The sequence below is a fragment of the Chiloscyllium punctatum genome, chromosome 3 (genome assembly GCF_047496795.1).
Source record: "Chiloscyllium punctatum isolate Juve2018m chromosome 3, sChiPun1.3, whole genome shotgun sequence".
In the NCBI taxonomy this organism is placed as follows: domain Eukaryota; kingdom Metazoa; phylum Chordata; class Chondrichthyes; order Orectolobiformes; family Hemiscylliidae; genus Chiloscyllium; species Chiloscyllium punctatum.
The window spans coordinates 81317690-81389778 of record NC_092741.1 but is presented as its reverse complement, the minus strand read 5'-3'; positions in this window follow the sequence as shown (position 1 = coordinate 81389778).

The window sequence follows — 72089 nt, the reverse complement described above, 5'->3', positions numbered from 1 at the left end:
TCTTTCTTACGTTGGCTGCCTGCCAGTTTCTCAGCACCTGCTTGGAAAGTGACTGCTCAATGGGTGCCCTCATAAATTAAACATCTCTGTCTTGATGGGTCAAAGTTAGAAACTGCCCCGTAATTCTAGAACTGTGGCACCGACGGGGACAGCTGGATAGAAAAACGGAGAACCATGTTGTCAGACAGCAAGGGTGACTGACAGTTCATCACAGTGTGGCAGGATTGCTCAGTGCTCCTTCATGGAATCATCACAAAAGAGTGGGCTATTAATAAATATCATCAGGAGGCAGATCTTTCATTCGGGACTGTACACAGTAACTCTGCAGATTAAATGGCAGCTGTTGCATGTTGGACTGTTTGTCTGGTTTTCAAGAGAAAGCATTTTGGAAATGAATTACATTTACATAATGTGCTTTTACGTGAAAATGTGTCCAGCATCAGTTTGGAATAACTCGTAACTATTATTGGTTCAGAGCTTTTGACAAATCATGACGGCCCGGAGAGTGTTGGCCATGAATAACTATGTGGATGAGGCCACATAACTGTGCAAAATTCTTATTTTAATGCCCTTATAGACAATTCTACAGCAGCTGCAATCTTCCCCTGTGATTTAATCTGAAATGAGGGAGGAGAACAACAGAAATCAAGGCAGTATCTGTCATTGAGGCTGATTCACACTTTACTGTTCTGACCTTGATTGCCTTTCCTTCTATCTTATTGCAACTATTGTTGCCTGTCCTTCGTTCTGTTGCCTCATGTCAATCAAATCAGGGCAAACATTCCCATTTGTTCTCCTAGAGTACACCTTAACTGTCTTCATATCCCAGGTCTGCTATGTGGAAAGTGCCATTGAGACCATCATATGGAGGGAGAATAGATAGGAAGAAACTTCCCAGTTGTGAAACGATTAAAAGCAAGGAAGCACAGATTTAAATTAATTCTCAAAGGAAACAACAATAATACGTGAAAAAACTTATTTAATTAGGGTCTGGAATGCACTAGAGAGGATGGTAAAGATAGGCTGAATCAGTGCATTCAGAAGGGAGCTAGAAAGTCATTTGAAAAGCAACATTGTGCAGGGTTACAGGGAGAAGGCAGGAGAGGGTGGTGAAGTGAATTGCTCATTCAGAGAACTGGTGCAAACATGATAGACCAATTGGTGTCCTTCTGTGTTGTTATAATTCTGTGGTTATACTGTACTTGTCACATCAGGCACAGAGTGAGTCTCACATCAGCATGTCTGTGAAGCAAATACAAGATGAACATCAGTGTAATGGCTGTTGTTTAACTCCTAATGTCATCAGGAGAATTGAACTGATCACATATTCACAAGAGTTGTCTTCTTTAGACAATAAAACAGCATAGATTTCACAAAACATGCACAAAACAGGTAGAAAGGTTGCTGCTAAACTACCAACATTTGCTTTTATGCAGATTGTCTTAATTTGTATATTCAATATACAGTATCATGGTAAGGCTCTCTTTTTTTAAAATCGGAAGCATATTTGAGATTTAAAACTGATTTTTAAAAAATTCTCCCTCGAGATTCCATAGTGGTCTATAGCATAATACAAAATGTTCTACAAGAGGTACTGCAGATGTCCTACTGTGTTTCTGATTATTACTTGCACCAATGTGTTTGCTATTAAGGCATCAATTCATAACAGCTAGAGAAAACAGAATGTTATTAACTTTCCCTATCAGGATGAATCTGATGCAACTTCAAAATTCTGTCAATAAACACTACAAAACATAATTTTAATCATTCTGTGTATGTCACAGTTCTCTTGTGTATCACTTTTTAAAAATCATTATACATTTTAAAATATATGTGTAGCAATGTCACACAGTTGACAATAGCATTAGTTTGGTGCTAGTGCTGATGATTCTGTGCCTAAATCACAAATTAGATTAAATTGGGATTATTATTGGTTCAAAGATTGTAATGGGCTCAAGGGTGGTACGGTGGCTCAGTGGTTAGTACTGCTACCTCACAGTGTCAGGGATCTGGGTTTGATTCCAGCCTTGGGTGACTATGTGGAGTCTGCACATTCTCCCTGTGTCTGCGTGTGTTTCCTCTGGGTGCTCTGGTTTCACCCACAATCCAAAGATGTGCAGGTTAAGTTACTTGCCCATGCTAAATTGCCCATGGTGTTCAGGGATGTGTAGGTTAGGTGCGTTAGTCAGGGGGAAATGTAGAGTAATGGGTTAGGGGAATGGATTTGGGTGGGATACTCTTTTGAGGGTCGGTGTGGACTTGTTGAGCCAAATGGCCTATTTCCACATTGTAGGGATTCTATAAAAGAAACACATGCAGACAATTTTGCAATTCAAATGGATAACACATTAACCTGAGACCTGTTTTCTTTTTTGATGTAAGAGATCCCATGGTGCTTTTCAAAGAAGAACTTTCCCTTGTGTTATGAACATTATTTTTCCAAAAACCAACATCATTAAACAAAAAATTATGTCTTCATGATCACATCCTTATTTGTTAGATCTTGCTGGTTTTTGCAGCTGCATTTCCTATATTTCTTCAGTGACTACAAGTCAAAAGTTTTTAATTGCCTATCAAGCATTTTAGGATGTCATGAAAAGTGACACCTAAGATATTTTTTTCTTCTTCGAGTCAGCCAATTCTTGAGTCAGAGGTTTTCTTGTTACTGCCTAGAAAACTACGATTTTAAAAAAGCCGGCCAACCTAGTGCGGGGGTCTACCTACTCCCATATTCAGGGTGGGCCTGGAATTGTTCACCTGAACCTCTGGCAGAGACCCCATAGGTATATTCTAATAATAGTCATCTAATATTATCAGGATTCTTCCTCGCCCTATGTCTCATCAATCAATACTACTTCTTCAACCTGCCCATAAATCAAAGATTGTACAGGTTAAGAAATATCTGTTACAATGCCACTTAAAGAGATGTTAGCTGCTCGGTTGTAAAGTATGGCAAAGATTTGGAAACATTTTGATGGTAGTTCATAAAGATCTTGTGAAATGTTGTGTGAGTTTTCAATGTGCAGATGACATTTGGCAATGTGTGTTTACTTCTAATCTTCATTTGCAGGAATTTATTCATTCACAGTCTTTGACAATCACCCCATGTAAAGTTTCACATGATAATGCAACTGTTATCGTCTGTTTATCATCTATGATGGACATCTAGGTTTGACTGCATCTCATGGAACCAAAGTTAATTCATACTTTTTGATTCTTTTTAACAACAGATACAGGCAGTCAGAGTGAGATTGACACCAGATGGTGAACTCCCACAGCTCCACTTGAAGAAAGTAAGAGGGTTGCAGGTGTGTTAGGAGATTTTGCTTCTCTTCCTTTTCGCCTTATTGCACGTCACATGTTATTTTTACTGACACCTCTCTGTACTCCTGAAAGTGAAATGAGAACGCAAAAGCCCAATCTAATCTCTCTACCTCCTCGAGACTTGTAGCAGTGAAAGAAGTCTACAAAGAAAAAGAATAAGGTCTTTTTATCCTCAGCACTAACAAATACAGAGAATGCTGGAGAAACTCAACAGGGCTTGTAGCATCAGTGGAGAGAGAAACAGGGATATCATGCCAAGTCCGGTATGACTCGTCATCAGAACTTTCCCATTCTTTCCCTCTCATGTAGCAAACCTCAAATAGCCACTTGGAAATTTTAAAATACATGGTCTTGGTTATAGTTAGAACCAGTACAATGGTCATTAATTATCTCATGCCCACTAGTTCCAACAAATAAAGGTGAGACAAAAACAAGCTGTGTAGAAGGCTAGTTGTCCTATGATGAGACACTGTGTAAATTAGGCTTCATGTTTCCTTACAGAGACATTATACAAATGGCATCTGGGCTGAGATTTTCTTGGAGATGATGCAGAAAAACCTGAATGAGTTGGTATGGGTGTGTGTGCCAGGTGATTTCTCACCTGGGATAGGTGGCATGCAGCCCACCTAACTTTAAGAGAATTGAGGCCCATAAGTGGCTAATTAATGGGGATAGTCACATCAACATGTGGGTAAACTGCAGGTAAACTCTGGCAGCCTCCCTGTGGGTTTGGCTGGGTGGGAGTCTGTGGGGCCAGGCACTCTGTGGCCTATTTACTCTCTCCCTGCCACCCTCACTCCCCTTCCAGCAGCTAACCAGCACAATGCAAACATCAATCAGGGTTTCTATAAACTGTGGAAGCAGGATTGCCTCTGACTTTCTGGTTGTTGAACAGGGCCACCATTACCCCATAAAATGTTTTCACTGATCTCATAGAAACTTGCAACACACTGAAGGTGGTTAATGGATTTGACACTGAAACATCTACTGCTGCTTTTATTTCTTAAATGCTATGGGTTGGATGACATTTTGGAATCAAGCAAAACTGAAAGAAGCGTGGATGCTGGAAATCAGAAACCAAAACAGAAATTGCAGGACATTGGCCAATGTCAGTCACTAACAGTCTTCATCAGCAGCTATTCATTCTCCTTGACTGACCTTTATCCACTCCTTTGTCTGTCAAACTGTTTTTCTCTCTCTTTGGGCTCTATCTCTACCTATCATTTACTCATTATCCCTCTCTCTACCCTGTCTTCTGCACAAATACCAACCTTTTTCATGTTACTATCAGTTCTGAGGAAGTTCTGCTGTCTTTCCACATATGCTGCCAGACCTGCTCAGTTATCTTTTGAGCAATTTCTGTTTTTGTTTACTGGATTGAGGGTCTAAGGATGGAGATCCTGATTTCAAACAGGAATGTTTGTGATGCATGAAGTGTATGTAGTTGCAAGTGGACATTTGGAAGAGTCCACTTCCTGGGGTGAGTTGATAGATATTTTGCAGCACTATAGCACACTCTGGAGTGTGCTTCCAACTCATCCTCAACTCAAGCCCCTCCCTCATTGTAGAGGTTAGCTAGGCTTCCTTAGGCTTAGTTCAAGATTTTCTGAGGAATATGGCCATAAGGATAGCAGTGGTAAACTACTTATGTTATTCTTCCATGGGAAAGGAACCCAGAAAATATTCACAAAATTATGTTTGCTGTGGGGTTGGAAAGAGCATATGTCTGAACCCACTAAAGCATTGCTGATCCATCTGATGGCTCAATTGAGATAAACCTTCGCCCCAGTCCAGAACTGCTGCTAAACTGGCTGGGCTGCTGTCCAAAGCTCGCTGTCAGAATGTAAATGAGGGCAGATTGAAAATGGTCTGAGCACCCTGAGGTCAGAGTGAGGTAGGCAGCCTGACCCTCACCTTGGAAGTCTTATCTGCTGCAGTAAAGTGAACAGAGTTCATCAGATTGTGTCTGGCATGTCAGCAGAACAAGTTCCAAGGACTGAATGATCTCATCATGTTTTATGACTTGAATATTTACTTCATCTTTTCCAGAACTACACTCATCAGGAGCTTGACATATATATACAGTATAAAACAGCAAGTGACTTCACTCACATTCAAGCTGGTGCCTTCATGGCATTTTCAGCTAAGAGATTGGTGCTTGGGTTGAGGTGCTTCGTGGGGGAGCTTGGAAGTGGAGCTTTGAATGACTAGTTTCCTGAAATGAACCACTTGCTGGTTGATCAATTTCCAAGAGATAATGGTAGGATTAAAAATACTTACAACCTCTTTGGCACCTAATGTGGGCATCTCTCTGGCTTTAGCTCTCACTGCACTGGATGTTGGAGAAATCACCTTAGTGGTATAAATGGTGTGAGATTCCGACCAAGTTTCTGCACAGTCTGAGATGCATCTCCTGGAATTTCAATCCTCCATTGTTTACATTTAATCAACCATACAGAGGTCAAAGAAATAGATTGATTAATAAACAAATCTCAGTGATCAACAAAAAACCATGGATAAGAGAAAAATAGGGACTTGTCACAGAAGTTAAATTGCTTTACTACAAGACTGTGAAATTTGAAAGGGTTCAAAAATGATATCCAAGGATGTTGGCAGGGTTGGAGGATTTGAGCTACAGGAAGAGGTTGAATAGGCTGGGGCTGTTTTCCCTGGAGCGTCAGAGGCTGAGGGGTGATCTTATAGAGGTTTACAAAATTATGAGGTGCACGGATAGGATAAATAGACAACGTCTTTTCCCTGAGGTCAGGGAGTCCAGATCTAGAGGGCATAGGTTTAGGGTGAGAGGGGAAAGATATAAAAAAGACCAAAGGGGCAACCTTTTCACCAAGGGTGGTACGTGTATGGAATGAGCTGTCAGATGAAGTGGTGGAGGCTAGTACAATTGCAACATTTAAAAGACATCTGGATGGGTATAAGAATAGGAAGGGTTTGGAGGGATATAGGCTGGGTGTTGGCAGGTGGGACTAGATTGGGTTGGGATATCCGGTTAGTTTGGATGAGTTGGACCGAAGGGTCTGTTTCCATGCTGTACATCTCTATGACTCTATGACTCTATAACATAGTCTTACGGAGCAGGTTACATAGCCCTTTGGAGAGGCCAGAGGCAAAGTCTGTGACATCATAAACTGGAACACAAGCATGTACACTGTCATAGTGAGACGCGCCTTGTAACTGAATATAGTTGGGACAGTTACTCCACTTGGCTTTGTATAAGATAGTGTAGAAATTGGATAGTACCTATCTGGTATAGGGGAGGTGTAAATATCGTGTATAGTTAATTAGTTAAGCTACTTAATGCAACTGCATATATGAGCAGTATTTCTAAACTAGAAACTTCATTAATGAAGTAAAACACAATAAAGGTGGCAGGTGGGATGATGTCTTGCAGCTATAGCATGTGGGATGATCCATAGCAATTACATAATAATTAAGTGTCGACAGGTCGAAGGACTTTAGCTCAGAGTTGATGAGGTGAGCTCTGAGCTTTGAAAATTAGGATGCATCAAGGAGGGGAAGGGTTACTTAGCCACTTTATTCTGGGAGTAGTCATTCTCTGAAGTTTAGGTACTTCAGATATTGAACTAATTCTCTTCACAGACACTGCTTGATCTGCTGGGTATTTCCACAATGTTTTGTATTTATTTCTAGTATCTTCAGTGTTTTACTTTGTTTTAGTATAAAGGGAGCACTAAACCATCAGAGATTATTTTGAATCCAAATGGAAGACTTGTCTGATATCTCATTTGAATGTAAATAAATGCAATTGCACTATTTTGAAAAAGTGCAGGGGAGATACGCCTGAGGTCTGACCAATGTTTATCCCTTAGTTGAAGTTACAAAGAAAACAATTGCTTGATCATTGTTTTTAGGAACTCACTGTGCATAAATTGTCCACTGTGTTTCTTATGTTAGAACAATAACTATACTCCATTTGTACTCCTCTACCTATAAAACATGGAATGTTCTGTGATTGCAAAAGGTGTGGCATGAGTACAAATCTTCCTTTCGCTTCAGGTTCATGCTTGTGATCATCTAACAGCTGCAATTTGAGAATGTGAAGTCTATTTCTTTTTTGAAATGCTCACATGCATGTGGTACCTACAAGGCCATCGACTTTTCTTTTACCCTTATTTTTCACAAGATCTGGGTTTTGCTGGCTGGGCCAGCATTTATTGTTCATTCCTAATAGCCCTTGAGAAACTGATGGTGAGTTACTTCTTTGAGCTATTGCAATCCATTTGGTATAGGCACACACACACACACAAAGTGTTGTGAGGGAGTGAGTTCCAGGATTTTGACCAAGTGACTGTGAAGGATTAGTGATACATTTCCAAGTCAGAATAATGGGTGGTTTGGAGAGGAATTGCAGGTGTTTCTGTCTACCTGATGCTGTCCTTCCACATAGTAATGGTTAGGGGTTTGGAAGGTGCTGTACCTTTGATACATCCTGGAGATATTGTAACTGTTGTGCATTGGTGGCAGAGGGAATAATATTTGTGAATGTGGTGTGATGAAGGGGGCCACTTTGTTCTCGATGATGTCAAGCTTCTTGAGTGTTGTGCATACTCGGGCAAGTAGGGATCATTCCATCAGTGCTGACTAGTACCTTGGAGAAGGTGGACAGGCATTGGGCAGTTAGGAGATGAGTTACTTGCTAAAAGATTCTTAGATTGTAACCTGCTTTGGTGGTTACAATCTTGACATGGCAGTTCAGTTGAGTTTTTGGTCAATGGTAATCTCCAGGATGTTAGTAGTTGGTAAATTCAGTGATGGTAACACCATTCAATGCCAGGGGGCTGTGATGAGATTGTCTCTTATCGGTTAAGGTCATTGCCTGGCATTTGTATGGTGTGGATGTTACTGGTCACTTGTCAGCCCAAGCCTGGATATTGTCCAGGTCTTGTTGCAAATGAACATGGGCTGCTTTATTATCTGAGGAGTTATAAATGGTACTGAATAGTACAATTGTTCCCAGCATAGTTGCAATACTGGGAACATCTCAGCTCAGGGCACAGCAAATTCTGGAACTTGAGTCTTCGGGAATATGGCCAGAATGGTCTGGTCAATGTTCCCAAGGGAATGGGTTCAAATTGCACCACAATGATCAAATTTTAATTCACAAAAATCTGTAATAACACTCCTGCTCCTCAGATGCTGCCTGACTTGTTGTGCTTTTCCAGCACCACACTTTTTGACACTGGTGATCATGAATTGACTGTTGTCAACTTTTTTTAAAATCAAAACCTACCTTGTTCACTAAATGAAATTTTATAGGGAATATTCTCACTTGGTCTGACCTACATGTGACCCCATATCCATAGCAATGTGGTTGACGGTTAAATACCATCTGAAATAACCTAGCAAGCCATTCAGTTGTAACGAACTGTTTCTAAAGGAAGAAATGAAACCAAATGGACCACCTGAAAATGACTAGAAATGACTATGGCATACATTGCCCTGTCAACTGTGTAAAGTTCCACTTCCTAACATGTGGGGACTGTATCAGTACTGGGAAAGCTGCCCACAGCCTAGTCAAGTAACAGCCAGATGTAGTCATTCTCACAAAACTATAGTTTATAGGCAATGTCCCAATCAACACCATCAAAATCGCTGGCTATGTCCTGTGCTACCATTGATTTACCAGAAGTAATGGCACAGTGGTTAGGAAGGAGTTGGTGTGGGAGCCCTCCACATTGACTCTAGGCCTTAGGAAGCCTCATGGCATCGGAAAATATAGGTAAGGAACATGCTGTCCTTGATCCCCACACCTTATCTCTTGAATCATCACTACTTCATGTTAAAGACTAATTTGTGGTCTCACTAAGGAGGACAAGGACACAGGAACTACACTGCATGGGGGGAGATCCAGGTGTGTCACCAAGAGTAAATCCAGCAATATCATTCCAAAAATATAAAATAATCAAGTGTCCGAAAGGAGATGGGAGAGGAGCGAAAATAAGTACAATAACTATCACCACAGAAATGCTTTAAAAATGTACTAGAGAAACTACTGGACTTAAAGATTGAGGTCCCCTGGATCTGATGGGATTTGTGCTGGAATATGGAGGAGGTAGTTACAGTGATAGTGGATGCCCTGGTGGTATTCCTACAAGAATCCTTAGATGCTGGAAATGTCCCAGAGGATTGGAGAAGTGCCATTGTAACGCCCTTATTCAAAAAAGAATGGAGATGAAAATCAGATAACTACAGACCAGTTAGCTTCATATCTGTCAATGGAAAGGTTCTAGAATCTATGATAAAGGATTTAATAGCAGAGCACTTAAAATGCATATTACAAACAAGCACAGTTAGTATAGTTTCATGAAATGGAAATCAGTTCTAACAAATGTACACAAATTCTTTGAGGAGGTTAGAAGGAGGGAATAAAGGGAACAAAGGGAATCAGAGGCTTTCTCCCAAAATATACTTGGAACTTATAGCTTCCTTCTATAAACCCTAATCCCTCATTTCAAAAACTATTTGAACACTAACTGTACAACTCACTGTGGATTGGTTATACTGCACCTAAATTTAGGAAAGCTTCATAAACATTATTATGACCTCAGCAGCCACATGAGATAATTCAGCAGCTAATTTGTGAATAGTTAATGATGTCTTTAAACAGTGCTGCCCTTCTTTGTGTTTAGCATTATGATCAGGTGTACATAGTTAAACAAGGATATTGTCTGCAAGATCAAGTTCAAAATCGGCAGTGCCAATGACAAATCAATGTTGCATCATCTTGCAGGTTTATATGTCACTGATGGTTATTAGGTACGCATAGAGGAAGGGTTTTCCTAAAAACAGTATTCTGTGCATTTCTAGTTAAAAGCATGCTCCAGCATCCTGGAATCCATTTTTAATCCTGATGTATTTGCTTGGAGTCTGTAAAATGAGTGCTGTTTGACTCAACTTAATACTTAAAACATTTGAAAATAAGGAGAGACCTGTTCCAAACAGAATTATGTTGTAGAGCTACTGTCACCACTGTCACTATGGTAGCAGTTCAGTCTGCTCTGAGCTGTTACCATAACAGCACTGCCTCACATTATGCTTGCTGGAATTACATGACTTTTTTTAAAAATCAGTACATTGGCTAGCTGACAGACACTGCTTTGCCATAGCATGGTCATTAACTTAGAGTCATGACTGCCTTTGTCAATTGAGTTGTTAAAATCAAAGCAGAAGCACAGTGATTGTGTTCCAGGCATATCCAACAGCAATGACAATCCAGCATGTAAGCCAAGGTCTTATTTACTAAAGGAGATGGTTCATACAGGCAAAGGTCAATTTACAATAGCCTGAGGAGAGGTTTGTCCTAAGTGAAGTGGAGACACAAAAGGTAAACTCAGATATTTCAGAATTTGTGCAATGTGTGACTTGAATGGCTTTGTTGAAAATATTCCAGAGAATAACCTTTTATTTGAAACATTCTTTCATTGAATTGAAAGCTATTACTTGCTGACAAATAAAACCAAGAGGGATATTTTAGCACAGAATTTACTTTGCAATAACACTAAGGCCATCAGATCTTTTATTTGTAAGTCTTTAACAAGTCCTTGTTTACACGCAGAATTTGAAAACATGGAACTCCAGATACAATTCCACCAAAGTTACTTCTTCATCTGAAGGATAAATAAATTAAAATAAACCATCATGGGTAGATCTATAAAGAACGACATTCAATGTACCTTCTGTGTCAAAATCAATTGTTGAGAAAGCTTGATTTTCAAACGGCCACCCAATCAAATATATCATTCTTTAAAGGCAGGTGATTAACATGCAAATGATAAGTATGACAACAAAATAGCGACTAAATATGGAGATTACACTTTACTTGTTCAAATCTAGTAATATGACTGACTTGATGGAATAACCTGAGACTGTTTCTTGACAACTAGAGAAATGTACCCTAACATGCTTCCGAGAGTAATAACCAGGATCAATCGCAGATACAGAGACAAGATTTGCTGCTATGTGCTGATAGTTATGTAATAAAAACTTAAATGTTGGAGAAACTCAATGGGTCTGTCAGAAACTCTGGAGAGATAAGGTGAGTTAGCATTTTAAATCTGATATAACTTTTCTCCACATCAATTGAGCATCAATTATGGAGGGAGTAGATGCTTGTGGATATGGTGCCAATCAGGAGGCCTGCAACTCCTGGATGTTGTCAAGTTTCATAAGTATTGCTGGAGCTGAACCCAGTATTTATATGTGTAGTACAGTTCAGTCTTTTGTCAGTGGTAACCGCCAGGATATTGGTAGTTGGGGATTCAGTCATAGTAATGGTATTGAGTATCAAGGTGGGATATTATGATTGTCTCAAGCAGGAGCTTGCCATTGATGTGAATGATGCTGGGCAATTACCTAGCCATTTTAACATAAGGACAAGTGCGGGCAGAGTTACAATGTTTAAAAGACACTCAGATAAGTACATGAACAGGAGATATTTGGAGGGATATGGGCCAGCAACAGAGAGGTGGGACTAGACTAGTTTGGGACTATATTCGGCAAGGACTGGTTGGACCGAAGAATCTGTTTCCGTGCTGTATGGCCCTATGACTCTGTAACTGAAAGGTGTAGTGTTGGTAATGAGGTCAGCCAGGTGGATCTCATAGAATATAAATTTGCTGATTGGACCAGATTAACAGCCCCAATCAGGGAGCCCTGGCTGACAGATACAAACAAGAGTGTCCCTCCCTCTGAGAGCAAGCTCTGAGGGAGCCAGAGCAGTGTCAAGTGAAAATAAAGTGAGTTGGTGATGGGATACTGGCCTCTATAGAGTTATTTCATCTACAACTGTTGTAAGAGAAAAAAAAAACAAGAGTGTCAGACATCCTGTTCACTGAGAGTTGGCTCTGAGGGAGCTGGATCAGTGTCAACGACCCTGCACATGTAAATAAATAGTGACTTAGTGACAGGATACTGGTCTCGGTAGAGATATTTCAAAAAGGTGCTGGAAAATGATGGAAAAGTTTCCAACCTTTCACATATTGGTAGATGAAAGATTACCTGTATATAATTCAAAAAAGACTATGAATTTGGAATATACAAACAAACCATATTTCAATAACTGACCTTTGATAGCAAAGAGCAGAAAGAAACATTGATTAATACACCAATGGTACTGAAAGTTCTTGTTTCCCTTTCTCTCTCCCTCAATCCCAGAAATCGGGACTATAGAAAAAGCAACTTGGGAAATTCATTGTTCACTGAGAAATTGAAAATTGGTGTGGAGAATGAATTATTCCTTCAAAAGCTGTAAAAAAAAAGCCGTGAAAAAATTTCACTGAGTCCATGTTTGATATTAAAATGTTTATGGAGCAGGACTACAAAACAGCCCTGTCCTTGGAAGTAAAAAGGAAATTAAGTGCTTAGAGGTGAAGTTCTGCCTGCAAGTCACTAAAATAGAAATTATAAAATGAGAAGTAAAATATAAGAAAACTAAAATCTAAGGGTATTGATATAGACAAACTAAACTGGAGCAGTGGAGATTTGAATTAGATTAGATTACATTACATTACATTACAGTGTGGAAACAGGCCCTTCGGCCCAACAAGTCCATACCGACCCGCCGAAGCGCAACCCACCCATACCCCTACATCTACCCCTTACCTAACACTATGGGCAATTTAACATGGCCAATTCACCTGACCTGCACATCTTTTGCACTGTGGGAGGAAACCGGAGCACCCGGAGGAAACCCATGCAGACACGGGGAGAAGGTGCAAACTCCACACAGTCAGTCGCCTGAGGCGGGAATTGAACCTGGGTCCCTGGAATTAGAAAGGACCGAGAACTCGAGCAGTGGAAGAAACAGAGAAGGACAGGAACAAAGAAACCTGGAATGAATTCCAGGCAGGGAACTATAAAATAAAACGTGAATTTAAATTCAGACTGCTTGAGCAGAGAAGTAAGATGAAAAATCAGCTCTGGTGAGAAAACCATGCCAAATTAAAATTTAGGGTGTGAAGTATTCAAGTTTTCCTGTTTAATTGCTAATTTTGATAAGGAAGAGGTGAATGTTATCTTTAAATCTTTTCAAAGATTAATGAGGCAAGTAAATCTGATTCAATATTTGTGATATCAAGAAATGTCCGAAGCCACTAGAGACGTAAAGACTATGGATCCTGATAGTATTTCTGCAATAGTATTGAAGACTTATGCTCCAGAACTAGCTGTGGCTCTATTTAACAGTTCTGGTACAGTGATGACAATGTAATGGGGAAATACTCTCCATTATTAGAGTCATACCTAGCTCAAAGGAAGATCACAGAATCCCTTCAGTGAAAAGAGTCTGCACTGACCCTCCGAAGAGCATCCCACTGAGACCCACCCCACCACCCTATCCCCATAACCCCACATTTACCATGGCTAATCTGCCTAGCCTGTACAACCCTGGATAAAATGGGATAATTTAGCATGGCCAATCCACCTAACCTTGCACTGTGGGAGGAAACAAGTATGCAGAGGAAGCACGTGCAGACACAGGGAGAACGTGCAAACTCCACACAGACAGCCACCCAAGGCTGGAATTAACCCTGGGTCCTTGATGATTTCTAACCAATGAGCCACCATACCACCGTGCCGTGAAAGATGTTTATGCTGGTAATTTTAGGCCGGTATAATAATGCCATTTTACTGTGGGGATACTATGGGAAGTTTATTACTTTCCATTGACAAGCATGGCCATGTTGAGGACTTCAGAAAACAGTATTGATGGTGACCTGCCATGACTCAAGATATGTCTTTATAGTACATTCTAGTAGAAATTGGAGGAGGGTGTAAATGGTAGGAAATGAACAGGTGTCATGAATTTGGGACAGGCACAAATTTACAGTGCAGAATCTACATGTTCCTTTGGAGATAGGGTTTGAAGTTAGAACTGGAATAAGATTTGAGGACAAGCATTCAGCTGGCTCCCTGCACATTCCCACCTTTGGGTGATTTTACCAGCAACATGGTCAACATAATGAATTACCATCCAGCATCAGCAGCTAAATACTGTATTTAGGCCACATGTGTGCAATATGCTGCTTCCGTCAGGATCTAATTAATATCCAATGGGTTCCTTCTGAGGCTGAAGTCAGGGGTTACATGGATGGGGTCTCCTGGCAGCGAGAGGGCCATTAATGACTTCTCTTAAACTCTCTACCATTCAGGGATCTGAAGGCCAAAGCAGACGCTGCAAACACTCCTGTATAGGAGTTCCTCCTTCACAGAGATGGTTGACAAATGTTTTCATTCGTTCACATTTCAATATATAAAGTTCCTCATCTTGAAGCATTCCCACTATCCCCTGGTGCATCAGCAGTACCCCACTTCTCCAGCATGACTACTGGCCATCCACACCGACGAGTGCTGTGAACAGTTTGGGAACCTGTTCTCCACGCTTAACTGGATAGTGAATGTTGGATTAGATTAGATTACTTACAGTGTGGAAACAGGCCCTTCGGCCCAACAAGTCCACACTGACGTGCCGAAGCGCAACCCACCCATATATTTACCCCTTCATCTAACACTACGGGCAATTTAGCATGGCCAATTCACCTAACCTGCACATCTTTGTAACTGTGGGAGGAAACCAGAGCACCCGGAGGAAACCTACGCAGACACGGGGAGAATGTGCAAACTCCACACAGTCAGTCACCTGAGGTGGGAATTGAACCCGGGTCACTGGCGCTGTGAGGCAGCAGTGCTAACTACTGTGCCACCGTGCCGCCCACTATGTGAAACCAGCATTGGCCGTCTCTTCCATAATGCTACAGGACCTTGTGGTCAGAAGATACCATTGGAGTCAAAAGATGAAAACAGAACACCTTTCAGATGTGGTAGTGTTTTGACCCTGTGTTCCTGTTTTATTTCCAATCTATTCAAAATTCCAGTTTGGAAGTGGATGTTGCTGGGATGGTCTATCTGCTTTGTCATTGAACATATCATTTGGGCTGTGTTTAAAGACATTACCAGGTCAGAAATTCCACCTATGACCATTATCCTTGTGCTAACAGAACTAATGCCAGTACACATAAACTCCATTATTGGCTTGATAAAGATCCACAATTGACTAAATAAATCCAGTTAAGATTGACTACCTTCCAAAACAGTTGGTTTTTCCCTTTGCAAGCAGAAGAACATTTCTTCACCTTGTTTTTTGGCTCCTTCCCGACCATTAACCTTCAGTCTACAGTTGTGGATAATGACTCTGAGTAATCATCATCCAGAACACAATAGATTAGTTTCAGTAATGAGACGATAAATAAGCTTTCGTCAGAGATAAGTTAGATACAATATCTTAGTTCGAGTAGAGTTTAAATTATTTGATATACAGTATGTATATATTTTGTTCATAAAATGTGAAAATTATTTCCCAAGTCAGTTAAGACTGCCTTGTTTTGTATACGTAATGGGTTTTTCTTTTATGTCTGAATGAGCACCCTCTTTTCATAACTTGCTTGCACCATTATTCAAGCTTTCACTCTATTGCTGAGGAAACTGAAAAATATGTGTGCTACAATAAGCAGATAGTTATTTGCCTTTGTTTGATATTAGAAATCCACTGAGAACTGAATGGCTTTGAAATAATTATTAATGAGGATCGACAGCTTAAATATTTCATTAAGATTAACATAACAAAATGTTGAAGAAGATGAGGCACAGATGTTGTAGCAAGCAATAAAGAAAGAAATGCTGAAATACCTGTCAGATAATGGGAGACCTGTTGGGACTCACTTGTATTAAAGCTGCTGTACAATCAGAGTACAAAGATTCAGGATGACAGCCTATAATTAGTATTTACTCCACTCATAATTGTAGATATTGGTTCTCAGTGTTATCATTGGAAATAATGTTTAAGATCAGGGATTAGAACACTTCAAATAAAACACAATATCTTAGTCCTGTTATATCTCATTTATCTCTTGTAATGAAATAAAACTGGTACAGAAACTGAAACAGACAATATGCATTACCGCTGTATTGAAAGCCAATTCAAATGAGGTATCTTTAGGCAGGTTTCCCATTTTGATAGTTGAATAGAAATACTTTGACATTCTGAATTAAAATGTACTTTAGCTCTGCAGCATAATAAGTATTAAGAAGTGATGAATAGCTTCAGTCAAAAAAGTGATGATTATGAGAATAATCTATTCATTTTTTTCTCCAAATTCTTCAACTCCCTTCTTCTTCTTTAAGGTCCTCCTGTTAATCCAGATCTTTAACCAAGCTTTTGGTCACCTCTTTCAATAGTTCCTTTTCTCAGTATTTGTGTCGCTGTGCTTTTGTGAGGCACCTTAAGGTGTGTTTCTAAATTAAAGATGTTACATGACTCCAGGTTGCTTTTGCTGTTGATCTGGCTATTGTTGTTCTGCTTTCCTTTTCAACAGATTTATCGTAAAGTGGTTTCTGATTGTACAATCCAGTTATGCTCCATTCCAGAAAACAGCCTTATGTATCTGTTAATATCTATCTCTTCCTTTTTCAAACTGCATTTGTGAAGCTTTGTGTTTCCTTTATTTGGAGTAAGAAATAGTTGTGTTGCACATTGCCTCTGCAAGTAATGTACTCCCAGATTCACAAAGACATTCACTTTCTGCGTGCTCTAACACTTAAATTAATAGCATAAAATTCAGTTGATAGTTGTCTGTATTTTTGTCCCAACAGGTACTTTTCCAGTTGTAAAATGAAATCGGTGTTGTACAGGCACATTTCTAGAGATACTCACCTCCAAGATTGCATCAGAACACAAATTGTTGAATTGCTGTGACACCTTGCAAGGGCACGTTGAAATGCTGGTATCTGTCGTTCTGGCTTTCAATCTTGGACTCAATTAAAATGCTCAGATATTGGGTGGCCATTGTGCTGAGCCATTGACCATGAGGAAAGATGTGCAGAGACCTGCCTAAAGTTGGTGCCAGACTTCTACTTTCTCCTTGGTTTTGATTGCAGGCCTGTCAATATATTGAGCATTTGAATTTGCAAAACCATTAGCTATCTTCTATTGGCCACTCATGGAAACATTAATGCAAATTATCTGCAGCAGAACTTGTGTGCAACCTTTTGGCAACTCTCTTATCCTTGTTGTTTGCCTGAGATTTTCAAGCTCAGTGTCTTACTGATGTGCTTTTAAACTGCACTCAAAAGTACATGCAATGTTATTAGCTGAACTGGTGACAGTGAGTGTGAGAGCAAGTCGTGTTGATTTGTACTCAATTGCATCTCTGTCTTCATCAATCTTCTCTTCCAGTGGTCCATGTTGCAGTTTTGGGTATCGTTAAGGCACAAGGGTAGAGTTATCGTGAGAAGATGCTGGATGGAAGCAAGGGGAGGATAAAAGATGAATGAGGTGCATGCTTACACATTTCCGAAGAGATTATGCAATCAGGGAGAATTTAATTCTGAGAAGGAGGATTAGATATGAGCAGAACCTAATTTTTAGTGGTTTCAGTGCCATCACTGACTATGACTGACTGCTCCAATGATGACTCTTGACGAACAAAATATTTAAAGGCTATCATGGACAGGGTGAAATGTGCATGTGAAGACACAATCTGATCAGCTGCAAACTTATCAAATGGTGGAATGGGTTTGAAGGACTGAATGGCCTACTCTTGCACCTGATTCACATATCCATATATAAACATTTGTTTATGAAAGGTCATTGAACTTTGTATCATCCCACATTCAAGTCTTTTCATTGGACTCCTGACATGGAATCTGTCACTATTGTCTTCTGAGAGTTTGTCTGAATCCTCACAGATAGTTGACATTTCTCCTCCTCTGCAACTCTTCAACAGAGACTTGCAGTGTAGAACTGGTGAATCATGGAACCTGCTCTCTGCTGTAATTTAGTACTCTTCTTGTCTACACTTCTTTCTGCAACCTGCTCCAGCCAAAATACAACTCCTCTTTAAATGTTTTATGTTGAGGTTAAGCAATGGAAAACCAATTTTAAGTCATGCTAGCCTCTCATTAGTCAAGCCAATCAAAAAAGTGTGTTCAGCACTAGTTGCATGCAGTAACCATTTAAATGAGCAAGTAGGGTGAAGTTTATAGGCTTCTGGCAGCAGAAGCAATGTGTGGGCTAATCATGTATTGTGAATTCTGAAGGTACTTGTACACATTATTCAGTTCCAAAATCCCTGAGATGGTTGTTTGTAGACTGTAGATCAGAATTTAGGCAATTATGATCAGGTGATCCTACATATTTCCATGAAATATACAGGTGAAATAATTTCACAGAGGCTGTTATCCTGTCACCAATTCATCCTTTATTTACACGTGCATTGTATTTGACACTGGTCTGGCTTCCTCAGAGTCAGCTCTCAGACTGAACAGAACCTCTGACATTCCCGTTCTTGTCTGTCAGCCAGGGCTTCCTGGTCAAACCAGATTAACAGCCTCACTCAGGGAACTCTTTCTCGGAGGTCCGCCTGGCCGACCTTGTTATAATCACTACATTCCCCCCTTTCTAAGTTCGGGGATGTAGGCCTGTTCTTTCTCTTGTCGTGCCTCCTGGGTCATTTTTGCAGCCTTGGACATGAGCAATGTGTACTGGATCATAGCCTGCCTCTTGCACCCAGAGGGTCTCAGAAGAAATTCATCCTCTTCTTCATTCGGTAAAGGCATTGAGGCTGTGATATCCACCATGCCCATCTCAGACTCCAACTATTCTTCGGCACTAAATGGAGGGGGAGAACTCATTGATTCTGATAGCCTTTTCTGGCTGTTCTGAGAGGCAAGGTATGTTTTGCCCCTGCCCTGTTTGTGTGTTTGCAGCTTTCGTGTGGTTCATGTGCTTATTCAGGATGGCCTCACCTACCTGAACATTCTTTGTCTCAGGACCTGACCTCACGTTGACCATGCCTCTTACTCATGCAGGGCTATTTCCATAGTTTCGGCATCAAATTTCGTTCTTTGAAGTAAATGTCTATCTTGCTTGGAGGAATCTTGTCTGGTATTTGCATTCCTGATGCTGTTTCACCACACCCTACACTGCCCCCAGAAGGGTCCAGGAAGATGAGGTTTAATCAGGTCTGGTGTCTTCTCCCTGTTAGAGACTCTGCTGGAGCTATCCCTGTAGTCTGATAATCAAATAGGAAGCGGGGCAGTTTGGTATCGAGTGATGCTGTAAGCTGTTTCTTTAAGCCTGCCTTCAAAATTTGGACTGCTTTTTCCCACAGATCATTAGATGATGGATGGGAATGGAGCTGTACTTATATGGAGCTGAATGCAATCAACGTTTGGAAATACTTGCATTCCCTGTTGGTAAATGATGGCCCATTGTCTGTGACCACCACTTCTGGCAGGCATGTATTGAAAAAGATGCCCACAGCTTTTCTATAATCATTCCAATGTTTGATGAATAAACTTATGGGTGTACAACCACTTTGATTGGGTATCTACAATGATCAAGAACATTGAGCCCTTGAACATCTGGCACAGTCTATGTGTAACTGAGTCTGGGGTTTCCCTGGCCATTCCCATGAATATGGGGGATCTATTGGTGTTAATTCTTGTCCTTATTGCCACTCCGGGCTCTGCCCCACCAAACCAGCTATGTCTGCATCCAATCCTGGCCACTGGATATAACATCTTGCCAACATATTCATATTAGAAACCCCTGGATGATCTTGGTCGAGTTCAGCCAGTGTCTGGCGGCAACCTTTGCTCAGGACAATCACTCTTACTCCCCATAATAATATGCCATCATTGACTGTGATCTGGCCTCTCTGGGTCCATACAGGATTTAATATGTGGGTGTGAAGGCCCTTTTGTTTCCCCTGTCACCCTGCTTTAGTTTTGTCAGGACCAGATTCTTTTGTGCCCACAATCTGATATTGTCAGCAATGAGCAGAAGCCTGTCTGGAAAGTTTAACACCAGAACGGACTCTTCCAGTGGTGACACCATGGGTGGTGTATCTGTCAGCAGGAGGCAGCTCAAGGCAGCTGCATTTGCTACTTAGCCTCCTGGACGATGTTCCAACTTGTAAACATATGCACTTAAATTCAGCAATGGGCTGTCATTCTAAGCTGAAGCTATGGGTGGCAAAACCCTGATCTGTTTGAGTCACCCCAGCAGGGGTTTGTGGTCTGTTCCTGTTACAAATCTATATCCGTATTGTTGGAACTCTCTCACACCAAAGATGACTACTGAACCTTCCATGTCTATCTGTGCTTTGCATCAGCCAAAGTCTGGGATGCATATGCTATGTGGCGTTCCTCTCCACTGGGGCCATGTGTGAACCAACCCTATCCTGATACTGTGTGGGAAGGCATCACGTCAGCACCAGATCCTGCTTGTATATCTGTGTTGAGATTTTTGACAAGGGTAGCATGACTAAAAGACACGTGCCTTTGGTTTAACCCTTAATGTGAGGCTGAGAGACCATCGGATAAGTGAATTATCACAGAAATTTCATACGTAACCTGGCTGCCATCCTGGCACCCTTATGTGCCAACACCTTAGACGATGATGGCTGATTCGTTACTTCTCTAAATGCTACATCTTGGCTACAAGAGTATTTCCAAGACTGATGCTTTTTCAACAGCAGACATAAGGGTGCCAGGATGGCAGCCAGGTTACGTATGAAATTTCTGTGATAATTCACTTATTCGATGGTCTCTCAGCCTCACATTAAGAGTTAAACCAAAGGCACGTGTCTTTTAGTCATGCTACCCTTGTCAAAAATCTCAACACAGATATCCCTGATTCTCAAATTGTTGAATAAAACCAATAGCTCCTCAGAATTACAGGAGGCTTGGGAGGGTGTCATAGTAGTCCTTAACTAAATCTATCAAGTCTTCAAAAGGTTTTGGTATCTGATGCCTCAGAAAACATTAGGCTCTTAATAACCGAATAAGGTGTGGGTCTGAAAGCTGTCAAGAAAATGACTCATTGCTTTTCACCCAAGGCAATACAGTGAAGCATTTCATGCGGACTTCAGAAGAGCATTGGTTCCTGCTTTGCTCTGTTGCCCATGTACAGTGGATGTCCTTATAATGTGAATGTTGGGATCCAAAAAGTGCAATTCCATCATAGCATCATAGTTAATAAGATAAAGTTTATTTCATCCTATTTTTAACTAACAAATTGAAGATTTAAATTAAGATTTGTGTCATTGGGAACCTTGTGATTCCACACTATCAGCAAGTTTGTGGTACATTCAGTTACATTAATGACTTCCATTGTACAATTCCAGCTGTAAAATCGCCTTTTCTGTCCTACACATCATGGAGCAAATGACTGCAGATAAAGATGTAAACAAGAATTGTTTGTAACTGACAATCCATCCCTTAAGTAGACAGACAATAGTCAACAACTAATAAACATAGCTTTTATCATATGTTCAATTGATTCGAACAATATATTGAAATTATTAATTACGTTGATGTCTTTAATATATATCAGTTAAATTGAGAAATGAGTTGATGTTGTGAAAGAAGATGAAAGGAGTGGAAAGACATATTAGGAAAGAAAAAAACATTGCAACTAAAAATCAGCAGAGGACACAATAAAGATATGTCAACGAAGCACCGCTATCTGATCTCTAAGCAGTTACCAAGCAACTTAAATGGAAGGTCAGACACAAGCAAGGTGAAGGGACAAAGAAATGAGGTATCCTTTTAATATAACAAAGAGAGACTGAATACTGTTAGATTCAGTGACAAGAATTGAGAGCTTTAGGACTGATTCAATTTTTTCTTTACTTGATATATAAACAAAATAAAAACCACATGTTGTTTGAAGTGAATTTTGTTTATGTTTATGCAATTTATTTGAAATAAACATCTAAATAGAACTATCAGTATTTAAGATCTTTAAAAGTGTTTTTTATATCTAGATCTTGTGCAGATAATTGCACAATTTATTGCACACAGCTGCCTACCTTGTGTATTGTGTGGAAACTGAAAGTAGATAATTCTTTTTTCCACTTGATTTAACTTCGCACTGATGATTACATTTGGCTATTCTTAACCTGTTAGAGTACAAAGCGTCTGTTTTAGTATTTGCTAGGATGGCCACATAGACAATAGATCATCTAAACTACAGGGGCTTGGGTGAATTGTTGATACTGTCTACTCTTTTCAAAGAAAGGTTTGGCTCATTGTCTTTACTTTTCTACTGAATTAAACTATTCCCTTGTGCACAGATACCATAAAAGCATATATATCTAAATTCCTACAATACCATTTTTTCATTCATTTGTGGGATGTGAGTATCACTGGCTGGCCAGCATTTATTACCAGTCTCTATTTATCCTTGAGAAGGTGGGGTGTGAGTTGCCTTCTTGAACAACTGCAGTCTACCTGCAGTGGGTTGACCTACATTGTTAGGGATGGAATTCCAAGATTTTGAACCAGCAACAGTGAAGGAATGGAGATATATTTCCAAGTCAGGATGGTGAGTGGCTTGGAGAAGAATTTGCAGTTGGTGCTGTTCTGATGGAGCTATTGTCCTTGTCAGTGATGGAGAGAGTGGATGTTTCTGGATGCCATGCCCATCAAGCAGACTGCTTTGTCCTGGATGGTGGCAAGCTTCTTGAGTGTTATTGGAGCTGCACCCATCCAGGCAAATGGGTGCTTCACACTCCTGACTTGTGCCTTGTTAGTGATGGCCAGGCTTCAGGGAGTTAGGAGGTGAGTTACTTGCCACAATATTCCTAGCTTCTGACCTGTTCATGGAGCCACTGTGTTTATGTGGAGAGTCCAGTTGAGTTTTGATCAGTGGTAAGCCCAGAATGTTGATAGTCAGGGAACTGATAGTGGTAACACCATTGAATGTCAAAGGGGAGTGTAGATTGTCTCTTATTGGTAATGGTCATAGCCAAGCATTTGTGCAGCCCAAATGTTGCTTGCCACTTGATAGCCTAAACCTGGATAGTCTCCAGATCTTGTATTTGAACATGGACTGTTTCAGTGTCTAATGAGCTGAACATTGTGCAGTCAGTGAACGTCCCCATTCACTGGAAGGTCTATGATGAAGGAGCTGTGTAACTCTATGACTCTATGATAATACTCCTCTCAGAGGCATCTGGGCCCTACGCCTCCACCTGCTGGCACCCCTCCAACCCAAGAAAGTTCAAGCGAAGGAGCGTCCATTAGCCTTTGGCAGCAAGATTCTCAGCATCTCTGGGCTGTCCACACAAAAACGTCGTGGGATCACCTGACCTAGCAACCAAGGCCAATGGGCTAAATTTCTGAGCAGGCTTCCTCCGCCCCAGCTGTGCAACATGGGACACCACTGAGACAAACTGGGAGGAGAAAAAGAAGAAAACTTAATGAGGGAACTTTGGTGGTGTAATATCACGCCTGTATAAATTCAAAGGTGTGACTCTCTGTGCAGCCTCTAATGTAAATGTGCCAGCATGATGCTTAAGTTCATGACAACTCAGAATATACCATGAATCAATATCTGTGCTGCAGTACTTGGAAGCAAGATGAACAAGGTATATATTGAACTATGGGTTCTGTTGATACTGTTGCTACTCATACTGAAACATTCCCTAGTTTCTGTATCCAAAAGTGCTGGAGTGATTGAAGTTGTCAAATGTATTTGGGGCAAGGTGTACATTAAACAGGGAGGCAAAGCATTGGGCTCACCAAGGATTAGGGGCCCCAGAGGTCTGTGTACTGTGCGTGGGTCTGTGGGTAGCATTCTTTCCCTCTAAAGTGCCTCACCTTATGCAGGGCCTCACTCACAGATGAGACACTTACCCTGCACACTCTGGGTCTGTTTGCAGCCATTATTTTTTCCCATTGTATCTTTAAAATTCCAGCATGATGGAAGGTGACAGTGTTTAGTCAGTGTTCTTCTAGCCTCCACTGCAACAAATTTGAGGTCCGAACATCCAGATCCCCTTCCTGCAAACCCCTTGGTTTCACAACTCCACTGATACCCACTAAACCTGCCTCTATGTGTTTCACCTTCCCACATTTCCCTCCTAGTCCCTAGCATGTTATGTGACCATGCAGAGTGTGGTCATGCATTGCTCTCTTGCTTGATACCAGGGTTCTCCTGATCATGGACAAAAGCCTCTCCTACATTATCCTTTCCCATCCATTCTTTACTGTATTCCACACTGAGAAATACAGTTTCCCTCCTATTCTCAATTCCCTCCCGATCTGTAGTTGTCTCAATATTCATGAGGCAAGTTACAGCTTTCATAAGGCATTAAACATACTACAATCTCCTTGAATTAGCAACTCGTTGCTTCCTGGTGAAAAACTCACTACCTGACAGATGCATAAATGATGCAACGCGTACAGAGATAGGCCTCAATTAGGGTGTTTTTAGAAGATTTGTAGCTCAGGTTGAGGTTCTGACTGAGAAAAAGAACAGAAATGACATCACCATAGGAAATGGCATCACCACAGGAAATGACATCACCAACCCAAGGAAACCCAAACATATAAATAGAAAGCAAGCAACACAAGCACTACTTTGTCCGGAAACTCACTGAAGAGGTTACTTAGTATGGTGACAAAACATCTGAAAATGAACCTTCCAGCTCAGCAAGCAAACCTACACCCATAGGCCTCAATGGACTCCTCATCCGATCCTGTCACAAATATCACTCAGATCCTTATAAGATCTCCCCCCACATTTTTCTCACAGTTTCCATTTTAAGCTATTGAAGATTTGTACTTACATAGCATCTATAATGCCCTGACATTTTCACAACCAATGAAAATAGCTTTGAAAAGGCAACCTTTCCTGCAACTTGCTGTTTCGATCTCACCATTGTGGTTTTGCCTCTGCCACAGTAATGATGGTTCCTTAATCCAAGTTAAAATTGCATCCTCCATTACTGTGACCAAGATGCAGTATTTTTTGTGCAGCCTCAGACATGAGAACACCATTATCATCCAAAGCCTTTGCTTAATTTTTCTGCTCAGTGCGACCATGCTTCCACTCTTAGCCATCCTGATTGTAGCCAGATTATCTCACACAGTGGTGTTTCCCTCTCCTCCGGCCAATTATTTCTGGAAGTTCCAAGGAATTTGTTCTTACTCCATTCTTTTTCTATTTGATATGCAACTGTTTGGTAATTTTTCACAAATTTGGCTCCAGCTCTACACTGATGATACCCAGTTTCACGTCTGAAGTACCTACCTCTAACAAGGTTTTGCTCGAATGCTTGTCCATGAGACAACTTTAAACGATTTACATTTCTGCAAGCTAAAATTGATAAAACTAAAGTCATTTTCATGGTCTCTGACAACAAATAATTAAATATTTCTGATGTCAAAACTTGCTCAGAACAGAAAGCCATTACAGATGAAAAGCAATTAAAAAAAGAGATGTGAAAGGAAGAAAGGATAAATAAAGCACAAGGTGATCATAGGCGAGGTAATTGTGAAAGTGTAGAATATCAGACAATGGCTCAGCCAACCCTAAAATACTCATTATGACTTTAACTTCTATTCACTTCTATATTAATGAATATCAAAAGAAATATAAAATAGTCTATTGCCTATCTTGTGTTAAATCCCAAAATCCCAATTTGCCCCAACTTTAGAAGAGCTAACTGTAGATGGTTAATTTGAATGGGAAACATTAAATACTGGAAAAGGAGAACAACACTACTGGAGTTAATGAAGTCGATATCAAGCAATAATCCCCCTCAATAGGCATCTTGCCACTGACTGGTGAGAATCGTGTCTCATTGCCTGCAACTCAGTTGGAAAATACAGCTGGTTGCTTCCAATGTCTCACTAGATTTCTCAAATTATTTTCTTTGATTTCTTGCTACCACTCGTGTTGTTTAGGGCCCCATAGATTTCTGCCCAAAGTGCCCCTAACACAGTTCTGAGAGGTGGAGAAAGTATGTGGCTTGAAGTACAAGACCATGAAGGAGGAATTAGTCGAGGATTTTATCAGCCATGGTGGGGATGTGGATGTCAAGATGTCCTTTATGGTGGTTGGTACAATTGGTGTCAGAAATGCACCACCCACTGCCACATTGACAACGGTAGAAATCCAGTGCTCAGGGCTTAGGGGTCATATCTGAAACAAGCATCAGACTCTTTGCTGCTGTAAATCAAAAGCTGTGTCTTTTTTGAAGTGAATGCAAATGGGAAAGACTTGACATTGATACTGCCTGAGCAATGGTGCTTGAATGAGAGTGCAGACCAAGAAGTTATATTTTTTTGATTTGTTTTTTCCTTATTTTTCTCTGCAACAATTATCTTTCAGGGTACCTGTTTTAGTTTGAAAACAATGAAAGCAGAGAATGGAGGCAAGAAGTTGCATGGAAACATTTGTGTCTTATGTGGCAATTCCCTGAAATGCCGACGACAGTTTTCTGAATTATTCCTTGTTACTGCAAAATTCAAAATACAACTGAAGCACTGTATAGTTAAAAAGAGAAAGTACTTTGAAGTGCCAAGTGAGATATATCTGAAAGAGATAATGCTCTGTTTTCTGTCATTTTGTGCTAAATAATCTACCATGCAGGAAAAATTGCATTGCCATTTTGTCGAGTAATTTTCTGCTATTTTTAACATTAAACTGTATTGTTGTGCACGGCTTACTGGAGTACACTTTCTTAATTTGTTTCTCATCAATGGTTGGATCATAGATCTAACTGTATATTCTGATATTTCGAAACGTCATATTCCCAGGGTGACTTTAGCAACAAAATGGACCTATTATCACTTTGCTTCCAGATGTTTGCATTTGGTGAGCCTCTTTGATCCCTGCACCTGTCTCAGCTCAGCAGTTGGTGCAGTAATGCAAAAAGACTGATTTCAAAACTCAAACAACAAATGGTGGCTAAAACTAAGTCAGCGGTGTGAAAATGAACAGCCGGGCCTCCTGCATAAAGAAGTCAGTGTTCATGATAGAAGCACTTTACACCACTACATTTAGAACAAAAACGATCAGCAGCAATATCTACTCAATGAGTGTTTATGACACGATTAATAAGACTGCAAGTTATTCCCAACTGCTTAAGGCAAACATGCAGGACTTATTACTTGAAAATGACCCTCTGCCACCACACTTAAGATCCTTGATGAAAGCTTTGCCTAACCATATGTCACTTACAGTTCATAAGCAGCATGTTCACAATGTGATATACACATTCATCAGACTTGGCGTTAAACTAGGAGTTATAAATACACAACATGTTTCAGCACACCATGCTCTCGTGGTAATATGGTTAGAAATGTAAATATTCATCATTTTTCCCTGAAGATATATGGTTTCTACGCCCTATGAGCTGATAAACACATGAAGTAAAAGCCCTTCATTTCAGTACTACCTCGGTTAAGGGCCTGAATCAATGTCATGAATAATGTTTTTTTTGGTGGGAGAGTAACTCCATGTCCATCTAGTTTCATATAAAAGTCACAGTATAAAGTAGTTGAGGAAATCTTTCTTGACTATAATGAGAGAAGTCAACAACAAAAACAATAATAAGATTATCCATCAACTTAATACTTTTATTAAATTGCCCATAATTTCATGCTGCAGAATCTTGTGTATCATCATGTACCATGGCAATCAGTCATAAATATAGGCAAGATGGCCATGCACTGGTAATGCATAACACCAGGGCAATGTTCTGAATATGATGCTATATTTGGGGTGGCATGGTGGCTCAGTGGTTAGCACTGCTGCCTCAAAGTGCCAAGGACCTGAGTTTGATTCCAGCCTTGGGTGACTGTGCATGTGGAGTTTGCATGTTCTCCCTTGTCTGCGTGGGTTTCCTCAGGGTGCTCCAGTTTCCTCACACAATCCAAGGATGTGCAGATTAGGTGAATTGGCCATGCTAAGTTGCCCATATTGTTCAGGGACGTGTAGGTTAGATGCATTCGTCAGGGGGCATTATAGGATAGTAGAGGAATGGGACTGCATGGGATACTCTTCAGAGGGTCGATGTGGACCTGTTGGGCTGAAGGGCCTGTTTCCAAACTGTAGGGATTCTAGTCTATGATTCTGTATCCCACAATGGTAGATGGTCAATTTACTTCAATTAAAAAAAGGAATAAAAAGCTAACTTAATGGTAACCATTGATGGGCATAAAATCCCATCTGATTCACTAATATCCATTAGGGAAGGAAATCTGTTGTCCCTACCCAGTTTAACCTATATGTAACTCTAGACTGAAAGCAGTATGACTGACTCTTAGTGGGTCATTAAAGATGGGCAATAAATGGTGCCCTAACCAGCAATGCTCACATTCCTTGATGTGGAGGTGCTGGTGTGGAGCTGGTGTGGAACTGGAGTAGACAAAGTTAAAAATCACACAACACCAGGTTATAGAGCAACAGGTTTATTTGGAAGTACAAGTTTTCGGAGCACTGCTCCCCCATCAAGTAGCTAGTGGGGCAGGACCATAAGACACAGAATTTATAGTAAAAGATCAAGGTGACGTACAACTGATGCAATGTATTGAACAAACCTAGATTGCTAGTAAGCGTTTCATCACTTAGAATGGATTGCAAGTTTCGATTCATTATGTAAATACCAAAACTTCTTTCATGTCACATTCCTGAGATAACTTAAGGTTTTGTTTAAAAAGAAGGTGCCATCTCAGCTCAGACAATGCATTAAAGGTGTGAGATTAGAGTCTAATTGTATCCCAACCTTGAGTCAGATTAGTTCTCTTTCCAAAGTAGGAATTTTTATAAAATGTCACATGGACTGACTGCCTACAGATTGTTGTATGATACTTTGATCTTTTATTATAAATTCTGTGACCTAAGATCCTGTCCACTAGCTACCTAATAAAGAAGCAGCGCTCTGAAAGCTAGTGCTTCCAAATAAACCTGTTGAACTATAACCTGGTGTTGTGTAAGTTTTAGCCACATTCAAAGAATAAATATACACAAATAATTACTGCAAGCCACACCTTGAAGAACATAATTAAAGAAACAGTGTACGCCTGGAACATTTTGCATCACCTTCCAAATACTCAAGACCATAGCAATCATAAAAAATCCTGCTGCGTTATTCATAATCATGTAATGTTGCAAAGATTGTGCACGCCTGTCAGAGTGTAGAGATTTACCTTGGATGTTGCTATATAGTGGATGGTTTCAGACTTGCTGTTGATTATACTCAGCATATATTATTTAAATTAATTAGCTGCAATGGAACTGAATATTGTAAAGATTGTGCCCTTGTCCTTCTGTACTTTTTATGGACTGGAATGAGAGAAGAAATGTTTTAAAATTTGGATTTCTGGAGGATTGCTATAAAGGTCATCCAGTTATAACGTGTTTCATCAACATGAATTCACTGTAACATGATTGACAAATTGGGGACACTGCTTCTACAGCGAAAAACATTTAAAATACATGTTGGCTGTAACACAACTACAGCACCGACACTTTAAGTGCTGTTTCTAAAATGTGATTTTTCTACAATGCAGGGTTGCACAAGAATAGCGTCATCATGTTATTGAAGAAACTGACTGTATGTCTTGAAAGCAAGTAACCTAATACTCAATACAAATACTATTTACACAACTGCTTGTTTGGGCAGTGGTTAAAGTGTGGTTGCAGATAAACTGGAGCTGAGAGGTTATCGAACTTTGCATGGTTCAAGTAGTTGATTGATAACTAGTCATCAGTCCATAAACCAATGACAAAGTCTTCTGTTTGCCAATGACTAAGTCATTGGTTGTTGGGTAGTGGAACATCTTGGGGCCAAGACAAGACGCAAAGTATTCATCAGATCTCTACAAGCTCAAGAGTGTTCTCGACAGTGAAAAGCACTTTAAGCCTGAAGGAAACCAGCTTATTTTCCCTCCAGGTGTTGCTGCAAGCTGTGACTTTCAATTAATACAGCAGAGACCTTTAAGAGTGAACCAGCCAACCTGTCTGTCCTGCAATCCAGTGTGAGCATCCAGAAAAGGAAAACCGAGAAGTAGTATCCTGACCAGTGGAAGAACTGTGAACAGGGACCACTGAATTGTTTTCCCTGTTCTCTTTCTGTCCATAACCCTAATTGATTGTGAGTGTGAGTGTGAGAGAGAGTGTGTGAGAGAGAGGGTGTGTGAGAGAGAGAGAGTGTGAGAGAGAGCGAGAGAGAGAGAGAGAGAGAGCGAGAGAGTGTGAGAGAGAGTGAGAGTGTATGATAGCACGAAAGTGAGTTTAAAAGGGGGATACAGTAAAATTAGTAGAAAGGTATGCCATTAGTTCATGATAGTTTACCTATAGCTACAGTCGATTTACTTGCCATAAATAATAACTTTTGTTAAGTACAGAATCCTCAACCATTCTGTCAAGCCGGGTCTAAAAGTCAGTTGCATTTGGGACTTGGCATAATTTTAAAAACCTTTAACTTTTGTGACAACATTCAGAATAGTAGGACTTCTTTTCTAGCTCATTAGCCCAGTGAAGCATAACAATATTAAGCACTGTATATCATGAGTGCCAGTTTCAATACCATCTTCCATTTTGCATCAATCACCACCTGAGATTTCTGCTTGAAAACAAAGTGGCTGATTCGAAGACCAACCTCAATGTGCAGGGTGGTTTGTTTAGTGGTGACGGCATATCTTTTCTGATATACTCAAATACATTTGAGTTGTTCTATGGCACTGTTTGCATGGGAAGCAATGGGTCTACACAACCTATGCTGATGCAAACAGATCTCTGTATCTCAAACCTCTGAGGGCATGAGGTACTACCAAAATAACTGGATTAGTGGTGCTGGAAGAGCACAGCAGTTCAGGCAGCATCCAATGAGCAGCGAAATCGACGTTTCGGGCAAAAGCCCTTCATCAGGAATAAAGGCAGTGAGCCTGAAGCATGGAGAGATAAGCTAGAGGAGGATGGGGGTGGGGAGAGATTAGCATAGAGTACAATGGGTGAGTGGGGGAGGAGATGAAGGTGATAGGTCAAGGAGGAGAGGGTGGAGTGGATAGGTGGAAAAGAAGATAGGCAGGTCGGACAAGTCAAGGAGACAGTAACTGAGCTGGAAGTTTGAAACTAGGATGAGGTGGGGGAAGGGGAAATGAGGAAGCTGTTGAAGTCCACATTGATGCCCTGGGGTTGAAGTGTTCCGAGGCGGAAGATGAGGCGTTCTTCCTCCAGACGTCTGGTGGTGAGGGAGCGGCGGTGAAGGAGGCCCAGGATCTCCATGTCCTCGGCAGAGTGGGAGGGGGAGTTGAAATGTTGGGCTACGGGGCGGTTTAGTTGATTGGTGCGGGTGTCTCGGAGATGTTCCCTAAAGCGCTCTGCTAGGAGGTCCTGGGCCTCCTTCACCGCCGCTCCCTCACCACCAGACGTCTGGAGGAAGAACACCTCATCTTCTGCCTCGGAACACTTCAACCCCAGGGCATCAATGTGGACTTCAACAGCTTCCTCATTTCCCCTTCCCCCACCTCATCCTAGTTTCAAACTTCCAGCTCAGTTATTGTCTCCTTGACTTGTCCGACCTGCCTATCTTCTTTTCCACCTATCCACTCCACCCTCTCCTCCTTGACCTATCACCTTCATCTCCTCCCCCACTCACCCATTGTACTCTATGCTAATCTCGCCCCACCCCCATCCTCCTCTAGCTTATCTCTCCATGCTTCAGGCTCACTGCCTTTATTCCTGATGAAGGGCATTTGCCCGAAACGTCGATTTCGCTGCTCGTTGGATGCTGCCTGAACTGCTGTGCTCTTCCAGCACCACTAATCCAGTATTTGGTTTTCAGCATCTGCAGTCATTGTTTTTACCTTACTACCAAAATAAGTCTACCTGTACACAGTAGATTAAATATAAAACTCCCTTCAGTGGTAAGAGATGAAACATGAATTAATGTAAACAATACAAATATGTAGCATTAAGAAAAACAGAAATCTTATTTCAAACTAAATGTAATAAAACAAATGAAAAGTCAAAGATCCCACAACTGTTATAATGCAGATAAACATAGTTTTATGATTTAAAAAAGGAAGCAAGTTATTAAACTATTTTAGAGCTGGCAATGTAAAACGCAGAAGATAGAATCTCCTCAGCCTACAACTAAACCTTACCAAGGTTGAGACTTGGACAGACAAGTGGTAGGTAATACTTGTATCATGGTATTCAGAGCCATTATCCAAAAAAAATGTTTTTGACCTTCAACAACATCACAACGTGTAAGGTCATTTATGTCCTGAATCTATTCATTATCCAGAAGCTTAGTTATTTCAGCTGTACGAACAACTTAACTGGCTACAAAAGCAGAGCTGCATCTGAGATGTCTGTGTTGAGTGGTTCAGGTGCTGAGAGCAAACAAGATGCAACAGCAAATGCAAAGTCTGTTGTGAAGGAATTAGCCACAAGGACACATTCTGTGGCAGTGCTTGCTGCATACATTGTTCGAAGAAGGAGAAAGAAGAATGGCTCTCAGGAGAGTACAACTAACTTCTACATTTATAGCCTCTGACTCCGCTGTTAAATCCCCTAACAAATGAGTACCTTGACCTGGATGCCTCCACATCTGTTTAGTATTCAGTTGTTACTTCTAGTTTGAAGGAAAATGTATCACAAAAACGTGAGAATAGTTCTGCATAACTGATGACTGCAAGATATACAGTTTTAATATTGGAATTAGTTGTGCTTCTGACATAGAGACAAAACACGACCCTGTAAATATTTAGCTTCTATAATTCTCAGGAAAAGCTGACAGGAAAAACTGATTTTTCTCTTTCAAGAAATGCCAATCTATTGTGTATTTGGAGAATCTACATAAAAAGTTATGCACAACACTTAATTGTTTTGTTATGCATCCCAGGAGAAAATGAGGGCTGCAGACATTGGAGCTCATAGTTGAGAATGTAGTGCTGAAAAAGCACAGCAAGTCAGGCAGCATCTGAGGAGCAGGAGAATTGATGTTTCGGGCATACACCCTTCATCCTGATGCCTGACTTGCAGTGCTTTTCCAGCACTACACTCTCAACTGTTATGCATCCCAATCAGTATGTCATTATATTTTTAGAATGCATACTCATGATATCATCACTATATCATGGCATCTGACCTGAGGATATGAAGATCTCATCTTCCATTTTGCCAAAGATCATTTGAAACATGACATGCTACTGAAAACAGGTCACTCCCTGTTATAATCAATAAAAAAAAACTGTTTACAGTTGGAAGATGCAGCAGCAAAGGACAAGTGTGTGACTTTTCTGAAGAGGAACTGTCCGAGACGTTCATTGACTCAACCATCACATCCCCACCTTATAAAGCCTTTAGGAAGAATCCTCTGCGCAAGAAAAGAAAGCCATGCCACTGATAGTTGTGTCCATCCTCCAATAATCTATGAAGCCATAGTGGTAGCTCAATGACAATTACATGCTTTAGGTGCAGCCAAGGCTGTTGCTAAAGTCAGCAAAGTTCACCAAAATATTAAAATCTGTTTCAGGTGCAGTTTGGCATTACTTACTTCAAATATGTCCAGCTTTTCTTGCAATATTAAACTATGTGGCACTAGAAAAGCACAGAAGGTCAAGCAGCAATCAAGGATCAGGAGAGTTGACATTTCAGGCAGAAGCCCTTCATCAAGATTGTGAAGTGGGGTGGAGGCTGAGAGATAAATATGGGGGGGGGGGCGGGGGGGTGGAGTTTGGGCTGAGGCGGGGGGGGGGAAGGTAGTTTGGATGCAGGTGGGGGCTGATTGTGATAGATCAGTAGGGAGGGTGGAGCAGATAGGTGAGAAGGAAGATGGACAGGTAGGACAAGTCAAGAAGGCGGTGCCGAGTTGGAAGGTTGGATCTGAAATGAAGTGGGAAAAGGGGAGATTTGGAAACCAGTGATATTGATGCTGTGTGGTTGAAGGGTCCCAAGGTGGAAGATGAGGCGTTCTTCCGCCAGTTCACAGAGACGTTCCCTGAAAGGCTCCACAAGTTGGTGTCCAGCCTCCCTGATGTACAGGAAATCACATCGAGAGCAATGGACTCAGTAGAAAAGATGGGGTGAAGATGCAGGAAAATCTCTGCCGGATGTGAAAAGATCCTTTGGGGCCTTGGACAGAGACAAGGGGGGAGGGTGTGGGTGCAGGTTTTACACTTCTTGTGGCAGCAAAGGAAGGTGCTGGGGGTGGAGGGTGGGTTGGTGTGGGGCATGGACCTAACGAGGGAGTCACGGAGGGAATGGTCTCTGCGGAATGTTCATAAGGGTGAGGAGGGAAATATATCTTTGGTGGTGGGGTCTGTTTGTAGGTGGCAGAAATAGCGGAGGATAATGCACTATATTCGGAAGTTAGTGTGGTGGAAGGTGAGGACCAGGAGAGTTCTATCCTTGTTGTGGTGTAAAGCACATATTACTAAACCTTAACCTGTAGGGCGGCATGGTGGCTCAGTGGTTAGCACTGCTGCCTCACAGCACCAGGGTCCCAGGTTCAATTCCAGCCTTGGGTGACTGTCTGTGTGGAGTTTGCACATTCTCCCCATGTCTAGGTGGGTTTCCTCTGGGTGCTCCAGTTTCCTCCCACAGTCCAAAGATATACAAATGGGGTGAATTGGCCAAGTTAAGATCCCCATAGTGTTAGGTGCATTAGTCAGAGTGAAATGGGTCTGAGTGGGTTATTCTTCGGAGGGTCAGTGTGGACATGTTTAGCCGAAGGGCCTGTTTCCACACTGTAGGAAATCTAATTTAACTCTGTAGTCAGTGTCATTCATTGCACACTTCTTCTAACCACTAGCTATGACAGCTATCATCCTTTTTGTTTTGCAGATACCAATGGGATGTCTATAATCTCAATGGAGAATTGGGCTGCTCCATTAGGATCCACCTCCTTGATCACTGAGAACAGGAGTACTGAGACCTGAGAGGAAACATCTACCTCTTGCACAACCCACCAGCTCGGACTCTCTGGCTTAGAGAGTTTAGGAGCACAAGCTTCTGAGCATCTCACTGTAATATTCCTCAACTGATTGAGAAATCAGGCAGCTGGCACTTGGAGAACTGTCAGAGACCAAACACCTGCTCAGTCTCAGGCAAGAGAGGGCACTGTGGTGTTGGCAATCAGGGAGTTTGCTAACATGCACAGGGAGGAACAGGATGGGCAGACAGAGATGGGAGAGACAATGGCTTTCATAACCCAAAGACTGCGGGTGTGCAGCCTACACTGTGGGGACCCAGATGCTCCAAACAAGCTTGCACTTCACTGTCCTCGCCATTGGTCCTCAGCATCGAAGGCATAGTGACAAGGGAATGGGGAAATCTAGTAATCTCTCCAGGAGTCCTTCTTCACAAGGTGAATGAGCATAAAGAGAGGTAATGAGCAGCTCTCAGATGAAACCTGGTCCATCCTGAAACTGAGTCCCTGACCTTACTGCAAAACATCCTTACAGCAATTGGTCAATCCTAGCTGCTGGTGCAGGCTGCAATGCAGGTCTGTGTTTTCTCAGTGTCCTCCAAATGGATCGGGATGGTGGTGGGATAATCCTGAAGGAGATGGCAAATATCAAGTGCAAATATCTATGGATGAGGAGTATGTTAGGCTGCTGCCCGTGGATCATGCCCTGAAGATGCTGTTAGGTGCTGAGCAACATGGAGGCTGTTCACAGTCAGCAGTGAGCTGAAGTCACCAGATGCTTGCCCTGACTTCCATTTTGAAAATTCTTGATGTCTAGTTTGTTCGATACATTTGGTAAGAAGTGAAGCCACATAGTATTGAAGGAGTTTGCCCCATTAAGAAAGCATTTAACCAGCTACAATTCATCTTGGTTGACACCTTGCTGTTGCCTAATGAGAAATTTACTCGCTGCCCACGATATACATGAACTATGCAGCCAATTGCTCTCAATGTCGAGCTAGACCTCACTGGAGCTGTCACATGATTCTGCCTCAAATCTCCCCATTGTCCATGTCATTCATTACCAGTAAGAATCTACTCTCTGTTATTGCTCATGGCTTCAAATGACCCTTCAGTTTAAAACTTGCTTTGGCTTGATATGATCCTCAGAAGTGACAGGGTTGTTAAGAAGGCATACAGTGTTTTAGCTTTTATTAATAGAGGGATCGAGTTCCGGAACCTTGAGGTTATGCTACAGCTGTACAAAACTCTGGTGCAGCCGCACTTGGAGTATTGTGTATAGTTCTGGTCACCACATTATAAGAAGGATGTAGAAGCTTTGGAAAGAGTGCAGAGGAGATTTACTAGGATGTTGCCTGGTATGGAGGGAAGACCTTACGAGGAAAGGCTGAGGGACTTGAGGCTGTTTTCGTTGGAGAGAAGAAGGTTGAGAGGTGACTTAATAGAGACATATAAGATAATCAGAGGGTTTAGGGTGGACAGGGAGAGCCTTTTTCCAAGTATGGTGACGGTGAGCATGAGGGGCATAGCTTTAAATTGAGGGTTGATAGATATAGGACAGATGTCAGAGGTAGTTTCTTTACTCTGTAGTAGTAGTAAGGGTATGGAACGCTTTGCCTGCAATGGTAGTAGATTTACCAACTATAAGTACATTTAAGTCGTCATTGGACAAGCATGTGGACGTACATGGAATAGTGCTGGTTAGATGGGCTACAGATTAGTATGACAGGTTGGTGCAACATTGAGGCCCGAAGGGCCTGTACTGCGCTGTAATGTTCTGTGTTCAGTAATTCAGAGATTAAGATCACATATGTAACTCCAGCTTTATGTGTATACGTTATTAGAGCTGTTATTTTGCATAAGGATTCACTGAAGCTCTTAGGAAGCATTAATCCTATGGAAGCTGATTTTTGCATTGCATCTGGGAGGAAATGATAGCTGGGGTTTTCCATTTGGAGTTTAAATGGGGCATCTGACATCTCAGATATTGTCACTTTTACCATGGTTATACTGTACACAATTTTCAGCTCATTACACATGCAAGCAAGTTGGAATGCAAGTTTGAATGGTGAATCACATGGTGAGGGCAGGAAGGAAATTCTCAGTCTTGCCTGGATTTTCTGAGGCCGAAGGCTCAGATGCTATTTTTAAAGAAAAACAGGCAACCCTTTCACTCACTGCAAAACTGTCGCATCACAGGGGCCTGTGATGGTTGGCACATCCACTGGTGAGGTCTCAGAGTCGACTCAAGTTAGCCTCAAGATTTAGCGAGACCTCATTACATGTTAGGCTCCAGGCAATCTGGGAAGGAAGGGAAGTTATCGTCTTTAGGTGTGGTATCAGAAGGTTTACTCACTTGACCCTATCAGCCTGAAGTAGGGTTGCAACGCAGGTCAGAACTGATGGTCTATACAAGTGTAGCTGGCTTCAGTGCAGTAAGGGGATGAACAGTATTCTGCACTCATCATATTCTACTCAGTGTAAGCTCTCATTCATGGGGGCATCACTGCAATGTACAATGTACCACTGCACAGGCAAGTTACGTAGCCCATGCCAGCCGGAGTATCTGATGTGTGATATTCACAGAAAGACTGACACTCACCTCTCGTCGTCAATGTTCTCACATTTCCCCAGCACTTCACTTCCTATTCACTTACCAGGAGGGATCACCCCCTGACATAGCTTTTCTGGATGGTAATAAGATGCTCATGTACCTACTGCCATCACACTCAATCCTTCTCTTAACTCTTATTGCCGGACAAGCTCGCTGACAAGATAGAAACGAGCCAGATCATTAGAGAGGTGCCAGATGCCTGATTCCTCACTGTGTGTGTGTGTGTGTGTGTGTGTGTGTGTGTGTGTGTGTGTGTCGGTGGGAGGGGGAAGTGAGTTGGCATATGAGCACTGTGAAATAATGAGTGCCGTTGCTCAATCTGAGTTACTGTAAGAAAAGTATCAGAATAGAACTCGTTGAAATAATAATGGTGGGTGAATGACATACGTTGTGAACATACAGGTCAGCCAGCAATTACCAACAAGGAAAAAATTACCTATAATTCGTAAATTGTTATGATGTTACTGGATGATTTAGTTTCTCCATCATTAGACTCATGAAAATGGCATCTTACAGTTCACCGCTTGTAAAGTTAATGAAGATGTTGTATTTAGAAATTAATAGCTATTATACGAACCACAGAAAGCAAAATCTATTCATTAATTAAATGTTCTTTTAATAATGCATTAATTATGATGACTGTAGAAGAGTGTGGTGCTGGAAAAGCACAGCCAGTCAGGAAGCATCTGAGGAGCAGGAGAATTGACTTTTCGGGCATAAGCCCTTCATCAGAAATGTTATGTCCGAGTCGCTGATTCCCCTGCTCCTCAGATGCTGCCTGACCTCCTGTGCTTTTCCAGCACCACACTCTTCACCTCTGATCTCCAGCATCTGCAGTCCTCACTTTTTCCTAATTATGATGCCTACCAATCATTCTCTCTTGCCCAGAATGTGAACAATTAAACAAGAACTGGAATTGTTTGAAAAGCTCAGCAGGTCTGGTGCATCTATGGAGAGAAATCAGAGTTAACGCTGAGTCCAGGGACCCTTCGTCGGAACTGCAATTCCACAGTTCTGAGCATGGGCCACTAGTCCTGAAACGTTAACTGATTTCTCTCCACAGATGCTGCCAGACCTGCTGAGCTTTTCCAGAAATTTCAGTTTTCGTTTCTGATTTACAAAGTCTGCAGTTCTTTCAGTTTTTATTTTGTGACTCTCACTCTTTCAGGTTATTAAATGTTGTTTGAGAATGTTACAATCTCAATTACTATTACTTTTTTATTTCTTACCTTTAAATTCACTTTTTTCATCACTTACTTAATTGATTATTTCTGTCCTTAGCTTTATTTTTCTTCTTGCACTTGATTTGATATTGAATTATTGTAATTACCTCCTTTTCAGTCTTTCCCATTTATTTCTGAACACTTTAATTGTTTGAGGAGATGCACAATTCACCCTTTATCCTCCTTTAACCTCTTCATGCGGATATCAACAATCAATTCCAGCAACTCAACAGGGCATAAAATATTTCAGCTGAAGGTTACAGAAAATGTTTAACCAACTGAGAAAATTGTGAGTTGTCCATGATCTACAAATTCTAGTTTATTCTAGTGCCTATTTAGATCATACTCAATCAAGTCATACTGACTTGTTCAAGGCAGTTCGGTCTGGCATACGTTAGCTTGCAGAATCGGAATATTAGTTAAATGCTATGCAGGAGCTGCAAGGAAATTCATGACTTCTCAGTGAAACTACCTGGAAATGCTTAAGACTGTGCTTCACTGCAGGAGACATAACGTTTAACAATGTGAGATCATCACTCAAAAGGAAATCTTACATTTCTTTTTGCAGTGTACTATTTATTAAACAAAAGACTTCTGCTTTGAATTATAGTTGAAGCAAATAAGAATATGCAACAGTGCTATGAGGAATATCAGTAAAGTGTCACAATTCTAAACTGACCAGAATGTATTGTGAGATATTTGCAAAGTTTATTCAATTAACATTGGAGGACGGGAAACAAATATGGCTGTAAAAGCTGCTCCTTTTTTGAGGTGTTGGAGGTGATTTCCTCCAATTCCAGGAGCAGCAATTACTGTTTTATATGCTGTTGCATTGTTTTGGAACTTTGAGGAAAAAAGTTAAAATAATGGTACTTCTGAAAGGGAGAAAGACAGACAAAAGGCATGGTCAGTGAGGGAGCGAGAGAAAGAAACCTACACTGCTAACTAACATAGCTTTGAGTCTGTACAGTTACTACTTTTGCTGTTTGAGCTCATGTATCTCTGGACATCGGATTGCATCCAGAAAAAATTATCAAACAACAAAATTCACAGCTGATCTTGGAGGAACCTATGTGAGAAAGCTCACGGCACAGGAACAGATAAAAACATAGCTTTTAACATGTAACCTTGTTATAAGTCTGCAGTAGTCAGTAGAGTGGGTTCTTTCTTGATTATATTTTTCAGTAAAGTCTGTCTCTTGATTAAATTTTTAAAAATATAAACCATAACTACTAAGTTAGCCTGGAGCATTGTTTTTCGAGCAAACTGGCGGTGCTATTTTCTGGGTCTGTAGATTGTGAAGGTGCAAAGATGACATTTAGTAGAGTGACATGCTCTTCATGTCGGATGTGAGAGTTTAGGGAGAGTTTCCATGTTATTGATGATTGTGTCTGCAGTAAGTGTCTTTGGTTGCAAATCCTATCAGATCACATGGATCAGTTGGAGTGACAATTCAAGGCAATGAGGAATTTACAAGAGCTGGCGATGTAATGGATGGCAGTTATAGGAAGGGAGAAAAGCTGCAGATAGTAGGTAAAAGGGTTAACTCCAGAAAAGGTAGGAGGGGTAGATAGGTAGTACAAGTGCCTTCTGTGGCTATCCCCGTTTCAAACAAGTATGCTGTTTTGGAAAATGTAGGGGGTGATGGACTGTCAGGGGAATGTAGCATGAACAGCCAAGTTTCCGATATCAATACAAGCTCTAATGTAATGAGAGGTACATCAGGCTCCAAGTGGTTGATTGTGATAGGGGTGTCTCTAGTCGAGGCACAAAGAGACATTTCTGCAGTCAGCAGCAAAAAATCAGTATGGTTTGTTGCTTCACTGGTGCCAGGATCAAGGATATCTCAGAGAGGATGCAGAGTGTTCTCAAACGGGAGAGGGACCAGCAGGAAGTCATTATACACATTAGAACCAACGACATAGGAAGGGAAAAGGATGAGATTCTGAAGGAAGAATAAAGAAAGTTAGGCAGGAAATTTAAAAGGAAGTCCTCAATGATAGCAATATCAGAATTACTCCCAGTGCTATGAACTAGTGAGGGTAGGAATAGGATGATGGAGCAGATGAATGCATGGCTGAGGAGCTAGTGCAGAGGAGAAGGGTTCACATTTTGGGGTCATTGAAATCTCTTCTGGACTAAAGTCATAGAGTCATAGAGATGTGCAGCAGGGGAACAGACTCTTCGGCCCAACTCATTCATGACGACCAGATATCCTAACCTAATCTAGTCTTATTTGCCAACATGTGGCTCATATCCCTAAAAAAACCTTTCTATTCATATACTCATCCAGATGCCTTTTAAATGTTGCCATTGTACAAGCCTCTACCCACTTCCTCTGGCAGCTCATTTCATACATGCACCACCCTCTGTGTGAAAAGGTTGCCTCTGAGGTCCCTTTTATATCTTTCCCCTCTCATCCTAAATGTATGCCCTCTAGTTCTGGCCTTCCCCACCCCTGGAAAAAGACTTTGTCTATTTATCCTATCCATACTCCTCATGATTGTACAAACCTCTAAGGTCACACCTTAGACTCTGACACTTCAGGGAAAACAGCCCAAGCCTATTCAGCCTCTCCCTATAGCTCAAATCCTCCAACCCTAGCAACATCCTTGTAAATCTTTTCTGAACCCTTTCAGGTTTCACAATGTCTTTCCAATTGGTCAGGAGACAAGAATTGCATGCAATATTCCAAAAGTGGTCTAATCGACGTCCTGTACAGGCACAACATGACCTCCCAGCTGCTATATTTAATGCTCTAACCAATAAGGAAAGCATACCAATCGCCTTCTTCACTATCCTATCTGCCTGTGACTGTACTTTCAAGGAGCAATGAACCTGCACTCCAAGGTCTCTTTTTTTCGACAACATCCCTGGGACCTTACCATTAAGTGTATAAGTCCTGCTCTGATTTGCTTTCCCAAAATGCAGCACCTTACCTTTATCTAAATTAAATCCATCTGCCACTCTTTAGCCTATTTGATCAAATGGGCCAGATCCCATTGTAATCTGAGGTAACCTTCTTCGCTGTCCACTACACTTCCAATTTTGGTATCATCTGCAAACTTACTAACTATACCTCCTATGTTCATATCCAAATCATTTATGTAAATGACAAAAAGTAGTGAACTCAGCATCAGTCTTGTGGCACTCTACTGGTCACAGGCCTCCAGTCTGAAAAACAAATCTCCACCACTACCCTTTGTCCTCTACTTTCAAACCAGTTCTGTATCCACATGGCTACTTCTCCCTGTATTCTATGAGATCTAACCTTGCTAACCAGTCTCTCATGGGGAACCTTGTTGAATGCCTTACTGAAGTCCATATAGATCACATCCACCGCTCTGCCCTCATCAATCCGCTTTGTTACTTTTTCAAAAAACAAATTTGTGAGACATGATTTTCACACAAAGCCATGCTGACTATCCCTAATCAGTCCCTACTTTTCCAAATCCTGTCCCTCAGGATTCTGTCCAACAACTTGCCCACCATCAATGTCAGGTTCACTAATCTATAGTTCCCTGGCTTGTCCTTACCACCTTTCCTAAATAATGGTACTACGTTGACTAACCTCTAGTCTTCTAGCATCTCACCTGTGACTATCAATGGTACAAATATCTCACCAAGGGGCCTAGCAATCACTTCCTTAGCTTCCCACAGCATTTCTGGGTACATCTGATTAGGTCCCGGGAATTTATCCACCTTTATGCATTTCAAGGCATACAGTACTTCCTCCTCTGTAATATGGACATTTTTCAAGATGTCACCATCTGTTTCCCCACATTCTATATCTTCCATGTCCTTCTCCACAGTAAACAGTGATGCAAAATATTCATTTATTATCTCTCCCAACTCCTGTGACTTCACACAAAGGCTGTCTTGCTGATCTTTGAGGGGCCCTGTTCTCTCCCTAGTTATCTTTTTGTTCTTAATGTATTTGTAAAAACGCTTTGGATTCTCCTTAACTCTATTTGCCAAAGCTATCTCATGTCCCCTTTTTGTCCTCCTGATTTCTCTCTTTAGTATACTCCTACTTCCTTTATACTCTTCTAAGGATTCACTCGATCTATCCTGTTTATACCTGACATATGCTTCCTTCTTTTTCTTAACCAAACTCTCAATTTCTCAAGTCATTCAACATTCCCTATACCTACCAGCCTATCCTTTCACCCTAACAGGAATATACTGTCTTAGGACTCTCATTATCTCAGTTCTGAAGGCTGGTCATTTTCCAGCCATCCCTTTACCTGCGAACATCTGCCCCCAAGCAGCTTTTGAAAGTTCTTGCCTAATACTGTCAAAATTAGCCTTCCTCCAATTTAGAACTTCAACTTTTAGATCTGGTCTATCTTTTTCCATCACTATTTTAAAACAAATAAAATTATGGTCGCTGGTCCCAAAGTGCCCCTCCACTGATAACTCAGTCACCTGCCCTGCCTTATTTCCCAAGAGTAAGTCAAGTTTTGCATCTTCTCTATTCGGTACATTCACATATTGAATCAGAAAATTTCTTGTACACTCTTAGCAAATTCCTCTCCATCTAAATCGTTAACACTATGGCAGTCCCAGTTTATGTTTGGAAAGTTAAAATTCCCTACCATAACCACCCTATTATTCTTACAGATAGCTGAAATCTCCTTCCAAGTTTGTTTCTCAATTTCCCGCTGACTATTAGGGAGTCTATAATACAATCCCAATAAGGTTATCATCCCTTTCTTATTTCTCAGTTCCACCCAAATAACTTTCCTGTAATGCTATCCCTTATCAAAAATGCTACTCCCCCTCCTCTCTTGCTTCCCATTTTATCCTTCCTGTAGCATTTGTATCCTGGAACATTAAGCTGCCAGTGCTGCCCATCCCTGAGCCATGTTTCTGTAATTGCTATGATCTCCCAGTCCCATGTTCCTAACCATGCTCTGAGTTCATCTGCCTTCCCTGTTAGACCTCTTGCATTGAAATAAATGCAATTTAATTATCAGTTCTACCTTGTTCTCTGCTTTGTCCCGGCCTACCCTGACTGTTTAACTCACTCACTTTCCCGCCCAGTGTGACTGCCTGTGTGCAGTTTGCACATTATCCCGGTGTCTGCGTGTCCCCCCTCCGGGTGCTCTGGTTCCTCACACAATCCAAAGATGTGCAGGTTAGGTGAATTGGCCATCCTAAATTGCCCATAACATGCAGGGTTGTGGAGATTAGGTGCATTAATCAGGGGTAAACGTAGAGTAATAGGTTTGGAAAATGGGTTGGATGGGTTACTCATCGGAGTGTTGATGTGGACATATTGGGCTGAAGGGCCTGTTTCTCCTGTGTATGGATTCTATGATTTATTCCTCTTAGAAAACAATATCCAGTGCTAATAACATACCACTCCTTCCCTGACTCACCACTCAAATATTTACAACAGATTTCCCATTACATTGGGAACTAGCCAGATGTTAGTCCTTCATTTTCTTCTATTGTGCTGAAAGGGCTTTTCTCATTTGTTCCATTCACTGTTACATTCTAATTTTAACAGATAAACATTGTCAGACTTTCAGGATGGATTCAAGTCCTCATACCTCTCTTCATGGTGGCATTACCTCGATCAAATGGTGCCAAAGCGAAATCTCCAATATTTAATAGAAACAAATTTATATTTCACGTATTTATGGTTTTCTTCATTTTTTGAGTAATGGTCAGAAAACTGCTTTCCTTGAGAAAAAAATTATGAAATAAACTGAGCAATCTATGCTATATTTTGTCACCTGGCAATGCTCCTTTATGCAACTTAAACATAAACTATTTTCCTCCAATTGGCAACTGACCAGAAACTGAATGGCACTAGCCATATAAACACCGTGATGACAAGACAAGGACAGAGGTTCAGGATCCTGCAGAGAGTAATTCACCTTCTAAATCCCCAAAGCCTACCTATCATCCACAAGGCACACATCAGGAGTGTGGTGGACTTGCCTGGAAGAGTGCAGCTCCACTAACACTCAAGACGTTTGACATCATGGAAGATAAAGCAATCTACTTGATTGACATTAACATCTACAACATTAACTCCATTTACGACCAATGTCGGTGCATTAAATCTATGAGCTATTACTGTTTCTTCAGTGCCACTGGGCCAAAACTGAATAATTCCTTCCCAAGTAGCATTGTGGGTCTACCCATCAAGTGGATCACAGTGTTTCAAGAAGGCAGCTCAGCACCACCTTTTCAAGGGCAACTAAGCATGGGCAATAAATGCTGGCCAGCCAGCAACACACACTTCCCAAGAGTGAATAATAAATTTGAAAATAACCAGTGCTCAAGCACAGGATGGTTTTGAACTATTATCACTTTCTTTTAAAGAAACTCCTGATAACCACAGATCCTGTCAAGAAAGAAAGATATTGCATATTATTGGTTATTAGTCAGTTTAAAGGACTTAAAGGTACCACAAAAATTAATGGCTAAGTATGAAAATTAGGATCTTGGAATTGTCTAACTGGTTACATTCTCCATGATTTAAAATACATAGATCAATAATGATCTCAAAATTGCATAATAATTAAAAGTTCTGATGACTTTGAATGAATATTTTCAATCAGGATTTTTTTTCCCAGTTTGCTAAGATTTATATTGTTTATAACCAAGCAGCATTTCAAAATACTACTGTTGTATAATTTTGTTTGTATAAACAGACTATCCAGCAGGCAGCTCAAATATAAATGGTGAGGACAGTGTCAAGAGCTTGTTCAAACGACAGCATTGCTTTGTGTCAGTAAATGTTTAAAAAGACAGATTTAACTGAATTATAAATATTATAAATAATATGTATTAGTTTTCCAAGATCCAACTAACCGTTTATTTGAATCTGTTGTACAAGCACGCAATTTTTTTTAAATAAGTAAACTCAAGGACAACACAAACATGTGTGTTATTTTTAATCATACAAACAGAAATACATTTTGTGGATTTTTGAAGGGAACTATTCAGCTGGTGTCCACGGCTAAATGATTTATCTCAATACACAAAAAATACATCTAATTATACATCCATTGCTAATATGGAAAATGGGAGCCAGGGTGCGGAAGTAGAAAGAAATCATCCACTGAAGAAAATTGTAGAAATCTAAATTTGCTTATGGAGTCTTAAGAATACACATTTGCCATGTTATTTTTTCATTTTGCAAACTGAAACATTATGACAAAATTTACAATTGCAACAGTAGGTTGTACTAGAGCTGACTTCAAGCATGGTGACCTTTTATATCAACTGTGGTATGTGCACCAATGTAAGACAGTCATCAAGGAGGTGGAAAAACACCAATTACTGTTAATTATATCCCAATTTCGAAATAAGGTGAAAGTTTTTTTGTTTGTTCATGCTCATAAAACATTACTCAGTGGCTTAAGGATTGTTGAATTTCAAATAACAAATTAGTCAGAAAAAAAGTCATCATGTGCTTGTAAAGACCAGGTTAAATATTGATCCAATATAAATGTACAGAATTGTACAGGAAGGAAATGAGAGGGTAATGAGAATCAGAACTTCTTTGAAATTTTGTTTTGAGAGTTATAGGACCTGGATTGTACAAATTAATCCAAAGATCAAATCCAAATTTTGATGGATATTGTGTGTGTTTCTTGCAACAGCTGTTCCCAGGAAACATGAAACGCTTTATTTTCAATAGGCCAGAAGCTACTAATTCCCATGATTAAAGTTTATTCTCAGCAAGGGTCAAAATGCTTATTTAAACAATTTGAAAAGTTTCTCCCCCTTTTCCTTTCAACTTGCAAATTGCATGTTATTGGCTTCAGGATTGTCTTGATGTCAGTTTTCCCATCTTTTCCTTATATACTAACATCGAGATTAATCAGTCACATTGGAGACTGCTCAATCAGGCTTAAGTCTGGTTAGCTTCTTGTATTTCCTGTGCTAATGCACTTAACAGAGCAGAAGCCATTGCAGTAGAAATTTCTTGCGATGTGTTGATATCAGAAAGTGTGTCTGGTTGATAGAATCGTGGCTTTATAAATAGTGGCATAGAGTATAAAAGCAAATAAATCATCTTCCACTCTTATAATCACTGAGGTGATACCTCAGCAGAAATGTCCCATCTGCCACACTTTAGCAAGGGTCTTGAGAATCTAGATTTAATATGGAAACCCTTAACAGCCAGTCCAATTTAATTATGGGAGAGGCCTATCATGTCCACCTCAGACTTCTCTGCTCCAAAGGAAACAACTTGAACAAAACCAGCCTGTCTTCTAAGATAAAATGCTCCAACACAAGCAACATTCTGGTGAATTGTCTCTGTATCGCCTTCCTATAGTTTGGTGACCAGAACTGCTACAGCTTAAACAAAGTAACTGAAGAGCTTACAGCTTATCCAAGACTGGATGGCAGGTGAACCCTCTGCTAGCTTAGTCAGATTGTGGGAGTTAATATCCTCCATTTCAGCATGTGAACATGGAATAGGAGTGAGTCAAGAACTCTTTAACAAATGGTCCAGATTTGGGAAAAGATGTCAAACTCTCAAGTTCAGTGGTAGCACTTTGAATAGAAAGGTATAGGTTCAAGTGCTACACCAAAGACTTGATCATATAATCCTGACTAAGGAATATTGCAGTGTCAGAGATACTGCCCTTCAGATGAGACAGTAAACCAAGTCTAAGCCTGTTCTCTCAAGTGTAAAAGACTCCATGGCACTAATTGCTAAGAAAAGCAGGGGCATTACATGAATGCAAATTATTTCTCTTTATTGATGGACAAATCTATGTTTCATTTAAAAAGATACAATGAGAAGCAATTAATGTGATTCCTAAGAATCCTAGAATCATGGAAAAAGAGCCCTTCAGCCCATTGATTCCGCACCAACAATAAAAAAATACTATCTACACTAATCCTCCTTGGCCCTTAGCCTCGAATGTTATGACATTTCAAATTACCATCCGCGTACTTTTTAAAGATTATAAATTTTCCCACCTCTATTACCCTCCCAGCCAATGCATTCTAGATTCCCATCATCCTCTGGCTGAAAATCCTTTTTTTCAAATCCCTTCTAAACCTTCTAGCCTCCATCTTACATGTATGTTGCCTTGTTATTGACTCTTCAGTTAAGGGGTGACAGCTGCTTCCTATCTATCCTGCCCATGCCCCATACAATTGAATACATCCTATCATGTCCCCCTCAGACTTCTCTGCTTCAAAGGGAATAACTTAAGCAAAACCAGCTTCTCTTCAGAACTAAAATGCTCCAACTCAAGCAACATCCTGGTGAATTGTCTCTGTATCACTCTCCTATAGTTTGGTGACCAGTTTGGTACTTCAGCTGTAGCCTAAACAAAGTCCTGTGCAGCTCCAACATAACTTCCCTGCTCTTATAATCTATGGCATGACTGATAAAGGTGAGCTTCTGGCATGCCTTCTTAAACACCCTATTAACCTATTCTGCCACATGCAGGGATCTGTGGACAATTACCCCAAAATCCTTGTCTTCCCCTGAGCTTCCTAATGTACTGTAATTTATTGAATATTCCCTTGTCCTGGTATTCGTTCTGAAGTGCATCACTGTCCCACTAAGCCGATCAAGTCAAAGTTGCAGAATGACCAAGAAGCAGCAAAATAAATAATTGATCACAGTCATAGTGAATATTGTTTGTACCTTTGGTCAGGGCCACTTCAGCTGGAATTCTCACTGAAAGGATTCAAAAGGAAGTTCATGCGAAAGTTACCCACAAATTTGGCTGGTTATCTCATTACCCAGAATTGGAAAAGGAAGTTGGAAATTAAGGAATGGTTTGCAATAAAATACAGAAGGATGGAGGGCAATTTTTAAAGAGGTGTTAAGGTCGTCTTGGCTGTCTTGAAAGGAGAGAAGATCTCTGAAGAGAGTGGAGAAAGGGAGTTAGTTGTCATCGTTTAGAGAGATTGAGGTCAAATGCAAAATGTTTCATATGGATGAGGAACTTGGGGAGGGAGGAAGAGAGGTAAGAAACTTTAAAAATTGTGCTCGGGTATGGGAGTACCTGAGGAGCAGTTTGGTGAGGGATGTAAATAGGAAGAGGATGGGGGAAGAGGGGGCAGAGATGAAGGTAAATGGGTGTTTGAAAACAAAAAAAATGCTGGAAATCACACAGCAGGTCAGGCAACATCAGTGGAGAGAAGAGCAAGCTAATGTAGAGTCTAGATGACTCTTTGTCAGTGGGTGAATAGTGTTTTATGTTTTAGTGCCAGAGAAGCTCATTAACTCAGTTGTTGCTAGAGGGAAAAATGGAGCAGGGAATGAAGAAGATTTTCAGCAGTGTTCTATAAATTCCAAAGATGGTCCTTACTTGGCATTGGAGAATTAGGTTCAACACAGCAAGCATTTTGGCAGGTATTCAAAAACTGGACATTATCCTTGAAAGTCTCTGGATGGAAAATCAAATCGATCAAGGAAGATAAAAACAAATAACTGTGGATATTAAAGATCTTAAAACTGATATGTCTGCAGAAACTCAGCAGGCCTGGCAGCATCTTTGGAGAGAAAGCAGAGTTAGTGTTTCGATTTTAGTGACCCTTCTTCAGAATTCCTGGAAAAATCTGGGAAGATGCTAAGTAAATAAGAGCACTAAATTGGAAAAATTTATCCAAAATAGGACAGGTAAAAATTGTTAAACTCAACACAGAAATCAATGAAGAACTTGCAAAAGGTCCTACAATGTTCTCAATACAGATTTCCTGCTCCCAGCTTAGAAACAGAAGTTGAAATGAAAGGACCTATCACTGAACATAATACAATGCTGGTCTGAGGCAACTGATGAGCTTTTCCGAGACTGCTTTGGAATTGATGGATTGGACCATATTCAATGATTCAGCCGAAACAAGTACACCACCACTGTCACAGACTTCAACAGCAAATGCATGGAGGACTGCGTGCCAAGAAAGTCAATCGACATGTTCCCCAACCGAAAACCATGATGAATCGGGAAATCCACTGCCTACTGAAGACCAGGCATGCAGCCTTCAATTTGGACAACCTAGACCTTACAGTAAATCCAGATACGATCTCTGCAAGGCCATTAGAGATGCCAAAAGGCAGGAGTGGACCAAGTTAGAAACCCAAACCAACCACATTGACATGCACCACCTGAGGCAAGGCCTACATGACATAACAGGCTACAAAATGAAGCAGAACAAAATAGTGGATACAAACACCTCCCTCCCTGATATCCTCAATACTTTTTATCTTCAGTTTGAGAAGAATACCATGGCATGGTGTCACTGCCCCGAAAGCCCCAGAGGTACCTGTTCCCACACTGCACACATCAGATCAGCCTTCTTGAGAATGAATCCGAGGAAAATGTGTAGTCCAGACAGTTGCCCCAGCTGTGCATTCAGATCCTGAACAGACCAGTTGGCAGAAGTATTTACTAGCATCTTTAATCCCTCCTTATTACAATCTGGAGTTCCACTTGCTTCAAGCAGGCTACTGCCATCCCAGTGCCAAAGAAAACACATGTAATATGCCTCAATGACTCCTGCCTGGTGCCTTTGACCTCCATAATCATAAAGTGCTTCAAGAGGTTAGTCATGGCTTACATCAACTCTAGCCTCTCAGCCTAGGGTGGCACAATGGCTCAGTGTTTAGCATTGCTGCCTCACAGCTCCAGGGACAAGAGTTTGATTCCAGCCTCGGGTAACTGTCTGTGTAGAGTTTGCACATTCTCCCTGTGTCTGCATGGGTTTCCTCCGGGTGCTCCGGTTTCCTCCCACAATCCAAAGATGTGCAAGTTAGGTGAATTGGCCATGTTAAACTGCCCATAGTGTTTAGGGATGTGTAGGTTAAGTGCATTAGTTAAGGGTACATCCAGAGCAATGGGGAAATGGGTCTGGGTGGGCTACTCTTCGGAGGGCCAGTGTGGACTTGTTGGGCCAAAATAGCCTGTTTCCATACCGTAGGGATTCTAGTACTAGCCTGCCTCACAATTTGCCGGCTAGCGAAACAGTTCCACAGCGGACCCATTTCCTTAGCCCTATCCTCATCTTTGGAATATCTGGATAATAAACATACCTACACCAGGCTCCTATTCATCGACTATAGCTCTGCCTTCAACATTATAAACCCAACCAAACTAATTTCAAAACTCTGAGATCTAGGTCTTGACTTCCCTCCTGCAACTGGATCCTCAGCTTCCTGACCCACAGACTGCAATCAGTGGAGATTGACTGCAGCACCTCCACCACAATCACCCTCAACACAGGTGCTGCACAAGGATGCATTGTCAGCTCCTTACTGTACTCCCTTTACACTCACGACTGTGTAGCCAAATTCCATGCAAACACCATCTACAAATTTGCTGATGACACCATTGTAAGCTGGATATCAAACAATGAGCATCACGGTGGCACAGTGGTTAGCACTGCTGCCTCACAGCGCCAGAGACCAGGGTTCATTTCCCGCTTCAGGCGACTGACTGTGTGGAGTTTGCACATTCTCCCTGTGTCTACGTGGGTTTCCTCCGGGTGCTCCGGTTTCCTCCCACAGTCCAAAGATGTGCGGGTCAGGTGAATTGGCCATGCTAAATTGCCCATAGTGTTAGGTAAGGAGTAAATGTAGGGGTATGGGTGGGTTGCGCTTCGGCGGGTCGGTGTGGACTTGTTGGGCCGAAGGGCCTGTTTCCACACTGTAAGTAATCTAATCTAATCTGATGACTCAGTATATAGGAAGGACATAGAATCCCCGGTAACATGGAGCAATAATAACTATCTCTCCTTCAATGTCAGTAAAATGAAAGAACTGATCATTGACTTCATGAAGAAAGGAGGAGGACATGCCCCTATCTACATCAATGGAGGCGCAGTGAAGAGGGTCAAGAGCATTAAGTTCCTCGGAGCAACGATTACGAAAAAATCTGAACTGGACTTCCCATGTAAATGCAACAGTCAAAAAGACACAATAATGCCTTTTTTCCACTCAGGAGGCTAAAGAAATTCAGCATGTCCATCAGGATCCTCACAAACCTTGACAGATACACCATAGAAAGCATTCTGTCCGGGTCCATAAATGCCTGGTACAACAACCGCTCTGCTCAGGATTGTAAGAAACTACAAAACGTGTGCACAGCCCAGATCATCACACAAGCCAACTTCCCAGCCATACATTCCATCTACACTTATCATTACCATGGAAACACAGCCAATATCATCATCATCTTGTATGCTTCACTCTATCTAAATACACTACGATCTGTTGTCCTTGTATGTTATGTTCTGCCTGAACAGCACACAAAACAAACATTTTCATTATATTTAGTTACATTTTATAACAATAAATCAAATCAAATCACAGGAAAATCACTTTTTGTGTACGTAAACATGACAATCAAATTTCAAATTACTAAGGCAGCAATGAGATAACAGATTGGTTAATCTGTTCTAAATTGTTTGACAGACAAATGTGGGCATACCTTGGGACATTCCACAGATTTTCATTAATCGTATCGTGAAACTATGAATTTGGGGCCCTGAATTGAAAGTGCTATCATTGAGTCAAAGTTGTTTCAGGCTGGAAATTATAGCAAAGATAAGGAAAAGTAATGGTTATTTAATCTGATTTTGCTGGTATCCACAGGTCATTACAGTAATGTTAGCGATGCCCTAGAGCTGGGAATTCTGAGAGGCTCTTTGAATAATGATGCTGTCAGTACAAGTAAATGCGACTTCTGAAATTTAATAGGTCTATCCCATAGTAATGACACTGAAATCTTCATTGAGGCCTTTAAATTTGACACTTCACACTTCCCTAGTTAGCCTCCCATTGTCTAAACTCCAAGTACACATGCTCATTTTCTAACTCTGCTGCCCACATCCTAATTCACAACAGATTTCATTCAATCATTTATGCCCTGCTCACTTACATTCTTTCACTTCTGATCCAGTAATGGCTCAATTTCAAAATGTGCATTCTTATTTTCAAATCCTTCCATGGTCTCAGAACTCCCTGTTTCTGCTGATCTAGTCAAGGAAAGTAAAATTAATTATCTTGCTTCATAAAACTTTCCAGCTTTTTGCCTTCAGCTCTGCTAGCCTTGGGGTTGACTTCTAATTGAATGCATTAATATCAGTTGTAGTAGGTTTCATTTTAAGCTTGCTCTTTGTGGGTGGTGAATTGGGCAACTCCACAGGTATTGTTATGTTCAGTCGTCCATAGAAAGTGACATTGGGCTTTTCCTTGAAATACTATAGTACCTGTGGTAACAATGCTCTGACAAAGTTATTGTTGTGCATTCCAGTAACCATGAAGGAATAGTAATTCAATAGTAGTATGCGAATTGAAACTGAAATTGGGAGTAATGATATTCCTATACCTTTGCAGCTCTTGTCTTTAATGATAGGGATCAGAGGGAATGAAGGCACTGATGAAGTAGGGATTTTTTTTTAAATGAGTAGGTCTTCTTCCTGCTTCTTGCCTGAAGAACAGTGTGTAGCATTATATAGGTGAGGATTTTACCTATTTTGAGAGGCAGAGATCTGATTTTCACAGTGGTAGCTCAAATTAGAGGCCTTTAAAAAATAGCAGGGAAGACCCAAATGTGGAAGCCATGACTCTGATTTCTAGCAGAAAGCATTGTCGTTAACAGGATGTCAGGGTTGGGCAGAGGACGCAAGGCACTCAAGCAAGAAACCCGAACTCATCAGGACCATTTGAATTTAGTCCTGTATTCAAACTGACCCCATTTTGACTCTTCCAAGGACATAATCCTGGAGTGTGGGAGTCCCAGGTTTATAGAGATGTGCACGCACCTGAAGGGCAAATATGGCCGATATAAGAACATAGAACATTATAGCGCAGTACAGGCCCTTCGGCCCTCGATGTTGCACCGCCCTGTCATACTAATCTGAAGCCCATCTAACCTACACTATTCCATGTACATCCATATGCTTGTCCAATGACGACTTAAATATACTTAAAGTTGGCGAATCTACTACCGTTGCAGGCAAAGCATTCCATACTCTTACTACTCTCTGAGTAAAGAAACTACCTCTGACATCTGTCCTATATCTATCACCTCACAATTTAAAGCTTTGCCCTCTCGTGCTCGCCGTCACCGTACTTGGAAAAAGGCTCTCCCTGTCCATCCTATCTAACCCTCTGATTATCTTATATGTTTCTATTAAGTCACCTCTCAACTTTCTTCTCTCTAACGAAAACAGCCTCAAGTTCCTCAGCCTTTCCTCATAAGACCTTCCCTCAACATCCTAGTAAATCTCCTCTGCACCCTTTCCAAAGCTTCCACATCCATCTTATAATGCGGTGACCAGAACTGTACACAATACTCCAAGTGCGGCCACACTAGAGTTTTGTACAGCTGTAGCATATCCTCCTGGTTCCGGAACTCGATCCCTCTATTAATAAAAGCTAAAACACTGTATGCCTTCTTAACAACCCTGTCAACCTGAGTGGCAACTTTCAAGGATCTGTGTACATGGACACCGAGATCTCCCTGCTCATCTACACTACCAAGGATCTTACCATTAGCCCAGTACTTTGCATTCTGGTTATTCCGACCAATGTGAATCACCTCACACTTGTCCGCATTAAACTCCATTTGCCACCTCTCAGCCCAGCTCTGCAGCTTATCTATGTCTCTCTATAACCTACAACATCCTTCGACACGATCCACAACTCCACCGACCTTAGTATCGTCTGCAAATTTACTAACCCATCCTTCTACACCCTCATCCAGGTCGTTTATAAAAATGACGGAAAGCAGTGGACCCAACACCGACCCTTGCGGTACACCACTGGTAACTGGGCTCCAGGATGAACATTTTCCATCAACCACCACCTTCTTTCTTCTTTCAGCAAGCCAATTATTGATCCAAATTTCTATATCTCCCACAATCCCATTCCTCTGCATTTTGTACAATAGCCTATTGTGGGGAACCTTATCGAACGCCTTGCTGAAATCCATATACACCACATCAACCGGTTTACTCTCATCTACCTGTTTGGTCACCTTCTCAAAGAACTCAATAAGGTTTGTGAGGCACGACCTACCCTTCACAAAACCGTGCTGACTATCCCTAATCAAATTATTCTTTTCTAGATGATTGTAAATCCTATTCCTTATAACCTTTTCCAACACTTTACCAGCAACTGAAGTAAAGCTCACTAGTCAATAATTACCAGGATTGTCTCTATTTCCCTTCTTGAATAGGGGAACCACATTTGCTATCCTCCAGTCTTCTGGCACTGTTCCTGTAGACAATGACGATTTAAAGATCAATGCCAAAGGCTCGGCAATCTCCTCCCTGGCTTCCCAAAGGATTCTAGGATAAATCCAATCCGGCCCAGGGGACTTATCTATTTTCACACTCTGCAGGATTTCTAATACCTCTTCCTTGTGAACCTCAATCACACCTAGTCTTGTAGCCTGTATCTCAGTAATCTCCTCGACAACATTGTCATTTTCTAGAGTGAATGCTGTTGAAAAATATTCATTTAGTGCTTCCCCTATCTCCTCTGACTCCACACACAACTTCCCATTACTATCCGTGATTGGTCCTAATCTTACTCTTGTCATTCTTTTATTCCTTAAATACCTATAGAAAGCCTTAGGGTTTACCCTGATCCTATCTGCCAACAACTTCTCATGTCTCCTCCTGGCTCTTCTGAGCTGTCTCTTTAGGTCTTTCTTGGCTACCTTGTAACCCTCAAGCGCCCTAACTGAGCCTTCACATCTCATCCTAACATAAGCCTTCTTCTTCCTCTTGACCAGAGATTCCACTTCCTTCGCGCTCTACAGCTTCCTCCCTGCCTGGCAGGTACATACTTATCTAGGACACACAGTAACTTTTCCTTGAAAAAGCTCCACATTTCTAATGTGCCTATCCTTTGCAGTTTCCTTCTCCATCCTATGCTTCCTAAATCTTGCCTAATTGCATCATAATTGCCTTTCCCCCAGCTGTAACTCTTGCCCAGTGGTATACACCTATCCCTTTCTATCACTAAAGTAAACATAACAGAATTGTGATTGCTATCACCAAAGTGCTCACCTACTTCCAAATCTAACACCTGGCCGGGCTTATTACCCAGTACCAAATCTAATGTGGCTCCGCCCCTTGTTGGCCTGTCTACATACTGTGTCAGGAAGCCTTCCTGCACACACTGGACAAAAACTGACCCATCTATAGTACTTTTACAATAGTGTTCCCAGTCAGTATTTGGAAAGTTGAAGTCTCCCATGACAACTACCCTGTGTCTCTCACTCCTATCGAGAATCATCTTTGCTATCCTTTCCTCTACATCTCTGGAACTATTCAGAGGCCTATAGAAAACTCCTAACAGGGTGACCTCTCCTTTCCTGTTTCTAATTTCAGCCCATACTACCTCAGTTGACGAGCCCCCAAATATCCTTTCTGCAACTGTAATACTGTCCTTGACGAACAATGCCACACCTCCCCCTCTTTTACCATCTTCTCTGGTCTTACAGAACCATCTAAATCCTGGAATCTACAACAACCATTCCTGTCCCTGCTCTAACCATGTCTCCAAAATGGCCACAACATCGAAGTCCCAGGTACCGACCCATGCTGCAAGTTCACCCACCTTATTCTGGATGTTCCTGGCGTTGAAGTAGACATGCTTCAAACCAATGAGGTAAAAACAATGACTGCAGATGCTGGAAAGCAAATACTGGATTAGTGGTGCTGGAAGAGCACAGCAGTTCAGGCAGCATCCAATGAGCAGCGAAATCGACGTTTCGGGCAAAAGTCCTTCATCAGGAATAAAGGCAGTGAGCCTGAAGCATTGAGAGATAAGCTAGAGGAGGGTGGGGGTGGGGAGAGAGAATGAGGTAAAAACAATGACTGCAGATGCTGGAAAGCAAATACTGGATTAGTGGTGCTGGAAGAGCACAGCAGTTCAGGCAGCATCCAACGAGCAGCGAAACGACAGCCGGGACCTTGTCTCCATGTCGCCCCGCATAAACCAAAGTCTTGCTTGCCGGTGCCATCTTGCGTCCCTGAAACTTGACTTTGGACCTCCCTACTTTCAACCTTTTCTATACTTGAACTACAATTTTGGTTCCCATCCCCCTGCTGGATTAGTTTAAACCCACCCCAATAGCCTTAGCGAATATCCCCCCCAGGATATTGGTACCCCTCTGGTTCAGATGAAGACCATCCTGCTTGTAGAGGTCCCACCTACCCCAGAAAGAGCCCCAATTATCCAAGAATCCAAAACCCTCCCTCCTGCATCATCCCTGTAGCCAGATTTACAATCTGATATTATTTAAAACCTTACCACTTTAATATGGTATAAATTAGGAATATTTACTATCTGATCCTACAGTTTGAACTGACTTCAGTGTTCATATTTCTCAGGGCCTGTTATTACAGCTAAGTCCATTATGAATGCTTGGCTGAGTTACCAAAACCACTTATCTCAGTAGAGGTGAGGATGAATTCACGTTTTGATGGACAGTTTTAAGCAGCTATTGAAAGATTCTTCACTCTGCTACCTTGCACTCATTCTCTCCCTGCTATACACCCACCTCCCACCAAGGCTCGTGTTCTGGTGCTCTCGCTGTTGCTTGCAAGATCTTCCATCAATCGTTTTTACCCACTTACAACCTCTCTCTCCACGAACTGTGCATGCCCTCCGTGCTGTCTTTTCATTCCCTCAGATCACCTCACCAACTTTCCAACATTTTTCTACAATCTGCACCATGACTAACAGCTGTGCCACCCACTTTCATCTCAGTCAGACCTTCCCTTTCTCTCGTTACAAGAGAAATCAGAGCACAACAGTGCAGGGTGAGTTCTTAATGGTGGAGAGGTGTCTGACATTCAGCTTCTCAACCCCTATGAGGAGAGAATCTCGTACCTCACATGAGACTGAGAGCACTCCTGAAGCGATGCTAGGACAGCCATATTGCATTAACTGAGTAAGTGCCACTCTTCATTCTACTGCAACTCTCACAGTAACTCCACTATCACTCTCACTCATTGAGAGTGAGGTGGCACACCACGTCTAATCACTGACCGTGACCCCTTCTGTCTTGTGTCTTGCAAGCAGCTCTACCTCCTCTTTGATGAAATGCCCAGCTCCCCAAGATGTTAGATCTCCTGGATCTCTGAGGACAAGTGTAGTGAGACTTCAGAGGAAGCATCGACATAGCTGCCTCCTGACCCCCACACTCACTCCAGGACTAGTTCAGATACCAATACTTTGGTGGGGATGTGAGGCTTTGACAATGTGTAAGCACAATCCGGTGGGTCACCTCTGCAGCTGGCTAAGGACAAAATGCCCCTGCCCACTGGCATTCAGAGGACTGTGGCAGAACAGACATCCCCTCAGCCCCAGGATCCTGTGGTGTTAGCAATCAGAGGGTTTGTCCACATGCAAGCGAGGAGCAGGTATTTGGGACACAATGGGTCCCACTGCTCAGAAGCTGCAGCAGTGTAGCAAACCATGTGAGCACAGACAGATTAGCAGCTGCAGTTCCCTGCCCTGAAGATTAACTTGCCAAGTTCTGTTCCCACAGTTAACAGAAGGCACTGCCTCCCCCACACGCCCCTTCCCCCAACCAACCAACATTCCCCATAATTTTTGTGATGGACCAGACACACTTATCCAGCCTCCTCAGCATTCTGACTGACCAGTTATGACGCCTGACTGGTCACTTCCCACACTACATTACCCCTATCCTTGGACTGACTGTGACCTACTTCCTTGACTAGAGGCATGTGCCCCCTGACCAATATCAGAGGCTGCTCCTGACTGACTGATGGATGCCTCCATTGGCTTTGGTGACAGCTACTCCCCTAAACATTTGAGACGTGGCTGCTTGCTTGCTGTACATGGAGTGTGTCTGCCACATAAAGGCAATGTCACATGCTGCAGGTTTGAGATTGATTTAAATCATTGCCATTCAGCAAGAGGTATGCTCTCTTGACTGCTGACCAGCAAGACAAGCTGCCTGGTTGTAGTATCATAGAATTATATAGAGCAGAAGAGGTCCTTTGTGTCTGTACCACCAAAAATATCCTACTACTTACACTCATCCTACCTTCCCACAATAGGCCCATAGTCTGGACAGCAGAGAATGTTACCCCAGATTACAACAGGCTCTTGATCAGATGGGCCAATGAGCTGAGACGTGGCAGATGGAGTTTAATTCAGATAAATGCGAGGTGCTGCATTTTGAGAAAGTTAATCTTAGCAGGGCCTATACACATAATGGTAAGGTCCTAGGGAGTGTTGCTGAACAAAGAGACTTTGAATTGCAGGTTCATAGCTCCTTGAAAGTGGAGTCACAGGTAGATAGGATAGTGAAGAAGGCGTTTGATATGCTTTCCTTTATTGGTCAGAGTATTGAGTACAGGAGTTGGGAGGTCATGTTGTGGCTGTACAAGACATTGGTTAGGTCACTGTTGAAATATTGTGTGCAATCTGGTCTCCTTCCTATCGGAAAGATGTTGAGAAACTTGAAAGGGTTTAGAAAAGATTTAGAAGGATGTAGCCAGGGTTGGAGGATTTGAGCTTTAGGGAGAGGCTGGGGCTGTTTTCCCTCGAGCGTCGGAAGCTGAAGGGTGACCTTATAAAGGTTTATAAAATCATGAGGGGCATGGATAAGATAAATAGACAAAGTCTTTTCCCTGGGGTAGAGGAGCCCAGAACTAGAGAGCATAGGTTTAGGGTGAGAGGGGAAAAATATAAAAGAGACCTAAGGGGCAGCTTTTTCATGCAGAGGGTGGTACATGTATGGAATGAGCTGCTAGAGGAAGTAGTGGAGACTAGTATAATTGCAACATTTAAAATACATGTGGATGTGTATATGAATAGGAAGGGTTTGGAGGGATATGGGCCGGGTGCTGGCAGGTGGGATTAGATTGGGTTGGGATATCTGGTTGGCATGGAGGGGTTGGACTGAAGGGTCTGTTTCCATGCTGTACATCTCTATGACTTGAATATTATTATATTTTGAGTGCTTGCTGAGTTCTTTTTAAAGGTTGTCAGGTTTCCAGCCTCAATTACCCTCCCATGCAGTGCATTTCAGATTCCCATCACCTCTGGGTGAATATGCTTTTCCTCAAATCCCCTTAAAGCTCTTACCTTTCATTTTAAAATTATACCCCCTCATTGTTGACCCTTCACTTAAGGGGAACAGCTGCTATTTATTCATCCTCTCCATGCCGATCATGGTCTTATACACGTCTATCAGGCCCTGCTCAACATTCTCTGCTGTAACATAAAATCAGTCCAAGCATATTGAGCCTCTTTTTATATCTGAAATGCTCCATCTCAGGCAACATTGTGTCTACCCTCCTCTGTACCCTCTCCAGTGCCATCACATCCTTCCTATAGTGTGGTGACCAGAACTGCACACAGACTCCAGGTGAGGCAGAAACATAGTTCTGTACAGCTCCAACATTACCTCCCTGCTCTTATAATTTATGTCATAACTGATAAAGGCAACTGTCCTGTATACTTTCTTAATTAGGGGAGAAAGTGAGGACTGCAGATGCTGGAGATCAGAGCTGAAAATGTGTTGCTGGAAAGGCGCAGCAGGTCAGGCAGCATCCAAGGAACAGGAGAATCGACGTTTCGGGCATGTAGAAGGGCTGATGCCCGAAACGTCGATTCTCCTGTTCCTTGGATGCTGCCTGACCTGCTGCGCTTTTCCAGCAACACACTTTCAGTGCTACTTTCTTAATTACACCATTAACCTATCCTGTCACTTACAGGGATCTATGGACAAGCTTCCAAGATCACTCTGATCCTCTGTGCTTCCTAGTGTGCTGCCAGTTATTGAGTATTCCCTTTTCTTGTTACTTCTTCCAATGTGTATCACCTCACATTTATTAAATTCCATCATCCACAGATCTGATCATCTGGCTGTGTCTGCATTAATTGATAAGGCAAGGCACTGACTGTGCGAGAATGTGGATTGAACCTATGTGAGTGAGCACTAACAGAGCGAGCAAGCAGCACTGATGTGCAGCCTGTTCCCATCCATGAGCTGGGTGCCTTTTCTTATGTACAAAGTGTTCCTGCAACACCTTATTAACAAGGCTTGCTGTGTGCCCTGCAATGCTACTAAAGCATACTGCCAATGTATTAGAGGTGTCATGAACCTTCTGAAGGAATGATAGACACTGGTTACCAATGGATAAAGGATGTGTGTAGTTAGTACCCATCCATCATATCCTGGGCTGCAGTTTTCTGTTTCCATGTTGATTTTTTTTTATGTCTAGTAAGACCAAAATCTAAAATATCAATGATGAGAGTTTTGCCATAAGGAAGTATTTAACAGATAATTTATCGATAACTGACAGTTGCAAACATTATGGATTCTCCATTTGTCTTAATATACTATTATGGAAATTGGCAGTTGAATAGCAATAAGCACTTCTGGCTCAGTAAGGCTGTGCTTTCAACCTCCCATATAGTGGGTTGAAAGCATTGGAGTGATGTTTGCTTGTGATTTTGTAATTGAACTCTTTTCACATGAAACAAATCACAAATGTTCACGAGTTATTGTTCTTTCATTTGCTTAATATTGCCATATTAGTATCATCATTTGCAAATAAACTGATCATCAATATTGCTTCAGGAACTGATTTATGACTAAAAAAAATGCAAGCTTCACTGCACATCAAGAAAATGGGTGCAGTGATCAGAGTTTACCTACCACACTGCTGTTTGTAGAGAGGATATTCTGACAGCAGGTTTTTTAAAAAAAACACAAGAGCAGATTGTCTGACATGGAGGAACTACATGTTGAAAATATGAACTGTGTCTTGGTAAAATGTTTTTTCCCCCCTTTCCCTTAATTGCAGCATCTGCGTATATAATTTATGATTAGTATTGATGTATTTTACAGGGTGAAGTTTTTAGACAACAGCCAACACAAACATTCAGTCCAACAGATTCATAGTGAAGTCAGTGAAACCTTAAAAACCAAAGGCACAGCTGAAGAAATCAATAATAATTGCTTCAGGCGACATTATACTTTGAACACATTGTTATAGAAGCTTAAGGGTTTGGATCACTCAGTGTTGATTGGAACTTAAGAGGCTCACTTAATGCTGGAATAAGTAAAGTCGTACTTCCTGTCTGATTAGTGTCAAAGATAACTGTGAAACTCTAGCTACAGCTCCTTTCTATAAGTAGGAGAACTGAATAGGTCCCTGATAAATCTAGCCGTTGGCAAGTAATTTCAAACACCAAATGGTTAGCCTTCATGCTCAGTGTATGTTTTCTATGCTAAATACAAGGACATTTAGTTTAGAGCAACCAAGTACCATTCAATGAAACATAAACTGTCCAAGAAGACATTGAAACTTGGAGACAACAGGGTTGTTTACATATCCATAACAGAACAGCAGTCCTGTTACTACCAAGTGCCAATGTAGTTGGCATGTAATTTACAGACAAATGGAAAATTTCAAATACTAGTATGTTGATTTAAGTACATTGCAAGTAATTTGAAGATTGGTATATTGCAAACATTGTGATAGAGAAAGAAAATGCTTCACTCAGACATTATTGGGAGAATACAAACTGTTTACTATCAATTAAACAGAACAAAAATAAGACAGCTTTGTTGTGAAATTGTTTTTAAGAATAATATGAAAGGATATTTACAGAAGAAGCTTGTGGCATGCAGGATACTTTGGATAGTTTCTCTGAAGAAGAAACAGTTTTATCAATTTTTACATTAGGGAAGAGCCATGCAACACTGGAGTAGCCCACTGGAAACAAGCCCAGGTATTCCTGGAGTTATCACAAAAGTTAAAGATTTTATAAATATATGCAAAATTCCCCAATTCACATGGTTTTCAGATGAAGGTTTGTAGAAGCAATGTGCCAGGCGTTTTAAAAAAAAACAGAAGAAGAATTACTATTTATTACAAGTAATGAAAATCTAACTACAGGTAAGCAGTTATAAATCATCAGCATTTAACTCTACTAATTAAAACTTTAATACTTTATAAACTCCCCTTTATACAACAGATACATAGATGGCGGAAACATGTGGATGGAGGGGATGAATTGGAAATACAATTCAGCATTCTCTGTTCACCAATTCCATTCAATTCATTCTTACTGATCTGAATAACTCCACCAGGCTCCCCTTTTCCAAATGCTTCCACTGGTATTCAAGAGGTACACAGTGCAAAATATCCTGTTTGTTATTTAAAATTCACCATTTACAGCTGAAGGAACAATGAACTGGGTTTTTTCAAGTTTTCTATTTGTTTTGCCTTCAGAAAGTAACAAGTTTTCTAAACTGGTGGAGATCAAGTTCTTTCTCTGTAACTTGTTCCAACCTCTGAGCTACCAGAGAACCAATCACATGGTTGTTAGCAAGAAACAGGCTTGTCATCAATAACTGGTCACTAATCCATAGACCAATCAACTTCTTGTTGCTCAACAAGAGCTGCATCTGTTCACAAAACCTCTTAGCTCCTGTTTGCCTGCAAACCACTTCAGTTATTGCTTGTTCAAACAGCTCTTTGTGATACTTGATATGGGTATCAGGTTGCTTGGCTTTCAAAATAAGGCCATTCTTTCCAAACACAGATTTTAAATGAATTCTTTCTCATTTCAGCCCACAACTTTTAAAAGCATGAAATAATTTTTAAAAACTCCTTAAATAGAGACAAAAACTGCATACAGTATTCAAGATGTGGTCTCATTGTGCCTTTTACTAACTGAAGCCTAAAATTCATCCTATTTTGATTTCCTCCTAGATAACCATCAGTCTTCTTGATTATGTTCTGTATCTGCATGCTACATTTTGTGACTCATACAATAGAACACCCAAATCCTCTGTTCTTCAGATTTCTGCAGGCATTTTCCATTTAAGTAATATTTTGTTTTTTTTCATTCTTCCTACCATGATGAATCACTTTATAATTTCCCACATCATTCTCCATCTGTCATTCTTTGGCCCTCTCACTTACTCCATCTATATCCATTTGAAATTTCCTTATATCTTTTACATAATATAGTTCCCATTTTTTCTTCGTGTGATCTCTGAATTTGGCTTCCACATCTTTATCAATGATTTAGATGAGGGGGATAAAAGTTTTAAAAATTTAAGGCTCCAGTAGAGACTCCTGTGAGTCACTATTCATTGTACTTTTCCAATCAGTCAGTCACCTACTCTCTGTTTTCTACCAGCTAGCCAATCTTCAGTTTTATATACCCTATACACATTGAGCTATTATTTCCTGCAAAAACCTTTAATGTGGCACTTCATCAAATGCCTTCTTGAAATCCATGTACAGCTCTCTTTTACTTACACGTTACTCCTTCAAAGAACTTTAATAAATTGATTAAACATTATTTTCCTTTGATGAAACCCTGCTGACTCCTATGTACTGTTTCCATTGTTTCTACGTGCACAACTATAATTTCTTTTACTGATCAATTCTAACAAAATCCCTGCAACAGATGTCAAACTAATTGGCCTATATTTTTCTGTTTTCTACCTTGAATAGAGTTTTGTTTGCCACTTTCGAGTCAGATGGAACCTTTGCTGAATCAAGGAAATTTAACGACAACATGTCTATGGCCTTACAAGTCACTTCTTTTAAAGACCCTAGGATGAAATTTATCAGGAGCCAGAGGCTTGTTAGCCTGCAGCTCCATTAGTTTGCTCACTTGCCCAATTCCCTTGTGATTGCAATTTCACTGGATTCCCCTCTCCCTTTCACTTCCTGACTTACAGCTGTTGCTGGTTTTTTTTTTGTATTTTCCACAGTAAAATACTTGCTCATTTTATCAGCTATTTCCTTATTATCTTCTATTAACACTGCATTCTCACTCTTTAGAGAATGAACAATCACTTTATTTATTCTTTTTTTCAAATGCCTGTTAAAAATGTTGCTATCCTGTTTTTCCCCATTCCTGGTGAGCTTTTCATATTCAAATTTCTTTCTCCTGATTTAACATTTTCATCATTCTCTTGTCTTGAAATTTTAATCACTCATCTCATCTGCCACTTTTCTTTGCAGTGTACACTTTTACCTTCAATTTGATGCTTTACCTAATTTCTTAATTGCAGATGGTGCATCTTTCTTTCTGAATTCTTTTTAATAGTAGAAATATAGAACTGCATCTTGCAATTTTTTGGCTAAGTGTAGGTTGTATTGAGACTTTTTTGAAGGGTTTTTCATTGCAAAGCTTGGCAAGATTACAAAATTGCTTGATTTATTACCCACTCTCCCCTATGGCTTCTCAATCATCTGATTCTAGCCCCATCTTACTGTGCACCTTTTCAGTGTCCTGCATGTGGATTGTAAAGTTGTAGGATTATAGAAGTTTACACCATGAAAAAAAGCTCCTTTGCCCCATTGAGTCTATGCTCATGAGAGACAAGCATTCTAATCCCACCTTTATGTATTTGGACTGTGATCTTGTATGTCTTTGCATTGCAAATACACATCTAAGTACTTCTTAAATATTATGAGGGGTTCTGACTCTAACATTCTCACAGGCAGTGAGTTCCAGATTCCTGCCACTGTGCAGGTGAAAAAAGTATTCCTAAAATCCTTAAATCTATGCCCCCGTTCAGTGATCCTTCCACCAAGGGGAAAAATTCCTTCTTGTCTAACCTATCTATATCCCTCATAATTAAATACACTTCAGTCATATCCCCTTTTGAACTCCTCTGTTCCAATGTAAATAACCCAGTCTATCCAATTTCTCTTCATAACTATAATTGTCCAGTCCAGACAACATCCATGGACTTCTATGAGGATCATGAGGGGTTGGCAAGTATGATATGTCAATTACCATACACAAAGGGTGCATATGGTTGGTGCCCATGGATCGTATCTTGACATTCTGCCACGTGAATGTAGCAATAGAGTCTAACATTCCATTAGCCTTCATAATAGCTTACTGCACCGATATTTTAGACTTCAATGACTTATTGCCAAAGACTTCCACATTTGTACATCTACACTTTCAAATTTCTTACCATTTAAGAACTACTCTGCACTTCTGCTCCTTCAACCAAAGATTATATTCTTTATTTTTCCACATTATATTCCGTATGCAATTTTCTTGCCCATTCACTCAGACTGTCCAAATTCTCCTGAATCTACTTTACAACTTCCTCACATTCCCATTAGCTTTGCATCATCTGTAAGTTTCAAAATGTTATATTTGGTTCCCACATCCAAGCTATTGATATATATATATATAGTGAACAGGAAGCTCATTTGGCTTACTGTCTATGTGCAGAATTAAGCCACTACATGCTTTGTATCATCTCCTGATGAATATTATGTCACGCACTACCACTACTATTTGGCCTCTAAAAAATAATTCCAACTGCTGCAACTTGCTGATTCTGCAGTACCACCCAAAGAGATTCCACACATTGTCCTTTCAATTTGAGATCATCCTTTACTAAGGTACAGATCCTATCCCATATTATCAGCACAATGCCAACTCTTTTCTGTCCTACATAAATTGTGAATATTATTGAATATTCAGTTCCTAATTCTGGTCACCATGCACCCACATTTCGATAATATCAGTTAGATCATACCCAGGTATCTCCTTTTGTGTCTTTAGATTATGTGCCTTGCTACACATGCTGTGTACATTCAGGTTAAAATGCCCTTAACTGTCATTCTTTATATCATTCTGTTTTTGAAGCATACTTGAAGCTTGGCTATCTTGCTCTTGTCATTCAGTTACCTAGTATCTTTTTGACTTCCTGTTACCAACTTTACTTCCTGCCACTTTGGGTACAGTTCCTATCCCTAGCTAATTTAAACCCACTACACCAGCACATTTCTCTGCAAGTTTATCAATCCCAGTCCTGTTATGGCCGAAACCAATCCAGCTTTACAGGTCCTATCTACCCAGAGATGGGCCCGATTCCTCAGAAATATGATGCCCTCTGTCTTATGCCAGCTCTTAAGTCAAAACAGTCATCTGTTCTTATGCTCATTAGCTTGTGGCACTGGGAATAATTCTGAGATTACTGCTTTTGAAGTCCAGTTGTTCAAATTTGTTCCTAAATCCCAGGATCTCGTCTCTTTTCCTACATGTCACTGTTAACAATGTCCCTCCCCCAGCAGGATGCTCTGCAACATCCTTGAACCTGGCACCAGGAAGGCAACACACACTCATTTTTAATGCCACAGAAATGCCTGTCTGATAACCTAATAGTAGAATCCCCTGTCACTATTGCACCTCCCTTTCCTTCCCTCCCCTAACACAGTACATGGCTGAGTTGCACATGGTTCAACACTGATGCAGCCAGTGACACTTACTGCAAACATGTCTGGAACACATGATATGTCTATGGCCACACACACTACAGGTGTACACTCCTCTGACTTGCCATCCCACAACTTTAAAAACTACTTGATACTTAAAATAGCTCCAGATTTACTAGGAAAACTTAACAAGCTATTTCTCAGAAGGAAAAAGGAGAAATACCCAGCAATCACTTTAAAGATTCAAAATGCTAATCAATTCTTAAACAATCAGCTGCTGTTCCCACATTTGTGACATCGTGCTGCTATTGGTCTCAGTGCAGGTATGCCTCCAATCTGCACCTTATTCCCTCTCTTGCTCACCTCTCACTCTGGAAACGATTTCTTTTAATAAAAAAATTAATTAGGCAGCTCTTTTCCCCAAATTCCCATTTTCACACAAATTCCCAGGTATTTTATCTCTTTTTCACTCCAGAAAAGTATTCCTGACTCTGACCATGCAGTTTACTGTGCACTTTGAACAACTCCTTCTTATACAAACAGAGACCTCTAATGAGTGTCTAGTTTTTCTAAACTGCCTGGTACAGTAATCAAGATCTAATTCAGGCAAAGAGTTTCAGATCTTTGATAGGTAGCAGCCATTATCAAGCAGCTTCCTTTTTAAGGTGACTATTTTAACTTGTTTCGAAGTTTTAATTCTGATTCTGACTTTCCTCCTTAGTTAATTTTGCATATGATTTATCAGTTGAGTCTGATTTTGATCCAAATTCCTAAATACTACTCGGTCTCTGTCTCATTCTGGCAAAGTCTGCCTCGCTCTGACTGTGTGCCTTACTCTGATTCCTCATCCCACCCAAACCAATTCCACATCCCAATCTTGTAATCCAGGGTTGTCTAATTATTGCACAAATTCCATGCCTGATTAAGACTGATACCTCTCCACCTCTTCCTGTTTTGTTTTGGATACCATAAACTTTTCATATTCAGGACCCAATCTTTGTTATTCTAGAGCTATATCTCTTGTAATGGCTAACGATTCATACTTATTTATTTCAAGGTGTGAAATCAATTTGTTTACTTTGTCATAAAATCCATGTGCTTATAGCTTCGTCTTTTTACTATCTTTGTAACATCAAGTTTTCATTATTGGTTTATTCCCAGTTTCTGCCTCTGCCTTTTCCTGCCATTCTAGGTCTCTTTCCCCATATTACTATTTTCCTCTCTGACATTTATTTACGTCTGTCATCATTTGATCTCTTGCCCCTATTATTTAATTAAAACTTCTCTCTTTTTCCTTTGCATTGGTGAAACGAAGCATAGACTGGGTGGCCACTTTGCAGACCTGTCTGCAAAAATAACCTTGAGCTTCCAGTTGCCTGCCACTTCAACAAACCACCTTGTTTCCTAGCCAACATTTTTGTCTCCAGCCTTCTGGACTCAATATCAAGTTCAAAAATGTTCGGGCTTGAAGCACCTTCTCCTATGTCCTTCCCCAACCCCATACACTCGGCCTTGTTATCACATTGTGTCTGCATTTGCACGCACCCATTGTTAGCCACTAACATCCCCCATTAGCAGATATTTACCCTCCCAGCCAGAATATTATCCATTCCTTTGTCTGTCAAACTGACCTTCTGTCTCGAGGCTGTACTTCCACCGATTGTTTACTCCTCATCCCCTTCCCTCACCTGATCTTCTGCATAAAAACCAACAATTTCCTAGCTACCCTCAGTTCTGAAGAGTCACTGGACCGGAAACGTTAACTTTGATTTCTCTCCACAGATGCTGCCAGGCCTGCTAGGTTTTTCCAGCAAGTTCTGTTTCTGCAGTTCTTTTGTTTTGTTTTGAAGAGTGATTTAGCCCTGGTGTTTTTTTGGAGAACTGCATAGCACAACACAATGAAGATAAATAGGTTAATTTGGCATTAAAGTGGTCCCCATCCCCAACAACTGCGCTCCTGCTCTTATTTTAGGCCAAATTAAGCATTTTCTCCTCAAAAGGAGCAAGTAACCTTATGACTAGCATCATTACCACCATCACCATGACCACCAGTTTTCACCCAGTAAACCCAGTTATGGATCAATGTTTCTTACAATATGACCAAGGGTGGGATTTTTATGATGGAAGTGGATGAGGCTATAGTTAGCGGTGATGCAGGGAGGTGGTGAGGTGACCCTATTGAGTAAACAGGAAGGACAGAGTGCAGGAAATGTTAGTAGTTTGGGAGGATGAGGTGGGAAAGAGATGTTGAGTGGATATGATGCATGTAACAGTGAGATTTTTATCTCATGAGCCTTGGTGAGAGGTATGAACAATGACAGAGTAAATGTTGGTCCTGAGAGTGTGAGGTACCAGAGAGAAGGTGGCCATACTTACCCTTGCAAACGATCATTAAACTTTTTTCTGTGCTAGGCACTCCATTTAACTCAGAATATTACACTGACCTGACCTCAATCTATATTCACGGTGGCTGAGTCTGTGTTAATTAACTGGCATCCTGCAAGAAGAAGTAGTCTTTCTTTCCATCACCATAGCCAGCAGCACCTCTCATTCTCGTTTACAAAGTAGGGAGCTAACGTGTCTTTATGAGTCTATTCCTTCATGATAATCTTCCAGCACCACGGTGGGAGGAGCAGTTCCTGGCTCACTGTGTTTAAAGTGGTGTGCACTTGGGCTTCAAATTTGAACCAGTGGTGTGAATACTGAAAGGTTCTGGCAAGAGGGAGCAGTTCTGCCTCCTCTATCATGCAATTCCATGAGAAGGACACCAAAGAGCCTAGTTGCATAATTTATGAGTTGAAGAGCAGAAGATTGCGTGAAGAAAATCACTCTACGCCATTGCAGACCAGGTTTCATGGATCTCACTTGATAAAAGACTTTAAATGAAAATGAGAATTTCACACCACGTCTGTCAACTGAAATAGTGAGTACTCGGAATTTCAATTGTCATTTCTTCTTGATATAATCCTGAAGCTTATCATTATGGTATCTGTACTGCTTGACTGATTCATCAACCTATAATTATCATGGAAAGTGGTTGTGATGGTGGTGCTATAAATTCACATTTTGTTTGTCATCTCCAAATAACTGTCGGGGGTTAACTATCTTTGATGTGGAGTCATGAAAACAAATGTGCATTTTTTCAAGGGTTTAATTACTTGTTCTTATTCAAATGTATTGACTTGGCAATTAACAATGAGAATTCTTTAAATATAATGCAATCAGCAATATATACTTGGAGGGTGGTGGTGGCGGGTTGTTTTTCAGACTGGAGGCCTATGACCAGTGGAGTGCCACAAGGATCAGTGCTGGGTTCACTACTTTTTGTCATTTATATAAATTATTTGGATGTCAGCATAAGAGGTATAGTTAGTAAGTTTGCACATGACACCAAAATTGGAGGTGTAGTGGACAGCGAAGAAGGTTACCTTAGATTACAACGGGATCTTGATTAGATGGGCCAATGGACTGAGAAGTGACAGATGGAGTTTGATAATGTGAGGTGCTGCATTTTGGGAAAGCAAATCTTAGCAGGACTTATACACTTAATGGTACGGTCCCAGAGAGTGTTGCTGAACAAAGAGACCTTGGAGTGCAGGTTCATAGCTCCTTGAAAGTGGAGTCGCAGGTAGATACGATAGTGAAGAAGGCGTTTGGTGTGCTTTTGTTTGTTGGTCAGAGTATTGTTTACAAGAGTTGGGAGGTCATTTTGTGGCTATACAGGACATTGGTTAGGCCACTGTTAGAATATTGCGTGCTATTTTGGTCTCCTTCCTATCGGAAAGATGTTGTAAAACTTGAAAGGGTTCAGAAAAGATTTACAAGGATGTTGCCAGGGTTGGAAGATTTTGAGCTATAGGGAGAGGTTGAATAGGCTGGGGCTGTTTTCCCTGGAGCATCAGAGGCTGAGGGGTGACCTTATAGAAGTTTATAAAATCATGAGTGGTATGGATAGGATAATAGACAAAGTCTTTTCCCTGGGGTGGGGGAGTCCAGAACTAGAGGGCATAGGTTTAGGGTGAGAGGGGAAAGATATAAAAGAGACCTAAGGGGCAACCTTTTCACTCAGTGGGTGGCACGTGTATGGAATGAGCTGCCAGAGGATGTGGTGGAGGCTGGTACAATTGCAACATTTAAGAGGCATTTGGATGGGTATATGAATAGGAAGGGTTTGGAGGGATATGGGCCAGGTGCTGGCAGGTGGGACTAGATCTGGTCGGCATGGATGGGTTGGACCGAAGGGTCTGTTTCCTGCTGTACATCTCTATGACTCAGCACAGCCCCTCAGGTCTGCTTGTGGCAAATACTGGATGAGTATAATGACATAAATGATGTAAGAGCACAAGGTGGTGAGTTGGTGTATGGGATGGTATACAATGGCCGAAGGATTTAACAGACCATGGAGATCACAGCACATATCCATTGGCAGCAATAAGCTTAGTCTTCTCTGTAATAAACAAGGGTCTTATATTTGCATATTTATTGTGCCTCATGCCTAATTTTAATGTCTGCCCAGACTGCCTAAACATACAACCCTAGACATTTAGTAATGGAACAAATATTAGTGTAGTTGGAGAGCATGCAGTCTGACTGCTAAATTGGTATATTTTAAATAAGATTTTTCATGTAAAAGATTGGCGGAAATCATATCACCTTCCACACAATATGTGAATAATTGAAGTCAACATTAATTGCCTCTAAAATGTTGCATGACAGATGTTTGTTACACACTGCTGTGTATTTGGTTTATGTGTTTTCATAAGCAAACAAAATGGTCAGTGATAACAATCACTAAATAGCAAGCGGACTACAATGCTTCTAAAATTGTGACACTTTGTTAAACAGATAAAATTAGTAAACATTTATGCTGATTTTGTTGTTTCCACAATCAAAGACACTACAAATTCTGGAATTCTCATAACTTTGAACATCTAATCTACA